The following is a 56,297-nucleotide window of genomic DNA, read 5'->3' on the forward strand; positions in this document are numbered from 1 at the left end:
GAGATTAAGTAAAACTCTAACCAAGTCACAGAGCTGGTAAAGGGCAGAGCCTGAACTTAAAACAAGACTGTTTGGGCTCCAAAACTGATTTGCTTTCGATAAAGCAGTGTGGAGAACCTCTTATTGGAAGCCCCTCATGTTGTTAAAGGTCCCTTGCAGTTCTAATGTTGTATAATTTCTAAAGAGAAAAAGTTCTTCCTTGTACATTTTATTCACCTTGGATTATCAGCCCTATTAATGGCTGAGAGACAGTTTAGAATATTCTCTGTGTCTCTCCTATTCTCCAGATGTGCACATGTGGACTCAAACTTTACACATAGTGACTCAAAAGGACAACCATTGTTTGGGTAGCAAGTAATGCTGTTTCCATTTATTTTAGTACTGGAATCTCTGCGGTAGAGAGCAGGAGGATTTAAAAAAATGTCCAGGACATGGGGCTTCCCTGGTGGCGCAGTGGTTAAGAGTCTGCCTGCCAATGCAGGGAACACGGGTTCGAGCCCTGGTCTGGGAAGATTCCCACATGCCGCGGAGCAACTAAACCCGTGAGCCACAACTACTGAGCCTGCGCGTCTGGAGCCTGTGCTCCGCAACGGGAGAGGCCGCGACAGTGAGAGGCCTGCGCACCGCGATGAAGAGTGGCCTCCGCTCGCCTCAACTGGAGAAAGCCCTTGCACAGAAACGAAGACCCAACACAGCCAAAAATAAATAAATAAATAAATTTATTAAAAAAAAAAAATGTCCAGGACAGATAAAGGTTTTAGAGATGCTTGTGAAATGGGTGTTACATTAATGTATTTATGCACAAAACCTAAATTTACACTTCTTTTCATTAGTTGAGGTGTTTACTCTCTAGTTATTAGGTTATGTGCTTATTGCAAAAGTAAATATTTTGGTTCTATATAATGCTGAATTCACTCTTGCCATTAATTTATTTTAATAGATATTCAATGACCCCTAAGTTGAACTCTGCAATTGGCAATGCACATTATCGATGAGATGAACATTTGACACACCACACAGCATGCATCACTTAATTATGGAAAGCTTATACAATAACGAACATTTGTATAGTGCATTATTTAACAAAAGTGCATTGCAGGAATGAACTCATTTTACAGAAGGAGAAAAAAGGCTCAGAGAGGTTAATGACTTGTTCAAGTTCAAGCTCCTAGCAAGTGGCAGAATTAGCACCTGGAAAAGACTCTGCGGGTGCCTGAATGTAATAAGCTTCCTAACACTGAGATGATGTGTTATTATCTATTAGAAAGACAATCAAAGAATACTAAGCGGTCTTAAAGACTAATAATTAAGGGCAACAAATCCTTGGCTCTAGGAACACCAAGTGTATCATGCATATGAGAATTCAAAATCTGAGTTGGAAAGGAGGGACTAAAGGAAATTGTAAGGAACCTTTGTGAAAGGGATATTGTAGCACAGTGAGGAGAACACTGGGCTGAGAGATGGAAGCCAGTGGGAGTTGGACAGAATGGATGCCTCGGCTGGGTCGCCCTGTCCTTACCCCAACGGAGAAATGTCCTCTGGCTCTGCCCCAGGAGGCTGATCAGCTGCCTTGCATCCGGGTACTCCTGTGCCTTCTAGCTTCTGGTTGGTTCTGCCAATAAGGACCCTTGGCAGAGATGGGAGGGACAGGGAATATAAAGTTAGGGATTACCCTTGGCTCTCTTTCTGTGAGAATTCCAAAGGTCGCTGCTCCTTTCAAGAGCTCCTGCTTTCCATGACTCTCCCCTTCCATGTGACAGTGTCCTTCAGGCCTGCATCCATGAGCATGTGCTACCCTTTGTGGTCCTGCTACTCCCTGCCCACATCCGTGGTATCAGTACCCTTGTAAACGACCTCTCCTTGCATTATCCCAATTCAAATGCTGCTGGAACCCTGAATGATAGATTCTGGAAGATTCTTCCCAGCTGTCATTCTGCACATGATTGTTTTGTGAACTATTGAACTTGGTTTGCTTGTCCTTCTTTCTCCAAAGTTATAATTCTTGGCTTCTTCAAGTGAAGTTCAGATGGTGTGCAAATTATTAACAGAGGAAAGTGCTCTGCTTTCACTCCATTTTCTTAAAATTATGACTATTGTCCACAGTCGAAAGTAAGACAGAAGTCAAAAGTAAGTAAAATAAGGGCACAGCTTTATTTCACTACAAGGCAGTAAGTACACTGTCATATCAAAAGTTCAGTGCCGGCCATCTTGCACCAAATGTTCTTAAGGCAGCAACTGGCTATCGACCCCAGCTGCAAACACAGGTTCTGTGTGGCAGTTCTGAGACCATACGCTTAGAGACCACGGGGAATGCTGATTAAACACATAACTCCTGAATTAAAGAACAGTCAGGCGGAACTCAAAACAAAACATAGGACATCAACAACACAGATCTCCCAAGAAAGAAGTGCAGTGCATGCTCTTATAAACCAACAATAACAAAAGACAAAAAACAACCACAAATGCAAAATCTCCCAAACAAGTTTTCCAATGTATTACAAAAGGAAAAAAAGTATATATATATATAAAAAATAAAAAAGTTTGAAATACTAGTGCATAGTCAATTACCTAACACCAAGTTTCTTTTCTCTCCGTCCCAAGCTCTACTGCCCCTCTGATACTAGCAGCATGTCTACAGGCTAAGACCATAGCAGCAAAACACATTTTTTTTCATTTGGCATATACAAAATTAAATTACTGAATAAAAATATAATTTTTTATAAAACTATTTCATACAGTAATAATTTTTAAAGCAAGCTAACAAAAAAACCCTCATAAAATGGTTTAGTACAATAAATGTACCTCCAATGTTATTAACCATAAATGAGCATTTACAATATTGATTACTTATTCCATGGTGTTAAGCCAACATTTATAGTAATGCATTGTGTTTAGTGATTGAGAAAAGTGAAATATTGGAGTACCTTTTTGTGTAAAATTTCAAAAACCCCATCACAGAAAAAATACTGGTCTGCTGGATCCTCTTAAAATACAGATAAATCACTTTATGTTTTTTTTTTTTTAAAAATCTGCAGTAAGATACTAACAACTGACTACAATTCATGACCTAATAATTTAGGTAAGACTGTTACTTATTAATTTTTTTTAAAAAATTCGTTTAGTTGGGTGAAATCTGATACGATTTCATCCACCTAAATGCACTTGGTGCTGCTCTCAACTGTTGTACCACAACAAAAATAGGCTCTTCTCCCATTCATGAAAAGTTTCATGTAGAGGAATGCTATATCCCAAATCAACTTGAAGTGTTCTGAAATCCATAATGCTTGTCTGCAAACGTCTCACATGACCAGAGTCCGGGTTGAGAAGGCGTTCACGTATTTACGAGCCTGACCGGAAGCCGTCATCTGATCGTCTGTCTTCCCACAGGATGCAGTTTCCCAGGCACCGCTACAAGGCTAATGGGGAGAGAGAAGGCAACGGCAAGGTCAGACCGGGAAGCATACACTTTAGCCCACAAATGGATTCCCAGTCCCAGCAGGGCCAGCAGAAAAAAATGTTGACCTCCAGACAGCAAGTAGTAGACACCAGGGAGCCTTTGTCAGATAAAATCTTCCCTCTGACAACCAGGAATCCAGCATTCTTAAGTGATATTAATTATCAGAAATTGTTTATCGCCAAGAGAGAAAACCCACTCCAAGCAGTATGATAAGATACAGCTGTATCTTCACACTTGAGTGCCTTTTGTCTATTAGGAGATTTTACAGAGTTGGAGACAGGAATGAGTCTAATCCCCCAGATACCTAAGGTGAGCTGTGGGCATTTACTCATTAAGCAAACTGGTGAGTGCTTGAGCCACCCAGCAAAGAAGCTCCTGTAGGTGCTGGAATTGATCAACACCTACTAAACATAGTATATCTTTTTAATCAATTAAATTGATTAAGTTGAGTTATGAAAACTTAAATTTAGCAATTAAAATGGATATTTATCAATTAAATACCAATTAATTAAGAAATATCGGTTTACTTGGATAGCTTACTTTTTAAAGATACATCGGAAGATGCAGAAGATACAGGATGGAACTAATATCTCATGGGCAGCATCTGGATCCTTCACACACATGATCTCATTTACACAGCACAACTAACCTGGGTGGGAGGTTCATTCTCTCTTAAACTGGGCAGGAAATGGAGACTCAGAAAGTAAGGATAACTTGCCCAAGGCCACTCTATGGGTAAGTCGTGTAATGCTTTTGAACCTGTGTCTGTCTTCTGCGAGCCCTGGCTCCTGCCTTCCCTCCATGTTGCTTCAAACCAAAATATGTACTATTTGTGCCCTACTTATTTCCCAAAAGGATTTAAGATGCTTACAAAATAAATATAAGCAAAGAGAGTTTAAAAAGTGGACAAGGCAGGGTCACAGAGAAATGTGGAAAAAATAAATAATATGAAGATGAGGTGAGATTTGTATTCAAAACACTTGCCATGAACTATAATGCACCAGTAAGATGTAAACTCCAAACATGGCTCTGAGCTCTCTAGCAGTCAATGCAAAGAAGGAAACGGAAACACAAGCAGATATAAGATTTGCTGTCTGTGAGCTCAAAACTAAATCAGTGGTTTTAAAAAGCACAACTATTCCTAGTATTGATATCTAAGAGGGATGTTTTTCATGGGCAAAAGAAGAATAAGAAAAGAAAGGCCTCTGCTGTCCTTTAAGAGAAAAAATGAACACATGTGAAACTGGTGGAGTGACGACAGGCAGATGAAAGGTTTGTGGTCCCACGGCCAGATGAGGAGGAGACGGGACACCAAGGAGCAGCCAGGGCAATGCTCTAGGCAAAGGGCATGAATAGGCAGGGTTTAGATAGACAAGTGGTAAAGAGGGTAACCCAGGTGGAAAAATAACATGAAAGAGTCAGGAAGCTGCAGTTTGTACATTGCTTGTGGGAGGGACTGGGAGACAGAGAGGAAGGGACACAATGGATTAAATGACAACATTTAACAAGTGCTTACTACGCACCACTCACGCTTCTAAGTATTTTACATGTATCATCTCATTTAATTCTCATACAAAACACCAGTGGCATAAGTATGGCTCATTACACCTGTTTTACAGAGCAGGCAATTTTAAAAGAAGAGAGAGCTGAGGCAACGTCCTTAAAGTCACCCAGCTAAGAAGTGATGAAGTAGAAATGTGAATCCGGGCTCTAACTTGCTGCTTCCATTAGAGTTCTCATCAGTGGGAAATTGTAGGGTCCTGTCAGCAGGGCCTTGGAATGCAGGAAGAAGTGCTTAGATGAGGTGTCAAAGTCATCAGACTTTTAGCAAATAGGTAAGATAATTCTGAATGAACGTGGTATTTGTATGGTGATGGGGCTTCCTTGCCTAGGGTCTGGAATAAATTTTCAGTGACATAAGGTTTACAGTGCCATGTTTCTAACTTGTAAACTTTCACAGGACACAAAGTAGATTACCCAGTTTCTGCCCAATCTGTCATGCCATCTCACTGCCAATGTAAAGGCACCATCCAAGTTTACATATATTTACTCTCAAGGCTCAGAGGCTCAATACATAACTTGAAATACTACATAGGCAAGATTGATTATCATAATATTTTCCCAGAACTGTGAATCACAAAAATGGCAGGACAAAGATGACAAGGCGTTCTGGGCTGACTTCTGCCATTGAGTCACATTTAATGTTTTCCTAAGTAAAACCACCAGAGTAGTTTAAGCATTCTTTGATACAGTTCTGAATAAATGATATTTCTCTAGTTTGAAGGAAGTGGATTACATACACATATTTCTTTGGTGTGTTATCTGCCCATCCAAATCTCATATTTTAGTTTAGTTGACTGCTTACATGTTGTTGCTAACATTTTTCAGTGCAGCACTGAAACACCTAATTGACACAAGGAATCCAATTAACAAAATAAAATTTAACGTTATCATTGTAATTTTGAGCTTGTATGTGTAGTGACACACATAGAACATATATGACAATGTGACATATAATAACAATGTGACATCCTAACATATGACAATGTGACATACAATAACAATAGGACATATACTAACTACCATTTGAGAGTGAATAGTTAAAGATGATGGCTGTCCATCATGAGTACTATGCAGGGCTTAGAATCAATGATGTACACAGAACAAAGTACATGGATCTTAAAAGCAAGTGACTAAAGAAGATGCAGAATAAAATATCTTAATATGCTAATATATGTAAGCAAATAATAACATAAAGATACACACAAAACCCAAAAATACATATTTCAAAAGAATACATACAAACAAATGACGGGGAAAGGAGAATGTAGGTGAAAAGGGAGATAAAAGTGAGGAGCAAGGAAGAAAGGATTGTTTCTGTTTTTCTCTGGTTAAGAATTTTTCTACTTAGCTGTGCTTCAATTAACACAGAATTAATTTTCTATATTAAAGTAAATTAAGTATCTTAAAATCCTATATTAAAAGAATCTCATGCTTGCTTTTACAATGCTTCTTGGTAAAAGTCAGGTTCTGATCCTTGACAACATAGTACTTAATTCGGAATTCCCAATGTCTGTTCAAGAGAATCTAACACAGTTATCGGCTTAGTATATTTTCAGCTTGGACTTTGACTGTGTTCTTGTTGGATCTCCCAGATGGCTCATCACTTTATTCATGTTTGGCTCTTCCTCCAGGACCAGATATTTAAAACAAGATCAATATGAAGAAGGTACCATATATTTTTAGTTAGTACTTTGAAAACACTTTTCAAACAGTCAGCTTCCCCCAAGTCAAAATGAAATTTATGAAGAAATAAATCAAATTGACTAACTATCCGAATTTCAGAAAGCAGAGCATTTCAGGGGCACCTAAGCCCTGAAGCTCAGAGTTGAGGGAGGGCAAGACGACTTGGAACACCTGAACCTCCCAGTGTAGACAGACACCAAGACACAGTAGCCACTGTGTGCAAGAACCACTGAGTGCAGAACAAAAAGGCGAACGTGAGTGGGCAGCTCCTTTTCCGCACCGTGAGAGTACAAAGCAAGCACTTCTTACAACCATGAATGGAAATACTGGTCAGAGCAGACACATACCTACCCGAATACTCGGGTAAGAAAGGAAATGCTGAGGTCCACCAGCCAAAAGGGCAGCTGCCTCCTCCTGCTATTTCTTTCTCCCGCCTTACCTTGAAGCCCTGGGGCCCTGGGCCAACTTTTCAAGCTGATGGAATAGTTCTGACAAAGGAGGATTAAACGTCTTCGTGCTAGAAGGATGTTTTTTAATACTGTCATGTAGATCCTTGTGCTTCCTCATTCCCTCTCCTTAAATGTTAGTTTCATTTACACTAAAGAATTAGTAAGAATTACAGATTTCTGCACATGAATTCTTGTTAAATGACTAACCCATGGTGCTGTTGCAGACATGTCACTCTACCCTAATTCATTTCAACATCAATAATCCTACCGCGCACATCCTCCTCCTCTTGCCCGCGAGTTATCTTACGTATCCCATAATTTACTTTTAATTGCCCCTGGGCAGAAGTGAACTGAAAACGGACTGTCCGAGGTCTAACTGGGATATCCTGCTGAAGCACTTTAAATAAATACTCAGATCCTTTCCAGAAAACAGAAGAAAAAAAAACGAGACAAGACCATGTCCACAGGTGGTTTTCTATCAGAATTAAATTATCTCCACATTTTCACTTAGAATATGAATGGTTTTTTCATCATGCTGAACAAGAACTGCCATTGTTGTTATATTCATAGAGCAGCTTCACACAATAGCTGCTGATGTCAATAGCCTTGGCAGGGTATGTGCTTTACAATTCACAGACCTCATAAGAAACTTGCATGAAGTCATAAAAAAATGATTTTGCAAAACCAAAACAACTTATAAGATGGTATTACGTTTTTCTGTTTCAGTTTTTAAAATAATAAGCAGATATAAATGGTGTCTAAAAGACTAAGAATTATTTGATAATTCCATTTAACCTATCTGAAGAAAAGACTTACTCTGGACTAAAATTCTAAAAGTCAGAATTCCTTCCCAGTGGGGCATCTTTTAAAATGTATTAGTTATCTAAGAGATAATGTTGAAATCTTTAGCTGTATCTTGAAAGTCAAGAATAAACCTGAGATGAAGTGTGGCTAAGGTAAGGTTAATGGTTATCAAACTTTTCCCACGCATAAATGCTTCCCTATGTCTGCACAAAACAATTAAATGCTCCCAACTTCAGAGTTGCTAACTTTTCATAGAAAAGAGACCTAAAAGTTAGCGGGCCAAAGGTCCAGATGGTGATGGAGGGTGTCCCATCCACCAGTGCCTCCACATCCCACCCAGGTCTAAGTTAACAATCGCTAATAGGGATGGACTTTTCCCAAATTTGGAGTTTGTCCCCAATGTCTCTAGGGTTCTTTTCATCTTACCTGTTGATAGACTTCCCAACAGTTTTAATCACATAGCCTCAGATGTCACAATTTTTTGGAAGAATAACTCTTTCCTTAGTCACATATTGGTTTTCAACTATTGAGATTAAGATAAGTGCTAAATTGCTCTAAAGCAATTCTATCTTTGTTGGCCCAAGGAAGATTCAATATCACAGTGTTTACCAAACCCAACCAAACAAAAAAATCCAGGTCGTGTACTCTGTAGGGTAGAGCACTCTGAATTTGAGCTCAACTTGCCTTCCCCACTCATTTAGCCTTTCTCAGTTCACCCCAAAAACTGTACATGGTAAACTTGCTTATTATATAAGATATATTGAAAGCAGGTCACTGAAATATTACTGACAGCTATGTGAAATCTTGCCAGGGCAAGTGGAAAAAAGTGACCCAAGGGAGAACCAAATGGATACAGAGGTATCTAGGGGAGTAGGTCAACAACAGCACACTAAGAAATGCCTGGAAAGATCTATGTCACATGGAGATGGACTGTTTCTATGTCAGTTGACATGCCAACACAAGCAGCAGAAAAATAGAGAAGACCCGTAAATCAGTTGTTTCATCTCCATAACACCAAAGAGATCTGACTACCTTTATTTCAGGAATCAGTTGAATCAGCAATCTCTTTTGGTGACCCACTGACACAGTTCTGCCAGAGTGGAACAAGGAATGAGAAAGAGCATGTGAGAGGAAATAATACACCAGAGTGCAAATGGACCTGGCTGTTGGTGAGGCCTCCTTGCCTATGTTTCTAAGGACAGAGACAGTGCATACCCTTTGCCTAAAAATAGGTACCACCAATGTACATTGGCAAGTGTGCTGCCATTTTGAAAGTAATATTATATCCATTTGCTCTTCATAGAAACCTTGTATGATAAGTGGAGGAAATACTATAGTCCCCAATTTAAAATGAGAGCATTTTCATCTGAAGAAGTTAATGAATTAAAAACATGCAGTTAGAAACTGGTGATGTCTAGACTGGAACCCAGGTGCCTGTTGCCTGCATGCTAGCTTATTACACTCCTTAGCAATGCCGATCATGCAAAAAGCAATCCAAAGTACATGGAACTGAAGAAGTGAGCTTCAACTGCTTGCAATAATATTGTAAGATTCTTTGATGCTGTGCAAATGTGTTTAAGTATTAATGGCTTGAGGAATTTACTTAAATTAAACTCACTGCTTTAAAAAAGTAAGGCTAGGACAAGCCAAGTCAGGAAATTAAAATTTAAGGCTGTCATTCTGTGGTTACAAAAAAGAGGAAAGTGAGTGAGTAAAAAGCATATGAACACATCTTTTACATTTGGGTTTTAAACAGGAATAAAAGGAAATTATAATTTAAGAGAAAAATACAGAAGTTCAGAGGCTTATAACTTAAGTACAGTTTCAGATCTACCAATGAAAATGTCTACCTTAGGAAATGTTTACTGGCATAATGTATTTATTTCAAAATGTAAAGCAAATTGAAAGCACATTGAGAAAAACAGGCAGTTCTTTTCTCCTTGCTGAGGGAGCTGTGTGTGTGTGTATGTGTGTGTGTCTGCCTCGGGCTCTTTCAGGGTAACTTTTGAACAGCAGAATCCAGTAGTGTTCCACAGTGAATCTGCCTGTCCTGCCCCAAACTACAAGCTTTCTAGGCTGAATGTCTATTTCCTCATTTGTGTACAAGCTTCTAGACTCCATTCTCTACTATACTACCATACAACGTGACGAAAACAGCACAATGGTCCGAAAATCTCACATATTCTGAGCTACATGAAAGACACAAATATCAAAAATGTCTCAGAACATTTTTATTATAAGAGTCCCTGTTTGTTTTTACAATTAAAGTTAAGGCAACTAAAAAAAAGAAGAAATCCAACTATTACACTATTATGCAGCTGCTGCAAATTCCTTTTAAAAAAAGATCAAGCATAAATAATTTCAAAAACAAATATAACATTATGCATAATGGCTTATAATAGCCTCTAAACATTATAGCTTATGGACTAGGGGTTATATGGAAAGCTCTGAGTTATTAAAATTCTTTGCTTCTCAATGACAACCTGCATAAAAAATGGGCATACTTAGCACCCTGAGTTTGGTCTCTACATACCATTTCCCACTAAAAGGATCACAGCACCTTAGGGAAATGGCTGGTTCCAAGAAGAGAGGAAGGAAATGTAACTATTACACGTATTCATGTGTAAGCACATGCATTTATATGTGCATTAGAAGCTGAACTATAAAGCCCCAATATTTGGGGCCTCAAAATAATAACTACTCTGTCTAAAGTGTTACAGCTATAATTAAGCTAAGGATCATTACCACTGAAATGACAGAACACAGAATTGTACAGTTAGTGTAGTCTTCAATAAACTTTTCTTGTACCTAAGTAAATTTATTTAGTCAACTAGATGGATAGACAATCAACTGTATTATACAAATGACATTTTACATTTTAGAAGTATTGGAAATTTAAAATATTTTTGGAGTCACATTTAGTTGTTTTAATTAAATGCACTCTAACAAAAATGTCTAGATTATTTGGTTAAAATCCCATTTAACATTTGATTTATTATAAGTACAAATGACAAAATTTCTAGGTTATATAAAGTACTCAAGTTGAATAGCCAGATCATTTAACAAGTGCCCAATATGTTCAACAATACTGTTCATGAGAAATCTGCCTAATTAGGTCAAATTGAATTATCAACGGAAATATATGATAAAGCATAATGGTTTTAATAAAAAATTACCAAATTGCTTAAAAACCTACATAAATATTGAGTCAGGGTTATATGAAATATAGGCAATATATGCTTAAATATTTAGAATTACCTGACCCATTTTCTGAAATTTATCACAAAAGTTTGAAACATTTTAGAAATCACATATTTCTATGGTACGAGAAGCTAGGTTTACATGACACAAAATGAAGGAGATACATGGTGCATGCCATTCACTCATTCATTCTTAAAATGAATTAGTTATCTATTATAGCAGGTTATTAAAATATATTTGAGCAGTGTAAATCACTAAAACCATATAATGTAGATAGAAGCATTGACTCCAAAATCAACTTATAGGTCTCAATTATTTAGTTTAGTGGAGCCGACAAATGTTACCTTCACCATGTGATGTACATAGGTGGCTTAATCTCAATATACAATATCAGAATCTGTAGAGTGCCACATACGACTCACTGATATACTAGAAAATACTAATTAATAAAAATAGAGCTACTAGACTTCCCTGGGGTACAGTGGTTAAGAATCTGCCTGCCAATGCAGGGGACATGGGTTCAAGCCCTGGTCTGGGAAGATCCCACATGCTGCAGAGCAACTAGGCCCGTGAGCCACAACTACTGAGCCTGTGCTCTAGAGCCCACGAGCCACAACAATTGAGGCCGCATGCCACAACTACTGAAGCCCGCGTGCCTAGAGCCCATGCTCCACAACAAGAGAAGCCACCACAATGAGAAGCCCGCGCACCGCAACGAAGAGTAGCCCCCACTCGTCGCAACTAGAGAAAGCCCGCGCGCAGCAACAGAGACCCAGTGCAGCCAAAAATAAATAAATTAAATAAATTAAAAAAAAATAGAGCTATTACTTAATACTGAGTTTCAAAGATAAGTAATATTTCCATCAAATAAAATATAAATATGCTGATAATAAAGTTCCATACTGATTATTTTTTTAATTAGTGTCATTAAAATTTTCAAGGTAAAAATTAGACAACCGATTTTTTAGAAATCTGACACTCTTGCCAAATTTTATGTAATATATATTTTATATCTGTACTATGTTTGGCTGGATATATTTTATTTATATCTGCATAAAGGTTTAGATTTAGGTTTTGCTAAACACTATTTGGTTAGGCCAAAAGCTTTAGGATTTAGTTTTAGGGAAAGAACCAGGGGTTTTCAACCTACATAATGATAACTGTCCCTAAATATATATATATGTTGCACTTTGCCACTTAGAATGCACTTTTTTTATACTATGATAAATATAGGTCAGATCCTAGCCTAGGTTACAAAATATACATAAAACTCAACCTAGTTTAATTAATGCACTAATAGCACTAGTCAAAGTCTATGCTCTGGAAACCTAGGGCCAAATAATTCAGGGAGGAAGAAGGAAATAAAAACAAAAAAAAGCATTTTCATTCTGGATCTAGGATCAGCTCTAGGTAAAATTTTGAAGTGGCTGACCTTTGCCTTAACATCCTTCTAACCCCCTTTCTTTGTCCCCCTTATGTCCCCCTTCTGTTCTTTTCCTCATCTTCCAGTTCTTTGCCATATTCTGAGTCTCCTTCACATGGCTACCCGAGCCTGACTGACTCAGGAAAGACTCCAGATTCCCCACAAGGACAGACCTTCCCTAGCCCACACTCCAGTCAACAGTCACCTTTCATCAAAGCAGTTGGATCAGATAGAAGCCACAAGGAGAGCAATCTGATGGAATTAAGACACAAAGTGAGCCTACAGCCCTTCCAGCTGTATCTGTATTTCTTAAAAATAATGCTAAATATCACAAATGCTTTAAAGGGGGTAGTCTTAAAGAGTCTCACAATTTGGAGAGAGAAGGCCTTACTGCAGTGATGGGAAAGCCCTTCCAGGAACAGGACACTCTTTCAAATCACACTGCCTAAAACAGTGACTTTCCGTCACAGCACAACTGTGACTTTCCACTTCCTACTCCAGGTTCTCTACATGCTGCAGGGTCTATGGCTTTTCCCTCGGTGTAGCGAGCTCAGCAGGTGGCTGGGTATCGGGCTATTGAATGTTGGGAACTGCTTTAAATAATGTAAGGGAACAAATTTGCATTCTTATTTACATTTGGCTCGGGATTAATTTGGAATTTGTTGTATTTCATCAACACACACCTCCTTCAAAAAAGGGAAATCTCTTTTGATATTAAAACCCGGGAGCAGATGTTCAACTACAGATTAGCCACATAGCACTGACAGTTGACTTTTACATTCTGATAGTCAAATATGTTGTAATTCTTTTCTAGCTATCTAATTTCAAACTTCATTGAAAATCTAAACAGGGTCTGAGCTTGGATGGCTTAGTGAGGGAGCAGAAAACATAAAAAATTTTGAAACTAAAATTAAACTATACCAATTTTTTATAAAACCTTTAAAAGCAGAAGAAGGAGATTGTGACACATGTGTAATTTACAATCTTAGTCTCAGTCACAGTAAGAAATGTTTCACTTCATCAGGCTTTGGGAGCCTCCTCTAATAAAAAATTTCCCGCAAGTCTCATATGAGTGGCAACAAGGAATTTTAGGAGTTTTTTAGACATTGGGAGTTGTTTAAGAGCATCACTCTTCTATGTCTAAAATGTTTTTCTTTTTTTTAAAAAAAAAAGTTTTTTAGTGAATGGCTTTTAAGATACCAACGTTGGAATAATAATTACCTGCAAGGGACTCGCCAGGGACCTGTTTTTAGGTACTGTAAATGCTTTGAGAACTTTGTCTTCATCTTCTGACACTGGTGTCATTAAAACGGAACTTGTAAGAATGTTCTAAAGGGAAAGAGAATAATATGAAATTTAAATGAGGTTGGATAATAGGAGAGCTGACACAATTCTAACACTTTAGAGAGTAGATTACTATGAGTTGACACACATTGGCAGGAAAAAAATGCAGGTATCTGCCAGAAATTCTCTTCCCAATGAGCTAAAGTGAGAACTCCACTATGTACTAACCCTAATCCCACTGTGGCAAACATCACTAAAACAAAAAGCCTCAGGGTCCCACACAGTTCTAGGCATGAGGCAGTCACTCAAAATACATCTGCTAAATGGATTAATAAATTTGTGCTTTTAAAAATTTACTAAACTCTGGTGACAGAACTGTTTATTTCATATATTGGTAAAGAAATATTTTTGAGTTACAGATTAATGGCAGTACAGTATAATGGTGAAAAGTATGGAATTTAGAACTAGACTAAAGTTCTAACCCAGAACCGCCACTTATAAGCTATACAATCTTGAGTAAGTGACTAAGCCTCCCAGTGCCTCAGTTTCCCCCCTGGTGTAATGGAGATGATAATGTTACCAACCTTGTGAGGATTAGATGAGTTAATGCATCTAAAGCTCTTAGACTATTACTCACCACTTAGTACACACTGAATAAATATTAGCAATTGCTATTAGCTCTGATTCTTCATAAGAGGAAAGGGCAACCATTCACAAGTTACAAACTTTAAAATCGATGGTTAACCAAGGGCAAAACAAAACAAAACAAAACTACCAAGCCACGAAAAGACACAGAAGAAATTTAAGAGCGTGTTACTAAGTGAAAGAAGCTAGTTGGAAAAAGCTACACGCTGTATGATTCCAACTCTATAATATTCCAGAAGAGGCAAAACTAGAGACAGTAAAAAGATCAGTGGTTGCCAGAAGTTGGAGGGATGAATAGTAGCAGAACACAGAGGACTTTTAGGGCAGTGAAACTACTCTGCACGATACTATAATGGTGGATAAATGTCAGTACAAATTTGTCCAAATCCATGGAACGAATAACACCAAGAGTGAACCCTAACATAAACTCTGGGCTTAGGGTGATGAGGTATCAATGTAGGCTCACTAGTTGTAACAAATATACCCCTCTGGTGGGTGTGTTGATGATCGGGAGGCTGTGCCTGTGTGAGTCCAGGGGATATATGGGAAATCTCTGTACCTTTTGCTCAACTTTGCTGTTAACCTAAGACTGCTCTGAAAAATGAAGTCTATTAAAAAAATGGTGGTAACCAAAGCAATGCAATATCGGGTATAATAAAGGGAATTTACTATAGACACTATGATTAGCACTATGCTAGATGCTACATAAAACCAAACAGGAGACAACTTAGCAAGGAGGAAATACAGGTATCCCCTGCTATTCAAAGGTTCACTTCACACCACCTTGCTTTTACGAAAGTCCTACATCAGTACCTAATATTTTCGCTAACTGCTAACCAAAAGAAATCCTAAGAGAATTTTTGCTTTTCTTTTGCAGCCACCTGTTACAGAGGCAGCACACACCCTGAGCGGTTAGAGTGGCCCCACCAAGCTCCTTCCCCAGGCACTACACTCAGCATCTCGGCATCAAGCCCCATAGTTTTGAATTGTGTGAGCATCTGTGCTTTATCTCAGTTTTGTTATTTTTATTCACTTTTTATTGAAGTATAGTTATTTAAAATATTATATTAGTTTCAGGTGTACACCATGGTGAGTTGATATTTTTATAGATTACACATCATACACAGTTATTAAAAAATACTATCTTATCTGTGCTATACATTACATCCCTGTGACATTTACTTTATAACTAGGAGTCCGTACCTCTTAATCCAGTTCACCTATTTCGTCCCTCTCCCCACCCCTCTCCCCTCTGGCAGCCAATAGTTTGTTCTCTGTATCTGTGAGTCTGCTTCTATTTGTTACATTTGTCTTTTTAAAAAAAAAAATTTTATTTATTTTTTGCACCTGTTAGCAAGATATGTCCCAAGGTAAACTGCTGCTTTGCTTTATGTCATTTTGGCCTACTAAAGGTATCATAGGAATGCTCTACTTTCAGATAGTAGGGGAAACCTATACTACCTTTAGAAGACAAATAAGTAAGTTAAAAGAAAATGTAAAACTTAACATTCTGTTTTCATGGAAATGTGTATATACATGCAGCAGATTTTTTAAGTGGCAAGGACTCTCAGATCATAAGAAAATAAACAAGTCTGCAATGGAACAGAGTCTATTTCCAACACATGTAGAAAATCTCACTTTATATTCAACATTAATAATCATAAGAAAATAAGCATGTGAGAGAATATTTAGAAGTATGATGCACTAAATGCCAAAACCACAGTGGTCCCACATGCCACACACAGAATTCTGTGAGCCACCAACATCTCATAACGTGGGCGTGTACTTACTGGCACATCTGCCACAGGCGATGCCTGTGAGAACAGCTGAGTGTTCAGACTCTCCCCTTCCCAGTGGTCTGAGCAGAAGAAGTTTCCTGCTTTATCAGTTGGAGATTCCACCTAAAAGCAAACAGGAAGTGCTTTGTTGTTTCTAGAGCTAGAACTTCCCATGAAACTCTTAAACTCAAGAGTAAACTTCTGTAAGATGAATAAGGTCTGGGGATCTAATGTATAATACGGTGACTGTAGTTGATAACACTGTATTGTATAACTGAAATTTGCTAAGAGAGTAGAACTTGAATGTTCTCACTGGAAAAAAAGGTAAATATGTGAGGAGATGGATGTGTTAATTAACTCCATGGGGGAGAATCCTTTCATAAGGTACACATATATCAAAACATCGAATTGTACACTTTAAATACCTTGTAATTTTATTTGCCAATTATATCTCAGTAAGGCTGAAGAAAAAGTAAATCTATGGCCAATCTCTCAACCACTTATCCTTATGTGAAAATAAATTCAAGAGGCACTGTATCAAACCTGTTGGAAATGCTTCTTGACACCAATGTAAAACAGTTAGCTAGTGGGAAGCAGCAGCATAGCACAGGGAGATCAGGTCAGTGCTTTGAGATGACCTAGAGGGGTGGGATAGGGAGTGTGGAAGGGAGGCTCAAGAGGGAGGGGATGTGGGGATATACGTATGCATATGGCTGATTCACTTTGCTGTATAACAGAAACTAACACAGTATTGTGAAGCAATTATACTCCAATAAAGATCTATTTTAAAAAAAAACTACAATGAGATACAATGTCACACTCATTAGAATGAATAAAATCAAAAAGACTTACCAAAAAAATAGATACTATTAATTTAGTTTCAATTTTCCATGATGTCCAAAAATTAAATATCTATGTATCAACCAGTCATCCATCCATCTATATATCAGTGATTTTAAAAAGTACAGTACAAAACTGCTTCCTTCTATTTCCTTTATACTCTCTCACATGTTTTCTGTTCAAACAGGAAGGAAATAGATGTGGCTCGGCTTCCCAAACGCAAGATCGCATGCCTACAGCTTGGCAGTACCTCGTAACTGCATCTTATATGAAAATCTTTTATGAAAAGTGGTGCTGTTACACAGTGCCTCCCCCTTCCCCCAGACACATCAAGCTGCCCCACAAGGGACAAAAACAGCAGGGTTGTTCCTTCCAAAGGATCTCGTGTTTACCTCTTGTTTGATCTTCTTCAGTAAAGGTGGTCCATTTTCGTGAAACTCAGCAACAATTCCAGATTCATCAGATTCCTGTTTAATCACATCTTGTAGGTCTTCTACTAGATGAGATGGTGTCTGAGGCTGAAGGGATGATTGGGTACATTTGCATCAGAGGAAAATTTCTGTCTGTGCTAATAAACCAACTAAACCCCAAGAACTTTGTGAGAACTTACTAGCATCTTCAGGGGACCATATTTAATTTCTTGAGCTGCGAGTGCATGTTTGAATGGTGTAGGAGTTCTCGGAGAGCTTTCTAGGATTGACCTTTTGATAGCTGGAGTTCTGAAACTTTAAAAGGAAAACAAGTTTTGGTTAAATATAAAAGAACATATGTCCCTTACATTTCTCTACCTATTAAATTTAATATTTTTCTACTGAATACAATAAACTCATTGATATGGAATAGGGTATGCTCATGAATCATATATGTATTGTTAGGGAAAAGATAATATGTACATCACATATTTCAAAATATCATACCCCAAAACTAAGAGCATTAAAATATTTCTCATTTTTCTTTAATCATTCTGAAAACACATGAAGTACCCCTAAGCCTTTATAATGACCGTAAGTATTGTGAAGATCTGATGTCATTTAAAAATCAGTTTTATCTATTCATTATCTCTTATCTACCCACAACAGAAAACATATGTTAACCTTTTAAAGTGTATTTTATATTGGAAACAATAAAATTGCTTTTTTAAAAGGTTTCTTATAATTCTTATTGATGTTCTCTCCCATTTCTTTGAATTGGTTAAGGCTTTATTGACTACAAATGACTACTTAATCACTCCTTGGCTTCTAATCATATAATTTTCCTGGGGATGGCAAAAGAGGTCCTATCTATAGATAAATTTCAAAAAGAAAAAATAAGATTAAAAAAATATGAACTAAGTAAAGAACCATACTCATTCTGAAGTTTATAATCAAAGAGGAAAGGAGGCTGAAAAAGCTTGTTTTTGGTGAAGAAGAAAAGGACTTATTGAACAAACAGAAAAACTGAATGGAAAAGTTATTTTAAAATTACCTTTGCATATATAGGAAATTTTGAAATGAACTACAAAAGGTAATTTAGTTTATTCTCCCACCTTCTACCTCTAGGTAGTTCTAACATGCCCAGGACAGACATATTCAATGTGGAAATACACATGACTATGTATATAAAAGTGGATCAGTAAAATTACATATATAAATAGATCAGACATTTGGGGATTATATTCTATTAATTAAATATAAGTAAATAAAATAAATAATTTTTTTCTTGAAACAAGGACTTACATAGTATTTTCCTTTTGAGTTTTCACAGTCTGGTCTCTATGAAATGGTGTTGTAACAGTCAATTTGTGACCATTGAGAGGGGTGGAAGTTAAAGAAGGCATTTCCAAGTCTAAGTTTTCATGGTTATTGGAAGTGTTTAAGAACTAAATATGGGAAGAAAGAAAAAATACTTAAATTAAACAGTGATCCTTTACTCAGCCCAATTTAAAAATCACATGTTGTTAACAAGTAGGTATGTTTTACTGACCCATCATATGAGATAACAATGATGTTAACAAGCACATAGTGTTTTATTTCAATTCAGCACCCAAGATTTGGAGTATGATTTCCAAAAAATAAAATCTAGAGTCAGTTTTGCTGAAAAACTTGCAAAATCCTAAGGAAACATTCTCAATAAGTGACACTTGTCATTAAAGAGAATGAGATGCGCTTCTTACTAACATTAAAGGTGTTAAAGTGATTTTTTTTGGAAAGTAATCATTTTTTTCTTTCATACTTTGTTTTTTCTCTTTAATGATCTATGAACCATTATTATATAAAGTTGACATTATGTGGAAAATTCTTGAATAATTTAAGCTGTATCTCTCAGAACACTGATGTTCTGGGAAAGTAATAGGTGTTCCTCAAATGGTTCCAAGGTAAAACAAATTTGGGAAACACACATATTGTAATCTCCTCCTGGAAATTCACAATGCACATCCGTAAATTAAAAACTTTGAGAGGTCCTGCAGTAAAGAAACCATTTTAATTTTGTTTGATTCAGTGTTTCCCAAACTTATATACCTATATATTTAGATGTTTTTCTGGAACATCATTAAAGTCTTGTAGAACTAATATACTTTAGAACAGAGTTTGGAAAATACAAGCAAAAAATAAGATCTTTCTTTAGTGGGCATATCATTTGCTCATACCTAAGTTGTTCTTAAAACAGACTCAACAGGCATAATTGGAAAAATGTTTTAAAGAGCCAAATTATCCTTTAGCTTCAATTATTTTCATAATTAAGGACCACAAGTCTTTGACAAAAATTCTAATTTCCATGCCTTAAAAAAGCTGTATGAAATAAGAACATTCATTGGCAAAAACTGCCAAAAAATATTATGGCACGACTCAGAAGAGCCAATGTTGAGAAATTGAAATTAAAACATATGTTATTTTTCTTAAGCATTTGTTCCTCATTTTCTCCCAAAACTTTTTCACTTAAAGATGGACTGGAACCCTTAAATTTTCTAGTGGCAGCTCAAATGTGATCTAAACATAATTTGGTTCCCTCCTCCCCTGGGTCAGTGAATCACATAGCAATAAGTGAACAAAGAGGCAGAAAATCTGTTAAAGTTTTTAAAGGGATGGGAGAAGAGGAAGAAATAGAAATGTTAAACTCTAGTGTTGAAGGAAATAAAAGCACATCCCAGGCAACTAACTCTCTTTAGAATCACCAAAAAGTCAGAGAGAGAATTAGGACAAAATCATCAGTCTACAGACAGCCTACACTCTGGGAGGCGGTATGACTTAGCAACAGCCAGAGGCAACAACGGAATGAAATCAGTGAAGACAACAGTCATGAGTCATTTGTTCCAAAGGATTAGTTTCTAGATTATTAAGGTTCAGGTGTCTGTTGAAAATTAGTAACAGCTGTGCAGAAATTGTGCTCTACCTGCGAGGGGGAGAAAGGTAGGCTTTTGACAGGGGAACGCTTGGGAGTTGAACTGCTGACGTCAGCAAATATCAAGGAACTAGAGTGTCCAGTGGCTATGGGGCTGGCCTGGCCCCGCTTTTTTCGAAGGATGACCCGTGGAATTGTGCTGGGCCTCGCAGGAGGGAAGGGCTTGGGCAGGTCAAGTGAACCCTCACTCAACTTGCGTTTGTTCGCCCTTGTGCTAGGCTCTCCTGCAGGTCTATTCACATTGCCCTCTCTTTGCTGAAGCTGGAGGGCTTTGCCTGCGTGGTGTTGGCTAGGTGAAAAAGCTGCTTCTTCAAAGAATTCAAAACTGCTGAGATCACCCCACGATGAAGGATCCTGAAACAACGTGGGAGGCGCGGAACTTTGAGACAGTGTGTGTGCATGATGTGTGCCATCACCTGAAACACAGCACTGAGAAAGAGATGCTGAATGCAGAGAAAACACCTGGCCCGCTTGCTTGACCTCCTAAGAAACAGCTTCGGGATGAACAGTTGTTCTGGTACACTGCATGGTGCGTCTCCCATGCTGCCTCAAGGCTGGCCCTACCCTGGTGCTGCAGGGACCTCCTGGTACTCTATCACTTGCATGCAGTTCAAAGCAAAAAGAAGACTTTTTGATAGCACATTTTGGCAATGTTCATCCTCTGTCTGATGGGGGATGCAGTAAATGCTTTTTAACCAACTGGGAAACAAAGGAAATGAATTGAGTGTCTGCTTTTGTGATACTGAATTCAAGTTTGTTTCACCAGAGATGGTTTGTCTCAGTGAACCAGTTGGGACTGGTAATCAATGTTTTGTGGAGAAAGCCATGCGTCAACCAATGAACATATTACCACTTCAAATATATTGAAAGATGGCTTTAAGCTCCGAGTGAACATAATTCTTAATGTGCTATCCAAAAGCAAAGCACAATTTTAGGGAAACACAAAGGAGTAAACAAAGTACAAAAAGAAAAGTTTAAAATAATCCAAATATCATTCCTATCACTCAAGCTCTACTTATAGGTCATTAACTTCACTATTTTAAAAAATATGCATTTTGAAGGAAATATGTGAAAAGCTACCTTTTTATCTGGGCAGCCTAAGAAATCAGATATTGAAAAGATATATACACAGAAACTAAAGTCATACGTTTACGTTAACATATGCTAGTAACACGATATTCGCCGTAGAAAATGGCAACAATTTGAGGAGTTTCCTAATTCCCCTTCCAAAAACATTAACTTGCCTTAAAAATTCTACTTACAGAATCTATAAATTGAAGTGTTTCTGCAAATTCTAAGAGGTTCTTAACATTGTCCAGAATGGTGCCTTGGTGGACGATCATGCATCTGGCTGGAGAGGCGCTTTCTTCAGGTAGGGAACCAGGATCCACCGGCAGAGATGGAGTGGAGTGGTGGTCTTCCAAACAGGAAACAGGTGCACTGTCTCCATGAGGTCTGGTGTGGTCGGCAATGGTGGTGCTGTGCCACCCAGGGTAGCTGCATGTGTGGTTCTGTGTCTAAGGAGGGGGTGGGGGAATAAAGAAAAAGCGGGGAGGAAAAAGGGAGAAGGAACTTAGCAATGAAGTTGCACAAGGTATCAGATGCTGTTAGAGGAAAGATAAAAGTCATTGCATCATCCAAAACTTGCGCCTATGAGACAGTTGTCAAGATGTTTCCTTTTATCAATGCAAGACCCTGCTTTTTAATAATGGTATAGCCTGTCATCTATAGGATTACCTTCACTGTCATCATTTTGTTAAAGCTGCAAATAGAGGGATTATGTTACAAAGTACAACTCTCACATGGAATGTCTTAAAAATCTACTTTGACATAATTTCCAGTAGGATCATAAATGTTTGCCGCAAATTAAGAAGTGGGCTATTCTCATTCTAACCTACAAAAAGGCTGGAGGATTCAAGAGTTAGAGTTGCTTTTATGTGCATATATTCTTGTGGCTTCTACTCCTTTTTTAATGTTACAGATTGCACTGATGCAGTGAAGGGCTGCCAAATCAACGTGGTTAGGAAAGCAGAAGAGCAAATTAACAGAAGTCTCCTTTCAGCATGACCACGCAACAGGAGAAATTGCAAAACACTAACTAAAGTTAAAAAGTGGTCGAACTATCATATGCACATAATCATTTTATTATTTAACCAAAAAGAAATCTACTCCTCAGAATACCTACTGGGTATCACATCTTTTATTCTCTTTGTTGGTTAATTACATACGTTACAAAGTGCAAGCTGCTTTCCCAGTTTGCTGCCCAATCACTAGAAAAGATGTCAAAATTCAGTAATGGTCCACACAGCTTTTGTGCATGCAAACAAAAGAGTCATTTATGTTGCTTATGGAAAGATTTAATATATATCTTTTTTACATGTATATACTGGACATACATCAAATCATGTTTGAAATGATAAAGTATGAAAATCTAGCTTAAAAAATAATAGAAAAAAAAATCGAATGAACAGGCACCCGACAGATACACAGCTTTGTAAAAAAAAAACAAACAAAAAAAAACTGCAAATTTTCATTTTTTCTCTGCTAGTCTTTGAATTGATTACAGTCCTTCCGAAGAAAAAAAAATCAAGGATGAGAATCACAAATGGATATTGAGTTTCTATGGCAACACCAAAGGACTACTTCCAACTTAGTCAACACACATTGTGATACCAACTGCATTTTATTACAAGCAACCTCTAGTGTTTAAACATTGTTAGTGGATATACAGAGTCCTGATTAGCGTGATATTTAGAAGATAAGGGAAAAGATACAGAAGAGCACTGGGGTCAAGCATTATCCCCCACCCAGATCAAGTAGGCGGTGACGTCTTACTGGGACTGCCTGCTGTCCTTTGAGTTCATTCTCAGTCGACATTAGAAGCAACTCTAGCTCCTTTATTCGCTTTTCTTTCTCAGGGTCTTCATCGTTATAGTGTCTCTGAAATTAAAAGTTACGGGAGAAAAAAAAAAAAGATCTGGTGGGAAAGTGTAAATACAATGGTCGTGGCCCGAGGTTCACGAGGGACCACACAGAACCTAAAGAGCCCTGGCGTGGAACAAACGCCAACGGAATCTGGCCACTGTAGAAATCTCTGAATGTTATCCCAGACATAAGGGAGGGATGTGAAACCTGAGGCTAGAGGAGATGCTGACGGAGGGGTTGTTTCAACTTCTAACATCAGAGAACCTGAGAATTCTGGCACTAATTCACTCTGGAAGTGTAGCTTGCTGGCCAGAACTCTGCCCACCTCTCCACGGCCCCCTTTTCTTTTAACTTCAGTGGATCAGGTGCAAATAAGCGTTTGGATGAAAGAAACAGAACTGTGCCTTGAGTAGCTAATGAGTTTCTTCACGAAATGATCTTAAAATGGGCTTACCTGAATGGCTGCAGCAGCTGGCTGAGGGACATTGACTATATTTACATGTAACGCTACAGGATATGGGACGTGACTGGAGACCTACGTCAAAAAGGCAAAACACATATACGCTAATGTGTATAAAATAGATAACTAATAAGAACCTGCTGTATAAAAAAATAAATTAAATTAAATTTTTTAAAAAAGGCAAAACAAACAAAGGCCGAGTCATTCATGGTTCCACGTGCTTCAGGGGACTTGTTGCCTTCCTGAAGTTTTGCTCTAGGACTAAGGAACACAAACAAACAAACAAACACTTTTCTGATAAAATTCACAAAGCAAAATAAATAAATAAAACCCAACTCCAATTTGAAATTTTAGCCAAGCCTTTAATAATGGTTAAAGAGCTAAAGCAACAGAGCGAAAGAAATTTAAGGTGCTCATCGATCCTGATAGGAAGTATTCCTTAGAGTAAAACAGAAAGAGAAATATAATCTAAAATACATTCACGAGTGTATGAAAGAAGCTTTGATGGTAAAAACGGATGGCACTAGCTGTTTATAAATAAAAGTATTTTTCTGTGAATTATTATGAGCTTTAGGAAAGAGTATAGCACCTCTTAAGATAGTTCATTCACCTGAGACCAGTCAGGAAGGTCTGTAGTCAAATATATGGAACAGACAGAGAAGAGTAAAAACTACTTCTGATATGTTTTGCATAGAATTTGCTTATGAGCTCTGAATTCTTGGATAAGTTTCACCATTTATTATTGTTGATTTTAAGATTCAAGTTTCTTGATTTTTTTCTCTTTATTCTTCTTTTCCCACCCAATTTGAAGATTTTTTTCCATAAATATAAATATCAAGAAATGAAGAAAGAATCACACCGATTCAAAGGAGGATGAAAGATGTCAGAGGTCAGTCACAAAACTGCTCCTGATTCACAGTAAGAAGGTAAACACTTACTGAATGAATAAATTAAGATACTTCAGCTAGATCACTACCAGAATTGAACTTACAATCATCTGTTAAATTTCAGTGTCAAACTATTTCCTTCATTTGAGCAGAGAAAAGTATTAGATACAACTGCACCTCCATCCCCCCATTCTTCTTCAGCAGTACCTTGTTAAGTAAATTTACATTCAAAAGCTCACTTCCCAAATTAGATTCGAAGCAGCAAGTTAGAATCAAACAACTTGGATTTTAGTCTGTACTATCTCTATGAGCTGTGTAACCCTGGACAAATCACTTAACATCCTCATTTCCGGATCCATATCAGGGATAACAACACCTACCCCTCTCGATTGATCGTGATCATGACCATGTTCATGAAAGCTGAGAAGTATGCACCTGAAAGGTATCATTATTACCTGGAGCTAAAATAACATCTCTCTCATTAAACTAAATTCTGAGGAATGGCTTACGTTTTGTGCTTCAGAAACGTGGTAATAGGAATAGTCATTGTTAACTGAGGGCTGGCCAGTTGGAGGGAGTTGAGCTGAAGGTAGAGCATGGGCAAAACCCATCAAATGGCTGTTCTTCTGAAAACTTGTGGCCACTGGTGGCTGGCTGGCTTTAGAAGACTCCTGCAGATAACCTTCCTGCTCGACCTTGCGACGCATGGTAGAATTCCAGTGGTTCTTGATAGCATTATCAGTTCTGCACAGAAATATATCACATACACATTTTACAAACAAAAATTTCAATTCAGATTACAGTTAATTGACAGAAAACTGTTTCTAACAGAGACCCTTTCTTTTGGTCCACTACGAGTGTTTTTTTCCTTTTAATTGTTTCTGTCTTCTCTGCCTCCTAAAAATCATGCTTCCACTATCACCTAATTAAAAATTGATAGGTTTCTCTAAGTTACATAATATGGAACTTATACAGTTTTCTATAAATGCTGAAATCTTTTAGCCATTTTGTTTCCTTGTTAAGAATATTTCCAATACAACACCCTTCATGTTTATTCTGATTGTGGTACAAGACTCTAATACAACTTAAAGTTCTGGCTGTTCTAGAAAGTTACTCCTTTGAGTGTGGCTTAGCAGGGCCTACACATCACAACAGGCACTCAGTAAAGTTTGGTGAGCAATAACAATGTTGCTGCCGCCTCAGTGTCTACTCTTTATCTAGAATGGCACTAGCCAGAGATTTTGAGTAAAAAAATTCCCACCTTTTGAAAACTACCTCAAATTGTTCCATAACCAGGCAAATGGAGCCATAACCAGAGGCGAAAATGCAAAATGGGATCCAGAAGGGAAAGAGGCTAACTCCCCAATATATTTTCAAACTGCAAAGCATTTTTACTAAAGTTTTTCAATTCTCAGGAAAACAGTTTCTCAATTCAAAAAAACCGTTTTAAGCCTCCCTTTTACTATTTCGATGGGGGTGGGGGAGTGTATGCTAAAGAAAGAGGAAGTTCAATTGCCCCTTAAATTTTTGGAAGAATCAACAGCATATCCTTTCAGACCATGTGGGAGAAAAGGCCTCCTTTTATCAACCTCTTGAATTCTCTAAGCTTATACTGAACCAGGAGGGAGGAAATGTTTTAGAACATCACAAGAGAACACTGCACAGACCATGAGAGCCATAGCCTTCTTTGAAATGACCCTTTCTCCACTTTGGGGTTATGAAGCTCAAGAATAAAAATATTTAAAATATTTCCTATCTTACAATATTTTTATGTAAGATTTATAATTAGTATCTTCCAAACTAAATGGCATCCGTTATAAACTGTTTAAATGGGGAAAGTGGGACAAAAATGAGCTTCCATAGATATCCCTCATAATGAGGTCATTTTTGTGCTTTGTTCATTAAAAAGAAAGCTTAACAACGACATTATTTAAAAACCTGGAAGCAGTACGATAATTCTAGAAGTACAATCTTTCTTTATTCAAAAGAAAAAATTAAGCCAAGTGGTATAATGAAATGAACATGGTATCAGGAAAATGGTAGCCAAATTCCTTCTGGTCACTTAACCAGCTGTGTGAACTCAGACCAAAGACAAACTGTCTACCCTTGGTTTCCTTCTATGTGTTTAGAGTTTCATAGTTTACAAAGTGCTCTGACATTCGTTTTACTTGATACTAGCATTGGCCTTACGAAGTAGGTTATACCCCGTTTTGCAAATGGGGCAACTGAGGCTGAGGAAAGTTGGCCCAAGCTCACTGTTGGGTGGATTCTGGAAGTCCTCAGCGAGGTAAACTCTAAGATCTCTTCCAGTTGTAAAAGCTATGGATCTAGTTTATCTCGTGAAACATTTACCATCGATAAAATGTAATTCACTCACCATACATTTTAAAGCAGAATGTTCAATACCCACTCCCTCATTCTTCCCAATCAATATATTTTTTGACATATTATTACCGTCCAGGCAGTAGCTTTGCGATTTCTGCCCATCTGTTCCCCAGTCTCTTGTGTGCCTGGTAAATAATTCTGTCTTCCTCTTCTGTCCAGGAGGTTTTCTTAACTTCTGGATTCAAGTGGTTATGCCACCTCTCCCTACATTGTTTTCCAATTCTCCCCTTTAAGTGCTTGGCAATAACAGACCAACGTTTCGGACCGTATTTCTGTACAAGCTCTATCACCTTCAGATAAACACACAAAAATAACCTATGTTTTAATGTTATGTAATGAGTCAGTGTAATCATTCTTCATGTTACAAGATCTTTAGAAAATTTCTAAAAATCTGCTTTCATTCATGGGAAATATGGGAATGGAGTCCTCTGCTTCCTGTTTGCACACTTTACCTGTTTCTTCAAGTTGGGAAACAGTCAACAATGTTGGGGAATATTCATAATTGTGATTCACACACCAACAGAGAAAGAACTTACTCTCTGATCTTCTTCTTTGGTCCAAGGACCCTTGATGAGCTCAGGGTTTAGTACTTTCTGCCATCGGTGCTGGCACTGCACATCTGTTCGATTCTAGGCAAATAAGATAAAGTATGCATTGTCATACAGATACGATGTGATAAGCACATGAAGACTGTTGTAATATAAATCACACACGGACAATATGCAGTGAAAACATTCAAGAACATATTTTAGGGCATATTTGGAGAGCCCATTACTTACAGCTAAAGAACATACAAAGAATATATCAAAGTTGCATCCAAAATTAGAAGCTCTGCCTGCTGAGGGAAATAGTCCTGCCATGTGAACTAAAGGATCATCGTACTGCATACCTGGTTGTCAATTTAACTTAACCTTAACCTCAGTGTATTGAATTTGGAAGTACCCACGTGGATTAGGACTTCTTAGAGAGTCCATATTGATGTTGGACTTTTATGGGAACCCACTCTAAATGACTCAAGTTTGATTCCCATTCAAACTAAGAGATGTGCTTCAATTTAGGACCACAAGTGTTAATACTGCAGAAAGAACAAAGATGAATAAAGACAGGCCCTGTTTTATAAGAGTTTATAATCTTGTAAGAAGTAAAAGACAAATATATAATTAACTAATAGAGGGCAGAATTTGATTCATATGCAAGAAGAGACCAAAGTAAAATGATATTGGGGTGGAAAAAGGAGCATCTTCTGAGGAGGAGAAATTATGTTTCCTTAGAAGGAGTCCAGTAAAGCTCTTGGCATGGACTTTGAAGGATGGATAGAACATTTTAGGAGGTGGCATCACCAGGGACAAAAGCCCTCAGGAGGGAAAGCAGAAATGAATTCAACCAAACCTGCTTACAGAAGGGAAGTAGGAAACAGAACTGGGGTTGTAAGTTGAGGCATATGGGAAGGCCCTCATGTGCCAGGCAGTTTACCTGATGTGTGAGACTCGAAGTTACTGTTGCTAGTTTTGAAAAGTAAAGTACAGCTGCATTTTATGAAGCTCCATCTGTCAGTGGTGTCTGGGATGTATGGGAAAGTGGAAAGCTACAAGTAGGAAAGCCAGTTATGAAGGCAATGCAATCGGTCAGAGAAGAGGGAAAGGGGCTGAACATACGGAACAGTGAGAAGAATAAACAAAGGAATCCCAGATTCCTTAATCCTTGCTTGGTTGTAGGGGATGGGGGAGTATGATAAGTCTAAAAGAATGCCAAAATTTTAAACCAGGGTACCAAAATTATGGCTATTGAAAAAATAGGAAATTTAAAAGAAGCTGACTTGGGGGAAATACCATGAGTTTAGTCATCTACTATATAACAAATCATCAAAATGCTAATTTATATTATCCTAAAAAATTAAAAGATAAAATAAGAAGCAAACGTTTAAAATACATTGTAAAAATCCTTTAACAATATATTTAGAAATTTTAATTATACGCATTACAATAGAAATATAAGTTACAGATAAGGCATTTCTCCCTTCTTATATACAAGCAAATATGTCATGTCTTAATATCATCTCCTATAATATCTTATTTAAATCTTTGGGAGAAGATTTCCTTTTACAGAAAGAAAAAATTACTAACTTACCGGGAGATAATTGGCAATAACTTTCCAGTCATCTGTTCCATTCTGTTCCACCAGCTTCTTTAGTTTTTCATCCTAAGACATTTAAAGGTAATCCTAGGATATCAGTCATTTACTGTACAACTCTATTCAAGTTAGAGTTAAAGGGGAACCGACCCCCCCCCCAAAAAAAAAACTCTCAAAAATAACCAAATTCAACAAATATTAAGGTGATATACTGGTTTACAGCATAGATTTATTTAGAGTCAGACAGACCAGAGTTTGAATCTTAACTCAGCTACTGATTAGTTGTATAAACTTGGGTATATCATTTTGCTTTTCTGGACATTAGTATTGTCATCTGTACAATGGAAACGATGCTGTCAACAGGGTTATTTGGGGATTATATGAGTTAATTATGCAAAACATTTAGCATAATGCCTGGCACATTGAATGTTTAACATATGGTAACTTTTAAAATTTTACTTTGTGGGAAAAAAGTAATGAACTCCAGTGTTTGACTTCAGAGACATTGAACTATGGCAATAGATAGGCTCTCAGTAAGAAATAGTTCAAGCTCTAGTCTAACATTTAGTAAGTTCAACCTCTTTCATATAAAAAAATGTAAGATCACTTTTCTTAATTACACTCGAAGGCATGTATGATGTAAGAAAATCATTTAGCTTTTGTATCAATGTGTTGACAATTTAAATGAGACCAAACTTATTAGAACACAGAAGACGCTAAACGTCAGGGTGAAATCTTTCAGTTCACAAGTGTCTTTCTAAACACGTTCAAGCAAAAGAGAATCCTCATGTTTCTGCAAAGGTAACTTTCACACACAATGTGAGTCCCCGCTATGACACAGTCACAGGAATTAGGAAACCAGTGTTACAAGCAGAGCTTCTAAAACGCTGAGAATCACCCAAGTGCACAATCTCCATAGGTAAAATATGGATTTCCTATGGACCTCACTGGAAATCCCGTCCGCCTGTCAATGAGAGCTCTGGTTTAAGTGAAGGAGGATAGGATGAAACCGAAGAAGAGTCAATACCATTTATTCTAACATGAAATCTTCTACAATTGGTAGCAAATTTTTTAAAGAACTTTGAAGAAAAAAGCAACTTTTCTCTTACATTAATAATTTTGCCTCCTAAGCATTTTTCCATTCCCATAGAGATCAAGATTTGAGGGGGCTTCCCTGGTGGCGCAGTGGTTGGGAGTCCACCTGCCAATGCAGGGGACATGGGTTCGAGCCCTGGTCTGGGAAGATCCCACATGCCGCGGAGCAACTAGGCCCGTGAGCCACAAGTGCTGAGCCTGCGCGTCTGGAGCCTGTGCTCCGCAACGGGAGAGGCCACGATAGTGAGAGGCCTGCGCACCGCGATGAAGAGTGGCCCCCGCTTGCTGCAACTAGAGAAAGCCCTCGCACAGAAACGAAGACCCAACACAGCCATAAATAATAAATAAATAAATAAATTTAAAAAATTAAAAAAAAAAATAGATTTGCTAAGATAGCAGAAGAAGAGAGGTGAGGAGACACATCTCCATCTATTTTTAAATGTTTTCAGAACAGACATCCACATATATTTCTCTGCGTAATATTATATACCAAGAACGTTAAATGAACCCATTATAACAAGACAAGTTCTGTGAGTGTTTTGCTTTATTCTTTTGTTTTGTTTTTGGAAATAGCAATTCATTCATTTGTTCAGGGAACATCTGTTAATATCCCACTTTGTGGCAATCGATTCTGGGTTCAGGGAACGCAAAAATGAATAGACGTTTAGCCCTGCCCTCAGCAGACTTACAGTCTACTGGGCGGCGGGGGGGGGGGGAGCGGAATATACATTACAGCAACAATAAATAAGAACATGTATCCATTGGCTGGAGGACGAATCCAACCTGTCTGGGGAAGCCAAGGATGGCTTCACAGAAGAAGTGATGTCTTCACAAGTGTTGAAGAAGTAGTAAGAAGTTGTGGGGCAAAGGGACAAGAGCAGAATAGGCAGAAGGAAACGCAGATAAAACAAAGTGAGGAGGGGACCTTCAAACAACTGCAGAAAGTTTGGAAAAGGATGGTATAGTGTCCATGTGGGGGAGTGGTGAGGGGTATGGACGCGGCACAGGCAGGCTAGGATAAGAGTCAAAGAGCCCGCTAATGAGTTTGAACATCTGTAGTTTAGCTGAAATTTTGTTTTTTTATAAATGGATGCACTCTAGGTTTTTCCCCATGTTTTGATTACGTGATTAGTTACCTCTTCCCTGGTCCACCTAGTTTTCCCCAAGTGACGCTTTCCAGACTTGGGAAGCAGCCCGTCATAATCATGGTCACACATCTCAATGTCTTCATCATCCTCGTCACTACTGTAGATGCTGCAGAAATAAAAACGGGCAGATGTGGACTGAAACAAGAGGATTCAAACTACTGGATTACAAAACTTACGCCAAAACTCCTCAACAATCTTTTCAAAGGTTACGAAGGTAAAACTTTGAAAACTTGCATAACGAGACTGTTTTTGGCACTCCGTTGCTCTAGGATTGTAAACTGGTTCTGCTGTTATTGGTATCCACAGATACGGCAAAGGACCTGGCACTTTCTATTGCTCTGCATATTTAAACCTGCTGTTAATGTTAGACCAGTGACAAGTTACACAATTGGCAACCTTCCAACCAATGAAGGTTTAAGTTTAAAACTTAATGTTAAGGACAATAAAAGGAACGAGAGCCCATGTCCTTTACGTAAGTACACTCGCAAAACCTTTGGTATACGTCCCATCATTTAAGTAATATATCCCAAATACAATTAAAAAAACCTCAATTATGTTATCCTAATGGGACTGGTGTTTTATTAAGAGAAAAAAATTCAAGAAGTAATGCACCCAACAATATAATTATAGTCATCCCTTAAAGATTAGAAGATTAAGAGAATCTAAAAGGAAAGGATTTTAAAACCTGAGAAAGGATAAATGATCAAGTGATCAAACTGCTTTGTAAATAACATTAATACCAAACAGTTCAAAACTCCAGGCCAGGTTGATCCAACTTGTGGCCACGTTTACAATCCTCAGTTTCCAGAGTAACCAAGTGAATAATTAGGCCACATGATAGTCAGAATCTTACTCATGTTTTTTCTACCTCTGACTGAATGGTATTTGAAAGATCTTAAAATGTACCTAATTCAAAACTGAGGGATTCCCACAGGTGGGTTTAAAAGGAACCCATTACTGTTTTCAGAAGAGCTTTTTCTTTTACCTACTTGACCAAAACTATAAATTTTGATGACTTTTGAAGTAACTCTATACTTAATGTTTATTAATCATATAATGGATAGGTGAGAGTCATTTTACAGCCAGTTTACTTTTAGTTATAATTTTACTTATAAAACTTAAGATATGAGGAAAAATTATACTATCTTTAAAAATTTACTAAAATTTATCATTGTAATATTGAGAATTCCATCAAACTAAGAACAATAAAAATAATGATATAAAGCAATATCATAACGCAGATTATTATTCTAAAAAAGAAAATGTATGTTCATATCAGGTTTTGTCTTCCAAAAGCAACTTACAAGTATATATTACCCATCCCTTACAAGCAAGCAAAAATGCTTACCAAAATTCCTGAATTTGAGGTTCTTATAATTTAAAACTATTATTTTGGGAAACAATCTGAAGGTCCAGGATGCATGGTGACAAGTAGGATGTGATCCAAACTTAAAATGCCACCACAAAAAAGACCACTAAACTGAGTTTATGATCTATAACCATCTTTCATTTAGTGTCTATCCTTTTAAACAAGAGCCTGATCCTGTTTCACATTGTCAACAAGGGGCTCTAAACCAACTTCTGATTAAAAATTACAGTAGTTTCCCTTTAATAAAAAGCACAAGCATCATAAGGTGAAAAAAAAAGTTATTATAATCCTAGCACTTTTGAAAGGTTCATAGGGAACTCCTTGGAAAGCCCCCCCAAATGAGGTGGCACCCTTGTGAAATATCAGGGATACCAAGAAAACCAGAGTAATCTGAAAGTGGAGTCATAGGTTCAACTGAATTTAACTTTGGGGGTTTGGGTGGATCTGGAGATCACGTTTTCAGAACTGAGGACTATTTTTTTTCCCAGGTTTTTATTAGTTATCTATTTTATACATACTAGTGTATATATGTCAGGCTCAATCTCCCAGTTCATCCCACCACCACCTTCCCCTTTCCCCCCCCCTTGGTGTGAGGACTATATTTTCCCAACCAGTAATTGGACACCACTGTCTTGGCAACAGATCAACACTCAGGAATAAGCAACAAATTCAGCCGCCCATAGGGGGCAGCCTACACCAGGTGAGAGAGAATAGACATCAAACAGGACTAGGGTTCTGGAGGCAAAGGTGCTAATTCTGCCTCCACCTAGCTGCGTGACTTGGACAAATCACTTCCTCTCTCTCACGACCTCAGTTCCTCGCCTATACAGAGGGCTTGGATTTTACTTCTAAGGTATTTTCCAGGGCTAATAAGGGATAATTCCACATCTTCCATGACTCTTAAAAATTAAGCAGAAATGTGCAAAGTCAGAGATGTGCAAAAGCAAAGTCTTGGGGAAAACTTGGTGTGTAACTTCCGCAGGTCCTGAAGAGGCCATGAGGGGAGCAGGGCGAGCCCAGGGCTGCTCACAGTGTCAGCTCCTGGGTCCATCAGCAGGCTAGGCGCGGGGCTCGCCTTTGAGCTTTGCATGAGATTTCCTCCTTCTAAATTGTCCGGGTCGTCTAAGTAGCATGATTAATTTCTACTAAGGACCTGAAATAACTTTTCCTTTATCTGCTCTGAGAAGATCTCAGACCCAACAGTCAGAAGACTCTCAAAGGCTGATTTCAAGCTTGATGCACCCGACTCCCCACCTGCTAGACCTGGTGTGGTTACAAGAGTACGACTATGAATATTACATTCTGTCAAGGAAACAAACCGTGCAAAGAAACGAAAAAGAAGAGAAGTGTTGGGGGTTGGGAAAAGGGAGGGGAGCGGGAGGAAGTGCCTTGTGGCCGCTACTGTGATTCTAGAAACAGGGTTCAGACTCATTTCGCTGACCTGGTTAATAATCCCTGCCGAGTTGACGTTCGCCTTGCAAGAAACGGCTTAACGCCCGCAGCCGGGTTTCTCTTCCCCCTGAGGCAGGTTCAAGGCTCCCGCCCCTCCTGGCCGCCTCCCCTCTCCGCTACCTGGGAGCCACAGGGAACCTGCGCGGCCCCGCCCCGCGGGGACAGTCGAGATCTCGGGGCGCGGAGCCTCCCCCGCGTCTCCTCCCAGCACCCCTTCCCAGCTCCCTCCTTCTCCTCTTCCTCCTAGTTTCCGCTCTCGAAAAAATAGGTGACCTCCGCTGCTCTACTGTTACGTCCCAAGGGCGAAGGTGAAACCACTTAAGGGGCAGCACCCCTGCCCCGCGCGGCCGGGCCCTGGGCGAGGCTTAGGGAGCCAGCGGCCCCCCAAGTCGCCTCCCTTTTTCTCCGGCACCCGGCCATGCCTTGGCGCCGCTCCCCGCCCGGCCAGGCCCGGCCGAGGGTGCTGCAGCGGGGCCCACACCCACGCTCTTTGCCACTTCCTAGCTCTGCAAGAGGACCCGTGCCCGCTGATTCGAAAACAAATAAGTAAAAGAAAATCAAAAAACCCGAGGAAAAGAGGGTGGGTTTACTTTGCCTCCAGGGACTTCTCCCCAGAACCTCCTGGCGAGGGTCCGTCCCATCCTCCCCTCCTCCGACAGGGCGACCTGAGGCTGCAGAGCTGGGCGCGGGGAGGAGCGGCGACCTCGGCCGGGTCCACGTGCGCGCGCCGCGCCGGGACCTCTTGCACAGGGGAAGAGCTCCGGGGGACTGCGTCCCGGTTGCGCGGCAGCGGCCTTGGGTGCTGCCCGCCTCAGTCCCTTTCCGTTGAGTGGCAACCGTGACGGCCGCCGAGCGAGCCCCTACACCCGGCCACCCGCAGGGAGCTCCGGCGCGTCCAGTCCGGGAAGTCCAGAGACTGGTGGAAGCGGGAGCTTCAGCAAGTGACAGTTCAGACCAGTCTTTTCCTCCTCCGCTCCCTATTCCCCTCCTTCCGGCCGAAATGTAAGGGCACTTCATTCAAGATACCCGGCGAGCCTCCCCAAGTGCGGTTGACATGTGCGTCGCGGGTGCGTGTGGGTGGGTGTGCAATGTTTGCTTTAAAAGTAAAAGCCTCCCAGAGAATAATGATTAGAACCTTCAAAACCAGGGCTTAAAACAATTTGCAAATGTAGAGACCCTTTCCTCCCCTACAATCTTCTTTCCAGCCGCCTGTCAGCTGACACTCTTCTTCGCCTCCATAAAGAATGAATGAAATTTACATGAACTACCTGCAGCTACTATACAATCCGGCATTTTCCCTATATCTGCCATATGCTCTGCACTTCCAAGTCCAAACATATCGCAATGCATCCAGCAATTACGCTGCGACTCCCTCGCCGACACCCGCGGCATCAAGCCAGGGACCTAGTGGGCTCCCCGGGACTGGTGGGCACCGCTCTGCCCCCGGCTGGAACGTGCTGCTTTTTTCCCCTAGACAGAATGTACCCCCGTGCAACTTGCAAAATGAGCCGCAGGGCGTGCTTCCCAACGTCCTAATGCATTTCTCGCATAGACTTTTCCATTCATCAGTCCCTCGAGCGGCTTCTGCTGCCAAGGCAAGGGCTCTAGGTCCTCGCAGGATCTGACAGCCCCGCAGAAGATCCGGGAACCATTTCCCACCTGCTCTCCCGGCGCCTGGCGCCCAGCGCGCCCCCGCCCGCGGCCGCCCGCCCGGGATCCCCGTTACCTGTGCCGGGGTCTCCGGGCCATGGCGCGGCGGGCGCGGGGCTCCGCTGGGAGCCGCGGGAACCGCACTGGGCTGCCGCCTCCCGCTGCCCGCCGCCTGCCTGCGTCCTTCCCCGGCTGCGCAGTGGCGCTCCGCACCGCCGGGGCGAAGTTTCTCAGGAGAAAGAGGAGGAGGAGGAGGAGGAGGTCGCGGAGGAGGAGAAGGAGGAGGAGGAAACAGGTTGATATTAAAGTGTAAACTCTGTAAACAGAGATGCCATCAAACAAAGAGCTTTGGACACTCCCCCTCCCGCCAAATCTGGCGCCCCTGCAGTGCGCACGCGCCCTGTCCACCGCCTCCGCGGTAGCCTTGTCTGCCGCCCGCCGGGCTGCCCGGCCGGCGGGGCCGCCGCTTCCCTTCGGCTCTCGCGCCGCCGCGCTGCTCCTGGCGCGCTGCGAGGCCCAGGCGGCGCGCGGGCGGATAGCCCGGGGCCAGGGAGGGGCGGCCGGGGGCTGCGGCGGCGCCCTTTGCTGAGCAAACCCCGCTCCGCGGCATGGGCCGCGCGGGGCCGCGCCACGTCCCACTGATGCCTCCTCCCCTCCTTTTCGGTGGCCGCACCGCCGTCGCCCCACTCGCCTTGCTCCTGGGCACCCGAACCGCGCTCGCCGGGCTCTGCCTCACTGTCGCAGAGGCGGCAGGGGGGGCGGGGGGGTGGGAACTCCTCCGGCATTTGAGATTGGATTTTCTGCAGGGTTTAAAACTCAGCTCCCTGGCGTTGGGGCAATGTTGGGTTGGGGGATAGGTAGTAGGGGATGGGAGCGTACGTTTGCATAGGATGTTTGGCTATGTTTTTGTTTTTGTTTTTTTAAATAAAGATCATCTCTAATTTAACTTGGTGACCAAAGACACTTAAGTACGAGTGGGGCTGGAGCTATCACCGCTCACACATGGCGCACCCCGGCGGAGCTTTCACTCTCCACCCAGATCCTGGAGCCAACACGCCACCTTCGCATTGTCACATGCCTTCATTCTCACCGGGGCACACGCCCGGCCCCACCCACCCTGCCCGGCCCAGGCGGCGCCCACCACACACCTCTGCCCATGCAGAATGCAGCGCGCGCCCTGGATTACACACCTGCAAAATCCACAGGGTTCCAAACAGCCCGCCCCCAGCAGAACTCAGGAAACCCCACGTGTGCTTGCATGGTTTTAAAAGTTCAAGAGTCTGTGATACGGAGGTCGGTATCCACGTTGAGCATAGTTTACGACTCTTTGTTTTACGAGATAAAAATCACGAAAGACCTTCGTGTTCATCTAACTAGGGGCTCCCGAAGAAGTAAAGGGAGAATATAAGTGCTGAATTTATAAGGATTGATGATTGGGGGATTTTAGGGGAGTTTTAGTTTTACTTCCGTTTATACACTTGTACCATTGGGGATTTTTTTTTTTTTTCATTCTCTGTACACACTAATTTATTTTTCCTTTAATCTTATAGGAGTTTGAGACTTCTGCTGACTGGGTTTGTGAGTGTCCCATGTGCCCCGGCAGTTCAAACTTAGCTCAGAAAGCATTTTTCTTACTAAAAAAGCATTTTCTTACTGAAATGAGTCACAATTTTATTAAATGGTGAAGCATGCTTGGTTTCAAGATTTTATCTGGTGTTTTAAACTTTGTTTCTTAACATTGTAATATAGTTTAAATCCTTATCAAAAAGTGTTAGTTTCTAGTTAGGTTTTAACATTCCTTTCTTCCTGAGGGAAAAAAAAAAATAACACTGAAACAAACTTATTGTGAGATAATTCAGTTCACAGTCTTGAAAGACAAGTCACTTGCAAGTTAATATATTTTAAAAGCCAACGTTTATTTCTAGTTTCTACAATAAAGTTTCTTTCTCCATATCAAAAATAAACAAATTAAAAAAAAATACCTAGAACAAACATCTAGAACCCACCCTTAAAGTAACTGCATCTGTCTTTGGGATTATTATGAATCTAACCGGCATGATTCCCAAATGCTGAGCCTCTTTGGCACAATAAGAGTGTCTGAACCCTTCCCCAAGTGAGTTCACCGCCTCTTTCCCAGGATTTTTAGGAGATGGAAGTGGTCTATGATTCTTAAACTCCTTTTAAGTAGAAAAATACCAAATTCAATTTTATTTCCTTTATTCCCTTTGTGCATCATTTTCATACATGTTGTTTTGAGAATTTATAATATCGTCATTCCCCAGACATTTTGGAGTTTAGGTTTACACTTTTTTCCCTCCTATGTGTGACAAAAATATGGATGGGGACAAATATAGTCTGATAAAGAGTATGCATGCAATGATTCTACTAGGCTAATTTGGGATATATTGCCACCTGATAAGTATGTAGAAGGATAGAATCAAATGGAATTATAAATTCTTGTATGGATGAAAATGTATTTTCAAAGACATTACAGAATATTTACTGTAACTATATTTAGACGTTTCCTTCCTCCACTTATAATTATTACAAATGCATTTTTAGATGACAACATTATATATTTCATTAGTATCAAAATCTTTTTTTTTTTTTAGAGATCTGCTGCATCAGTATTTTAGTGTGGCAGGCCTGGGTTAGATCTAAATTCAGATACAGCCTTTTATTTGCAATGTGCTAGACAGGGGTCAGCAAACTTTTCTGTAAAGGGCCAGATAACAAGTGTTTTAGACTTTTTGGGCTGTGTTGCATATTCTTCTACTTTTCTTTTTCTTTTCTTTACAACACTTTAAGAATGTAAGAACCATTTTTAGCTTGAAGGCCATATCCAGCCTGCAGGCCATAGTTGGACAACATTAAACCAGTGATCCTCAGTCTTTAGAATAAGAATCACTAAGTGTATCCATGAAAAATGCACAGTCCCAGGCCATCCCCCTAGAGACTAGATGATTCCGTAGGTTTGAGGCAGGGCCCAGGAAACTCTGCATTTTTAACAAGTATCCAAACAGTTTTCATGGAAGCTGTCTCTGGATCAGTCATTAACTATCTCGGTATTAGAGTGAAGTCAGGCTGCTTCAAAACACTTTTCCCTCTGCCTGTTGCCTCTCACCACCTTCCCCTACCTCATTCTCTTTCACCTCTCCTGGGCTAAGGAATCAGGCTCTCAAAAACCCAAGACAACTTAGGTCCATGGGAAAGTTGGTGCCAGTGGCCGCTGGGCTGTGGCATCCTATTTCTTCTTCCTTTACTACTAAACTTCAGCCTCATGTTTGAAACTTGAAAGAAAAGGAATCACTTAATCACATGCTCATCATCATTATGATCATCTCCTCCTCCAGAAAGTAAGCACTTAAAGCATTTTATTTTACTCTAAACACTGAGGGGAAGGACTGACAGAAGAAAGATGTATATTCCAGCTTTTTTGCTTCTGACTGCTGAGAAATTCTGGGCACATGGTGGATCTTTAATACCTGTGAGCAGTGTCCCAAGGACGAATGAGGATTATCAATGGTGGTGACAGACCAGACCCCATGGACCCCATGTCTCTAGCCACCCACCTTTTCCCACCCCCTCAACCCAATTTGGTTCAGAGCATTAAGAGGGAAATAATTACAGTAAACCACCAAATGGTTAAAGTACAGACAATTCTTGATCATTTCAGTTAATGAATGACAGCTGTAGCATGTAAAATTGAAATCCATAGGTTTGAGATAAACCTCATGTTGGCTCACAGCAAACCTTTTAGTAATAACAATGGGGAAGTGCTTAGTGCAATATGTTTCATAGAGCCTCCATACAGGATGGTGACCAAAAAAATTTTATCCTTAAAGGATTCCTGGGTTTGGCATTTCCTGTTTGTTTTCAATCTCCAGATCTTCATAAAGTTATATATGTATTCCTGTGACAACCAAACTGCATATTTTCATTGCCGTTTGAACTTTGTCTTAAATAAAAGGTATGAGGGTTTTTTTGTGTGTGATGTGGGAAGGACATTCCAGAGGAAGGGAAAAGTGTGAGCAAAAGCACATGATGGGGAACCACAAGGCGTATTCCAAGCACAGGGAATAAGGAGGTGGCCAGATTTCCTGGAGCAAGGAGAGTTTTGAAGGCCAGGTCAGAGTGTATGTGTTTTGAATGGAAGATCTACATTATCAGAGCGGTGCATTTGGAAGGTTAATCTAACAGTATCACAAATAGATTGGAGTGAGAAAAAGGGGTAGGAGAAGAGGTCAGTCAGTTAATTGGGCTGGGCTAGGACGGTAACCCTATTTAGAATGGAAAGGAGGGGGCAGATCCTAAGAACACTGCAGAGGCAGAACCTTCAAGACTTAACAACTGATTGGATGGCTATTCGGAGGCACCATTAATAGAAATAGGGAAGTCAAGAGGGGAAGAGAAGTGAGTGCTAAGGAGATTCAAAGAGGAAAGTGAGTTTAGATTTCGGTATGTTAACTTTGTGGTTTCTTTTGGAAGAGATCCGGGTAGAGCTGTTGAGCAGGTGGTAAAGAGTGTGGGATCAGAGCCTGTGGGAGAGGTCGAGCTGGGACAGCGGTGTCCTGGGGCAAAGCTTTGGGAGCCAGTCCTTAGACGCGGACATTATTAAATGCTAAATTACATAAACCTACAATTAAATAGATTTTAAAAGGTAATAAATATTAAAAACTCATCATTTCCTAATTATTTTACTACATTTCACTATTAAATATGCTTTTGAGTTTATCTCTATTATATCTGCATGATGGAAATACTATGTAATGTATGAGAATGTGCATTTCTTTCCAATTTTGTGTTCAGTGAAGTCGTGTGAGTAGCTTGAAATTGGCTCTGGTTGGAGTATTTGCCCCATAAAAAGTGGCAAATGCTACAATATTTAAGAGTTATCTGCATGAAGGCAGTAATTGTGCTACAGCCTGGCTTTGCTAATAGGCATTTGTAAAGAGAGATGGCCAAGGGAAAGTCTTTGGAGAACATTTAAGAGGTCGAAAGACGAGGTTGAGACTGAGTGTAGGAGCTAGGTGGAGAGACCTGTTGGGAAGTAAAGAAAGTTTCTAGATATATATAAATAAATGTTATTATCTTTTCTTCTTTTGATAGGATTCTGTATTTTATCAACTGACTTTGAAAGGTTTTCCTTTATTTTTTTTAAAGAATGCTTTTTAAAAAATATTTATTGTATGTATGTATGTATGTATGTATGTATGTATGTATGTATTTTGGCTGTGCTAGGTTTTAGTTACGGCACTTGGGATCTTCGTTGCGGCATGCGGACTTCTTAGTTGTGGTATGTATGCGGGATCTAGTTCCCCAACCAGGGATGGAACCCGGGCCCCCTGCATTGGGAGCATGGAGTCTTACCCACTGGACCACCAGGGAAGTCCCGGTTTTCCTTTACTTTGAAAAAAAGTACTTATTGGGCAGTGGCTTTCAAACATTTTGGATCATGACTCACATTATTCTACTCCATTCCATTCCAACCCATTCCATTCTATTGTTAATACATCCTGGTTAGGAACCCTATGTTGTTTTTGTGCCCTGCTTACAGGTCGCGAAGGACAGTTTGAAAATCGCTTCTGAGAGGATGAAGGCCTCACCTCTTTCTGCTTTAGACAGTAACTTTTCCCCAAGTGGCAGTCCTGTCTTTTCAAAGCTTTGGGAGAAAGTCCTCAAAACCAGTTTACAGAAGTAATTTTTCTCCCCTCTCTTCTCACAACTGTTCGTGGCCAATTCCTCCTCCCTCTCCATACTTCCTCCACATGAGTAATAAATGTAAACTAGCAGCTTTCAGAGTCAGTAAACTAACAAGCTTTTATTAATAGAAATTGTAACAGAAACAACAACAGTCACACTTAGGGGCTTATCGGAGTAACGAAATGACAAGGTGGGCAAGGCAGGTCGTCAAACATACGGCAGATGGCAATTTCTCTGAGCCTCGTATTCCAAACCTTCAAAATGCGGAGATTGCAGGAGAGAGCTTGAAAGATGCTTCCAGTCTTTAATATTCCGTTTTCCCCCAAAATACCTAGGTCTCCCATTTTACCTCTATATACCTGACGATGTTTCCACAGTTTGTTTTTATTGCACTGTGTGAAGCACGAGCTTGCAGAAGGAACGGGGCATTTTGCTAGATGATTCTTGCTCATTCAAGGCCTCTGTTCCACTCCTATTGTCACCACCTTCTCCTAGATTATCATTACTTCACCATGAACTACCATAACAGCCCCCCATCAACGAATTTCCCCTCTATGATCTCTTTCTCCCCCATCCATTCTCAACTCACCGCAAGCGAGTCAATCTCACTCTAACCACTTTTGGCGGTTTAGTCATATGTTAAAATCCCATAACTGACTCCCTAATGTTGAGAAGATAAGACCTGAACTCCTCCACTCGGCATTCCCTGTCTTGAGCTTGCTCTGGCCTCTGTGCCTACTCGGCCTACCCCCGAGGGGTTATGGCATTTAATAACTGGCATGGCTCATGTACCGACCAATCAGAAGGCCTGGCTAAGCACAACCTGTATAGCTCCAGTTGGGCGCACTGGCTGAGTGTCGTTCTGCTTTACAACACACCTGCCTTCTAACCTTATCTCCTGCCACGCTCTGTTCACTCTGCTTCCTCCCCAAAAAACCATTGGCAATCTCAGGGCCTTTGCTTACACCATGCCTCCTGCCTGCAATGCTTTCCTTCCTCCTCTCTGCTTACATAAGTGCCGCCACCCCTCATCCCTCAGGCCCCACTGAAGCCCAACCTTTCTTCTGAAATCCTCTTAGACTTCCCTAATCCACAATCAGCATGCCCACCTGTGAGTTGTGTTCATGCCTCTATTCCCTGCCTTTTATTGAGCATATGGCCTGCATTACCTTCCCTTGATATTTACTTAATTATCTCTTTTCTCTGTCTTTATTTTTTATAATGTGCCTTATCTCATGTTGAGTTTTGATTATAAACTAGAGGAGAGGGGTGTATCTTCTGACTTTCTATATACTCAGTTTCTGGAGCAGGATCTTGAACACAGGTATGCACATAAATGTTTGTGGCGCTGTTGACAATGAATGAGGAATTAGCTGGAGCTGTCGTGTGCGTGTGTTGCTTTTTTAAAAAAAAATGCATTAAATGGGGACTTCCCTGGTGGTCCAGTGGTTAAGAATCCACCTTCCAATGCAGGGGACGCGAGTTCGATCCCTGGTCGGGGAAAAAAGATCCCATGTGCCGCGGGGCAACTAAGCCCAAGTGCCACAACTAGAGAGCCGTGCACCGCAACTACTGAGCCTGTGCACTTTGGAGCCTGTGCTTTGGAGCCCATGCCACAACTAGAGAGAAGCCCTTGCGCCTGCCGCAACAAAATATCCCTCGTGCCGCAACTAAGACCCGACACAGCCAAAAATAAATAAATAAATATTTAAAAAATACATTTAATGCTTGGTATTTGGGTGTTAGAGTTTACAACAGGCTTTGTCATATATTATCTTTAATCCCCATAGTAGTTCTTACCTTTCTGCCTATGGTTTTTCCCCTCTTAGATATAATTTTCCCTACTTTTGGGTGTGGGTAACTGAGGTTGAGAGAGATGAAGTGATTTGCCCAGGGTCACCCAGGTAATAAATTGAAGAGCTGGGATTGTTTAAACCCAGCTTTTTTATTCCAAACCTTGAGTTCACTACTCTATGGTAGCCTCCAACTTTTAATTCCTCCCCCTTTACGTTCCTGTAATTCTTCTCAAATTGGATTCCCTCACATGGATTCAATTCTGCCCTTAGGTAAAGGTTGATAACCTTACAAATTATATCAATACTATTGTTTTAATCTTAGAAGTAGTGCTTTATTTCTAGTGTTTATATAGATCCTTGTCCTTTTGGCAACTTGACTCTGGAGCTGTTTTCTTTCAAAGCATGTTTTTTTTCACATATTGTTTTTCTGAATTTTATTTCTTCCATTTCTATCCTATCATTATATATTTATCTTTATTTATTTACTTTAACATATCTTCGTGTAATATTGAATTCCATTCCTTTACCTTAAGGAGCCATCCATTTTGAAACTAGTCATAAACTCAGTGAGTGAATGAGTGCTTATGTCCAGCAAATATGAAAAGCTTTCTTAGTCTTTGTGAAAACCATTCGGTGAGGACTGGCATCTTTTCTAATCACTAGTATGTCTTTCCTCCTTCCTTCTTTCCTTTTCTTTCCCTTCCTTTCCTTTCCTTTCTCCCTCCTTCCTTCCTTCCTTCCTTCCATCTGAACCCACAGTCTAAGAAGATGAAGTTCTTTCCTCCACCAGAACAAGGACAGGGGAATAGCTTTAAGGTAGTTTTTATTTTCTTTGGCCCTTCAAATCAAGTGGGCTACATAATTTAAAATGTGAATGAACCCTGTTGGGATAAAGTATACCATCTCTCTACTTCTTCCATTTAAATTTATTGCTAGAAATATAAAAAAATCTGTGGAAGTGTAAAACCAATACTACAAAAGTTGTGACACCTATAGAAATTATTTATTCTAATTTACTTTTTGGTGTTAGTAGTGGGTCTAAGGAAATAAATAAAAATAGTCAATTAGCTTTTGAAAAATATTAGTTCCCAGAGTTATCTTAATTGCGTTTAAATACTTGTGTTAAGCAAACATTTCACTTTTCATAAAGAAAATAGCCTCTAAAGAAATAGCCTCTAAAGAAAAATAACCTCTAAAGAAACTATATCAAATTGTTTATAATCTTTTGTACTACAATTATGAAAAAAGTTCCAAAGTGCTAGCCCTGCTGGGAGCTTGGGGAGGCTTATCTGATCCTATTTTAGATTAAGGCGTAACCAAGAGCACTTTTGCAACTGAAAGGCAATATTTTATTTGAAAAATGTTAGGTACACAAAAGTTCTCCTATAACAATTCTAATTTATGTTTTAGTTTAGATTACATATAGTTTATTTTCTGAAAGCCCTATTGGTGCTTTTTCTTTCTTTTAAATGACTGGGAGTTAACGATACCCTCACAGGTCAATTAAAGAGCAATACATATGCAAAATGCTTTTAGAAAGAAGATACTTTTTACCTTCAGACTATTACTTTCTAAAATTCACAATTTGCTATATATCGATATATGAAGTAGGTGTTACTAATGTTTAAAAGTTTTAAAAAATCTCACTGCAATGTACTTAAAGATACCTTTCAGTATGTAAATATCAGAATTTTCATGATGATAATGTTGATTCAAATCCTAAAAGCATTTCACAGTAAATAGGTTTCTTTGAAAATGTAACGTGGGAACAGATTTTATTAATGCAAAATCTGATGCATTTCCAGCGTAGTGGTATACAATCTTGTGCCATGTTATGGGTTTATTGGTTTCTTTTGAAGACTGTCAACAGGTTTTGCATAGAATGACTCATTCCAAAGAACATGCCAAGCAAAGTTTTGAAATCAGAATAGGCTGAGTTGCTGGTGTTCTCTCTCAGTGAAAGGCACCACCTCCCTTTCATTAGTCAAACCAGGCACTTGGAAGTCACCCTAGGCTCTCTCTGCCCCAACATTCAATCAGGCACAAGTTCCTGCTAAACTTATTTCTTTAACATTTATCCAAGTTTCACTCCTTTTTATCCCTTCTACCACCACTTCAGTTTAGACACTTGTCAGCCCCCTGATGCTTTGCTAGCATCCTTAAAAGCCATTTAAGGATGGCTTAAATCTCATTTAGTTTCATTTGCTTAAAATCCTGCTTATAGCAGTGGCTCTGGACCAGAATATCAGGGTCATCTGGACACTGTTTTCAGACTACACATGCCTCTCCCACCACCTCCACCAATGTCCCCTTCACCCTAAAAAGCAACCTACCTACAGGGTAGAGATCAAAATCCTTAGCATTACATCTAAGACTCTCAATAGCCTCATATCATTCTTATGCCCTCATAACAGTCCACTGCTCATATGGTACCACAGGGCACACTGTGAATCAATGCCTCTAGCAGAGTGCTTACTTTCTGTTTAACCTTTGTTTCATTCTGTCTGGTCCTCTGGAACAGTGGGTCTCATTTTTAGTGACATAAGAATTACCATTCAACATGCAAGATTCCTAAGTAACCATGTCTGTTCAATAGATCCTAGATTCAATAGAGTCAATAGACTCCAATTCAATAAACCTCTGTGGAAACTCCCTGCATTTTTAAGAGGCAGAATTCGGTGATGCTGATTCGATGGTTTATGTTAAGCACCTCAGAGACCAGCATTTTGGGTTCTATTAACCTACAGGTAACAAGTCACTTTCACTTTGTAGATATTTCATGAATATTTGAGGCACTGAATTAGACTGAACATAGCTTTTAATTCAAGAGTTATGTCCATTTCAGGATTTTTTTTAGGTCTTTCACCTGTCTCTCCATTCCTACCACTCACACACACAAACCCCAAAACCAAACTAACAAAAATAAACAAAAAAACCCCACATTCTTGCCTTCTGTCTGGCTGTCTCAGAGAAAGTAGCATTCCTGAAAGATCTTAGTAATGAAGAATCTGAGACTCAGTCTGGTCAAAAATTAAAATTTATCAATAAAATGAAAAGTGATATTGTCTGTAATTTTCCCTAGATACATAGATAATTGAGTTTTCTGTAGACTAGTGCTGACAAATAAAATTTAACGCCAGCCACATATATCTACCTCAAACGTATTTTTGGCTGCGTTTTAAAAAAGTAAAAAGAAACCGACAACCCTAATTGTAACAATATTTTTATTTAACCTAATATATCTAAAATATTATCACTTCAATGCACCATCAATATTAAAAATTATTAAGAAAATACTCTGTATTTTTTTTGGTACTTACAGTGCATCTCAACTCACATGCTAAATTTTTATCAGAAATATTTGGGGGGCTTCCTTGGTGGCGCAGTGGTGGAGAATCTGCCTGCCAATGCAGGGGACACGGGTTCGGGCCCTGGTCAGGGAAGATCCCACATGCCGCGGAGCAACTAGGCCCGTGAGCCACAATTACTGAGCCTGCGCGTCTGGAGCCTGTGCTCCGCAACAAGAGAGGCCGCGACAGTGAGAGGCCCGCGCACCGCGATGAAGAGTGGCCCCCGCTTGCTGCAGCTAGAGAAAGCCCTCGCACAGAAACGAAGACACAACACAGCCAAAAATAAATAAATAAATAATTAAAAACTTAAAAAAAAAAAAGAAATATTTGATCTGTTATGAGAATTCACAAAATGTACAGTTGAAAAAGTAAATTTACAGAACCAGAGTGTTTCAAACATACTTAAAAGTTTTCTAGTAACTGAAGCAAGTGTCAGGTTTTAAATGTAATATTAATTTAAAAATAACTAAAATTTAAAATTCAGTTCCTCAGTCACACAAGCCACGGTTCAACTAATCATTGGTCATATGCAGCTAGTGGCTACTATATTAGACAGTGTAGCTATAAAACATGGAATTGTTCAAGATCAGATACTTATTAATAAACTATCTTCCTAGAAACCTTACAACTATCCCCCCTAAAAAAAGGTAAAATTCCTCAATTTCTTTTTGGTTACTGGAGTAAGATAATCTAATTATGAGTTTTGGAAATAATGAGTGAGCTGAGAATATCACTCATTTTGAGAGCGATTGTGGAATTCTAGGCCTAGAAGAGGGTTAACCCATTGCAGCAAGTAGAATGGAGAATAACTCCACAGAGATTTTTGAATAAGGATTTACTCCACATAATTTCCCAAAGGAGTATGTCACCTTCTGAGGTCAGTAATTGTTTTGCATTTCCGGCTTTGAGTCATGCCTGGAGCCATGGAATTATTTGTCAATGATTAGGCATACCCTCTTTAAAGAAAACAACTGGGCTTCAGTAGAGTTGCGATCAGGTTTCATGTAAATCTAAGAGCTTTCCTTTTATGGAATATATGACTTGATGTTCAGAGAAGAAAGGGAATCAACCACAAATACTCAAACCATCAGAAGTAACAAACGCTGAAGTCAGCTACTTCCAAAAGTCAAAAAGGCAGGGCTTGAATTATATTTACTTATTTAGATATCCTCTTGATCCCCCATTTGTACTAAAAAGGATGTAAAACAGCTCCAGCAAAGTGGCTTACAAAATTTATGTTGCTTTGGTATAGTAAGAAAGATTTGTATTCGTCTTTTATTTCTGCTTCTGGGATTTAGAAAATCATTTCCAGGATTCACAGCAGTGTCATGCTGGCTGTATTTACATAAATAGAGCATCTTATCACTTCTTTGGAGGCCAGCAAACATTCAATCAGGGTTCACTCTGTGATCACCACAGTAGACTGGTATACCCCATCGATCTCCCCCTCAGAGGAGAGGCTCTCCACTGCCCTGGTCATGAGCCCCATCTCCTGGGTGCTGGGCAGACCATGGCCCCCTTCAGTGTGTTCCCCAGGCAGCCCAGAGGGCAGCTCCGATGGAAGGCCTTGAGCACATTCCTCAGGGTCAGCAGCAGAGTGACAAAGCTGCAGGCCAGCACAGCGGCCAGCAAGTCCTTCAGCACTGGGGACAAAGTTGAATATGACAAGTCCCTACCTTGAAGGAACTCAGTGTAGGGAGACTAGCATGTGGTAATTATCGTACAAGGTGCATAAAGTTCTGTGGGAGAGAGCTTAGGTTGTCCATAATTATCCACCAACCAGAGAAGATGTTGGTGAGGACTTGGCCTGTATTACCTAGTCAATGTGTTCTCAGTAGACTGTCCTGTCCAAAGATACTTTCCCTGTCTACCTGACACTTAGTCACCCTAAGGGTGAGATCAGATTCCTGTTCAAACGATTGTTTTGAATTGAAAGACCATATGGATCCATTTATAACTATTACCTCTAAGGGTGCATTCATTTTTGAGTTGGGGGTTTGGTCGAGAATAGGCCCAGATTAGATACTGGAGTGAAAAACCTCATTCGGTAGGAGAAAAATCCTAGTGAGAGTACCCCATTTGGTGGACTTGAGAAGCAGCCTAGAATTAACCTGGGTTTTTTAGTTTTGTCTAATTCTTCCTCTGCCTCTAATAAATACAGTACCCCTAACGTGCACATTCTCTTCAGCGTTTTAAAAAACATTTTCTTCAAAGACATGAAGTCTTTAAGATTACATATTAGATTCTTATTTTCCTATTTTTTAACAACCCTTATTTAAATCCATTCATACTTGTATTTGAAAGTTTTTTAAAAAATTAATTAATTTATTTTTGGCTGCGTTGGGTTTTCATTGCTGCAGGACGGCTTTCTCTATCTAGCTGCGGCGAGCCGGGGCTACTCTTCCTTGAGGTGCACGTGCTTCTTATTGCGGTAGCTTCTCTTCTTGCGGAGCACGGGCTCTCGGCGCGCAGGCTCAGTAGTTGTGACTTGTGGGCTCTACAGCGCAGGCTCAGTAGTTGTGACGCATGGGCTTAGTTGCTCCAAAGCATGGGGGATCTTCCCGGACCAGGGAACCCGTGTCCCCTGCATTAGCAGGTAGATTCTTAACCACTGCGCCACCAGGGAAGTCCCAGATTCTTATTTTCCTTAATGTAAACGGTCATGCTGAGGCCACTTGAACTACTGTGTGAGAACAACTACCTACCTAAGTGAGGTGAGTTAATCCACTGATGGTATCAGAGACTCCATTTGTTGTCCAATATGCCAGGATAAACTCTGTGGCCAAGCATGTGATCCTAGAGTCTTATTTACTGTGGTTGATCAAGAGATTAGCTCCTCCAATTACTTGGCAGAAGGCATAAAACTTCAGGTCAGTATGAAAAATGCAGTTTTCACATCGCTTTTCCATCTCACGATAGATCTAAAAGAACCTTGATTTGGAAGGTAGCATTGCACAGCTTAACTAAGGGCTTTCAAATGAGATCACGGCTTGGCTGTCACCAAGTAGAAGAGAAGCAGCAGGTAATTTCCAGGAGACTCAAATCCCTTCTCTGAGGCTGGTGCAATAGCTCGTACCCAGATGCTCTGTTTATTGTTACAGCTTTGGGGATGGTGCTCCTAGGGATTCAGAAAATGAGTAAGATCGCTCCTATTTTGTCTTCTCCTCACAGGCAGGCCCTCCAGCCTTTACTGGGTTTATTTGCAAAGGAACCTGTCTTCAGAGACACACTTCACCTTGAGAAGACCAGATTGCTCTTAAGGTAGGTGAATCCTGATGTGAAGACAGAAGCCAACAATCTGGAGCCTATGGAAAGATCTGCTGAGGCTGCCTCACTCGGGGCGGGGTGGGGAGTGGGGGGAGATATGATAACACTGATCAGAGAGACAATGTTACCTCAGGAGTATGTTGAAAAATAGTTTATATATATAAACTATTCTGAGCCTTATGAAAATTCACTGAAAGAAGGAAGGATGGGGGAGTGGAACAAGCAGTATTTGTAGTATTTGTGTACTAAAAGTTGGTCTGATTTCCTGACCAGTGTTTGCACTGAAATATTGCCAGTATTCTGTATTACACATTATTATCAGCCATGATTTTCTCTCATTAAAGACTTTTGGTTAAAAAAAAAAGAAACTTTCAGTTGATTTTTCACTTCAGTCCAGAGGTCCTAACAGAGAACAGTCACAATCCAATAAATATTAAAAACTCAAAGTGTATTTTGTGGGTTCTCAACCTGGGTCCGTGAGCAGACTTTAGAGGACACTTTAAATTGCATGTAAATTGTAATGAATATATTCATTTCATTTCTAAAGGGGAGAATTTTGTAGTAATCATTAAATTCATAAAGTCATTGCTGGACCCAAAAAGTGAGGTACGTTATTATGTGTCATTTTGTTTAATGACAAAATGAGTTTGAATGAGTTTAATTCTGCCTCAGGAAATGAAGTTGAAAGAAGGCAGAGATCATAATAATTCAAATCTAGTTTTTAAATATCTGGTTAGTCCATAAATGTGAATTTGATGGAAACTTAGTCAAGTATGTTATCTGCTACATACAAAGATTAGAGACAAATGGAGGTATTATATTTTATAATTATTGAAGATAAAATCATGTGCTTTCTTCCAAAACTTAGAAATTTCTACTTCAAAGAATTAGAACTTTTAGAATGTAGATGTTTGTTTCCAAAAAAGATGAAAACTTTTGTAAGATTTTGGTATAAGAACAAAGTTAACCTTTTCCTCTCCCCAGAAATAAACATTAAACTAAAGAGAATCAGAATTCTAGTCATAAGCTCTTATTTTTTGCACTTGAAGAACTGAAAGCTTTCTCTGTTTGTTATTTTCTGAGGGAGGGGGTTTCCTGTGTGTCTTTCTGAAGCTCTGGGGATCCCCTCATCTTTTTAGTCCTAGTTACCTCTTCCTATATAGCAAGCATCATTGGAACCAATAAGGGCTTTTGTGGCCATCATTTGCCATCCCCAGGCCGAGCTGTCTGCATTTTCTCTTGACTGAATCAGGATACTATTTCCTGGTATAAGGCTTGAAGTACCTCCAGGCAGTAGGGCCTTCCCTCAGGGGAAGGCAGAAGCTGTCTGATTTGAAAGGATAAGAGACTGGATTCTTAGCCTCACAAATCATGCTCACAATGTCTGAAATTCTATCTTTAGAAATGTAGTACTTTGAGATTTTCACTCTTCTGATGTTTGTATCCTTTAAAATGCAGTCTTTCCTAGGAATCCTACTTATTAATCCAATATTTTGGCTAGGGCCATTGGGACAGCTACACATAAACGTTGAGAAAAGAGGTTAATAGTTAGGTACATGAGAATACAGGAGGGAACAGTGGGGGCCCCGTCCAGCCTGGGAGGCAGACATGTCCTCCTGGATGGGCCTTGGCTGTGTCTCTACCAGGGGAAGAGCTCAGAGCTTAGGCCCTGCCCACTTTCTCTGCAATTCCAGGAATGACCGCTAGGTAATTGGGCCCACTTCTCAATTTGCCTTCTACCCAAGTTGGTAATAAAGGAAGTCTAAAACCTGATCAGTTTTTCAAACCATTATGGGTATGAAAGATAAAATTTTCTTTTATGCCTGGGATCTTGACCTTTAAAAATCACAAGTGGTGTTTTAAATGGATTATTAGAGCAGAGCGCTTTATTGTAATTCAATACAGAATTCTATGTCTCCATTACACAGACTAATGACACCTCCAGACATAGTTACAGTAATTTTCCCAGCTGATATAATTTAATTAATGATATAAGGACATAATTACATGTTTCAGTGATCTCTTGCATATTTACAGGAACTGCTGTAACTAGTTTAATTAGAGTAATTATGTAAATAGCTGATAATGCACAACAAATTACAGAAAAAAAAAATCTCCTAGTCTAGTATGTTCAGTTTCTAAGCAAGCTTATAAAAGGAAAACATTTACATCTGAGGATTAAAGTTAAGACTCTATGACCTCTAAATTTTGTTGTTCCTAAACCAGGCAGAACATAACTGTTGGAGGTTTAACAGTTAACTTTCTTCCTTTTGTAGTTCTGTTGAAGACCTCATGTCCGTTGTTGTTCTATGAAATTGCTCATTCTGCTTTGCCACTGGCTCCAGTTTCGCGATGAGTTTTCTGTCATATTGGGTAGTCTATTGCACTCACTGAGAATTGGAGAGGGTGATTAGGGAAACAAACCTCACACCTCTGTGTCATTTCCTTTCTTGTCCTTTCTTTAACTGATGTAGTCTGTTTCCATCACATGCACAAAGATGTTTCTTTGGATCAGGCTCCAAGTCCTCTTTCTGTAGTTAAACACACATTTCTAGAGTCTATAATTGAAGTTCTACTGTGAAGTTCTAACTCTGGTTTGCCCATCACTCAGTTCCTTTTGATGTTGCCTTTCCTATTGAAGAGATCAGTCTCGGAGTCCCTAGGAGGAAGTAAGAGCCTCCTTTTAAAGTGAAATAATGTCCCTCCTTAATCAGCTGGTGTGTTTCTGATGACTGATGTCAGGCACACCCTCTCTCTTCCTCTACTTTCGAAGACTGCTGGATCCATGTCCTCGTGCTTCTTATGTAAGAAGACCTCAGGAAATTCAATACAGCCCAAAGAAATATCAACCTTAAGTAGAGTAGAAGGGGACTTCCCTGGTGGTGCAGTGGTTAAGGATCCTCCTGGCAATGCAGGGGACCTGGGTTCGACCCCTGGTCCGGGAAGATACCACATGCAGTGGAGCAACTAAGCCCACATGCCACAACGAAGAGTAGCCCCGCTCACCGCAACTAGAGAAAGCCTGCGTGCAGCAACAAAGGCCCAACGCAGCCAAAAATAAATAAATAAAATAAATAGATTAAAAAAAAAGTAGAGTAGAGGGTCAAATTTAAATTATAATTTGCTCAAATTAATGACTCTTGCAGGCTTTGCACCATCTTCCTCTGCCTAGATTTTCAGTCTTTCCTCTGCCCTGCCTTACTTCCCATTGTCCCACAACAGGAAGCCTCGTCTCTTGACTGTCCTGTGAACACATTCCAGAACCTATGTGTTCATTTCCTTTTCATAGTCTCCTTTTCTACTGGATTTTACCCATTTTTACTCCCTTCTCAAGTTCACCTCCTGCGCGAAGGTTTTCATTACAATGGCTTTTTTCCTCTTCCAGGACACAGTCTCCATTAAGTAAATCAGTGAATTCTGTACTGTCGTGTATTGTGCTCTTGGTGGAAAGAGGACTGTGTCTGATACTTCTTTATTCCCCACCAGCGCCTATCATGGTGTTGGTTTCACAGTAGGCATTCAGCAAATTCTCACTCATGGATTCAAGTGTATTTAATCAGGACTTCTGTAGGTGGTTGTACAGGCTGTGTATGCACAACTCTAGGGTACCCTTCCAAGATCAACTTTGCAATGCTATTTACTGTTACAAGATGTCAGCCCCTTTCTTCTTGGTGCCACTTGCTACAGTCACCTCTGTCTTTAGCTCCAAGCCCTTACCAGTCAGTCTCACTCTGTTGAAATCTGGAATTAGTCCCATCACCTCCACAAGAAGATCCAGTGTCCTCCCTTAAGAAATTCACAGGCTAACAGGGAACGCAGACATAGAAATACATAATTGCTAAATCTTTTGATATACGTAAAGATAAAAGTATGCAGGAATTATAGAAGTGGTATAGGGGAGGAAGTCATATTTAATTGTAGAATTAACAAGACTAACTGATGTCAAGTTGAGAAAGAGGTCAATAAAGGAGTTTAGGTCACTCCTAGGTTTCTGGCTCTGGAGACTTCATAAATAATGATGCATCTTGTAGGAAATGTAATTCTGGGTAAAGAGGAGAGGGTTTGAAGAGAAAATAATAGTTTGGACATGTGTGGCTTTTGAGATGCCTATAAGAGATGGAAGACACCCAGTGAAGTATTATTTTTGTTGGATTGATACTGAGAAATGGAAAAATGAGGAGCATCAACTTCATCAGTATATGGTTGGTGGTTGTGTGGGGTGTTTGAACTCCCAAAGAGAGAGTTAGGATGAGACAGGTAATGGCCCAAGAAGAGAGTTCCCAGGAGTTCCTGTTGGGGAGGAAAATCTAGCCAAGAGCAGAGTCAGGGCAGAAAAGCTCCAGGAGCTCAAGGTGTCATAGGCCAAGTTATGATAACTGAGGATCCTGCTTTAATCAATCCGTAGGAATGATTCCTAATAAACACATTCAAATGTCAATATTTTACTTAATATTTTCTTTGCACATGAAGCAAATGGATAAACATTTCCTTTCTAAATTTTTTTTTGCATTATTTATTTGTATAGTAAGTCCTTTAGTGAGCTGTTATCTGTTCAAAAGAAAAATTAAGTTAGAATTAAACAGTGAAGTAGGTGTCCCTCAAATGAGAATGGAGAGTAGTTGAGGTGTAAGAACTGATAGTAAGATGAGATCATCAAAGCCCACTGGTGTGCAAGGAGGCAGAATTGCTCATCTTTGTTCACAGCCCTGCCCCCATGGCCAATTTCCTGTTACAGTGAGCTGTGCTTGGTGCCCTTGACCTTGAAGCCCCTTGCAACAAACTATTGTAACCCATCCCCTTCCATTTCCATGTTCTTTTTCTCTGCTATCTTCTACTCTGCTTGTTCCAAGTTTGTTTTAGGTGTTTATCCCATTGTTGCTTTAGAGTTTGTTACAAATGGTTTTAAATACCTTCTATGTACTCCTATGTACCTCTGATTCTGAAATGTTATCTCCAGTTTGGATCTGTCTCTTGATATTCAGACTCATGTAGCGAAGTGCCTGGTTCTCATCTTTGGATCCTTCCAGATCTTTCCTTCCTCAGTAAAGGGCAACTTCATTCTTCCATTTATAAAACTTGGAGATTATCCATCAAGAAATCTTGTTGGCTTTACCTTTAAAAAATATCCAGAGTATGACCACATCTCGCCACCTCCATTGCTACCACACTGTGAGTAGCTGCCTTCATCTCTCACCTACAAATTATACTTTTCTAACTGACTGCTTTCAGTCTACTCTCAACACAGTAGCCAGACCCTTTCAGAAGACGAATCAGGCCATGTCACTTTTCTGCTCAAAACCTGATGGTTTTTCCAATTTAGAGTAAAAAACTAAGTCCCAGTGATGACATATGTGTGATTCACCACTGCTTTACCTCCTGCACTGACTTTGTACCTTGTATCATCCTACTGTTCTTGCTCTGGCCACTCCGCTCACCGTGACCTCTTAGCTGGTCCTGGAACATGATAGGCATGCTCCTGCTTCAGGGCCTGCTTTTCTTCTGCCTGGATATTCTTCTTCTGTCCATATGACTTGTTTCCTCTCTTGCTTTAGGTCTTCACTCAAATTTCCCTTTTCAGGGAGATCTTCTCATGTATTCTATCTAATATTTCTGCTCCCCATCCCCCAATTCCCAATACCCCTTTCTTGCTGAATTTTTCTCTCTAGCACTTAACCACTTTCTGATGTACCATATATTTGGACTCACCCTTGTAATTGTCTCTTCCTCCACTAGAATATAAGTTCAAGAAGGAAAGAGGCCTTGTTTCTTCACAGCTGTATCTTCTTTGCCTAGAAAAGTGCCTAACATACATTGGGCACTCAGTAAATATTTCATGAATGAATGAGGGAATTAAAAAAAAAAGGACATCGTTACTTTGACACAGCCTGTCAATGAACCCCACTTTCTTCCCTACATTTCCTGGACTGAGTGGAGAATTCCTGAATTCTGTCTAGGATAAAGGGCCTGAGTAGGGAATAACCAAAAACCATTCTCTTCTCTTTTTCCTATCCTCATCATCATGTCATCATCTTTGCTGTCAGTATCATTTATTGATCATGTTTTCGTGTTCCAGGGACTAGACCAACAGCTTGACATACATTATCCCATTGAATCTTTACAGCAACACTAGAATTTAAGTATTGTCCTCCTTTTTGAGATGAGGAGACTAAGAGTT

The 56,297-nt window shown here is 39.8% G+C and overlaps 1 protein-coding gene across 8 annotated transcripts; it reads right to left on the reverse strand.

The window, feature by feature from the left end:
* Positions 1-3,299: 3,299 nt before the first annotated feature.
* On the reverse strand, positions 3,300-36,120 carry MYB (MYB proto-oncogene, transcription factor). 8 transcript variants are annotated; one of them, XM_059941923.1, is made up of 16 exons: positions 36,083-36,105; positions 31,524-31,641; positions 29,290-29,361; positions 27,699-27,791; positions 27,232-27,452; positions 25,287-25,521; positions 23,885-23,965; positions 23,350-23,445; positions 21,768-22,022; positions 20,497-20,859; positions 18,843-18,985; positions 17,738-17,852; positions 17,520-17,645; positions 16,300-16,410; positions 13,802-13,909; positions 3,300-3,416 (listed from the first exon to the last, which is right to left on the reverse strand). In XM_059941923.1, the coding sequence occupies exons 1-16, from the start codon at positions 36,103-36,105 to the stop codon at positions 3,300-3,302; spliced, it is 2,277 nt and encodes a 758-aa protein (XP_059797906.1). The 8 variants fall into 8 exon arrangements, with proteins under 8 accessions (XP_059797906.1, XP_059797908.1, XP_059797905.1 ...); XM_059941925.1 differs by having other exon boundaries at positions 21,816-22,022; positions 23,341-23,445; XM_059941922.1 differs by having other exon boundaries at positions 23,341-23,445.
* Positions 36,121-56,297: the final 20,177 nt, after the last annotated feature.

Source organism: Balaenoptera ricei, chromosome 12, assembly GCF_028023285.1.
Source record: "Balaenoptera ricei isolate mBalRic1 chromosome 12, mBalRic1.hap2, whole genome shotgun sequence".
Taxonomy (NCBI): Eukaryota; Metazoa; Chordata; class Mammalia; order Artiodactyla; family Balaenopteridae; genus Balaenoptera; species Balaenoptera ricei.

What these genes read in the sequence shown, in the direction of transcription:
- MYB (XM_059941922.1), bottom strand. Translation starts at nt 36,105, where the DNA reads ATGGCCCGGAGACCCCGGCACAG. An exon ending in GCAAAGCTACTGCCTGGACG is followed by an intron (nt 25,522 to 27,231) that starts GTAATAATATGT and finishes ATTTCTGTGCAG; the next exon opens with AACTGATAATGCTATCAAGA. An exon ending in ACTCAAAAGGAAAATACTAT is followed by an intron (nt 17,853 to 18,842) that starts GTAAGTCCTTGT and finishes TTCCTTTTAAAG; the next exon opens with TTTCAGAACTCCAGCTATCA.